We start from the raw sequence: 60,948 nt of genomic DNA on the forward strand, positions 1-60,948 counted from the left end.
ACAATACCTCCAGAAATAAATTAGTTGTCATTGTCAGTGGTGTGTCAGTTAGATTATATATTACGTTTTTAGATATTTTAGAGTGAGTTGATGCCGCCAGCTTTAGATACATAAATATTAGCACAAAGGTTCGTTTAAACGACATTAGTGAATTAGCTACACAAAGCGATTTTAGGAAATTCATCCTCTTAGAGAGTAAAATTATCTCGGAACAGTTTGTTGTATGAAAATTCCTTACTATTTCGTCTAGAAGAATGAAATCCTACAAAAAGAATTAGAAGAAATTTTTGAAATTCATCAACCAAATGGGTAAAGTTAGTAAAAATTTATATAAAACTTGGTGACGTCTGGATTATACACATAAAAATTGGCACAAAGGTAAAGCGAATTTATGAAATTTATACCCTTAGGGAGTAAAATAGGGAATGAAAGTTTGCTGTACGAAAATGCAATACTATAACATTATAAACCAGACAGTATAAAATTTTATACAAGGGTTTATTTAGTGACATCATAACGAAATATATCTTCCTCAATTATCCTTCAAAGAATAAAAAATAACCTATAAAGAGAGTATTAGTGCTCTTAATAAATAAAAAAAAGATGAAAAATAAAAAACATCTATATGCTCACTAGCTCTCTATAAAGAAGTAAAAAATCATTTAAATCAATGCATAAACGATTCGAGGTGTAACGCGAACGTAGTTGCGAGAAAAAGCTAGTAATTTATTAAATTATTTTATTTAACTCATTAATTTTCATTGAAAAGGAATTTTTGTAATTCGCCACTATATTAGTTAAAAACTAAGAAACTCATATCAAATTTAAGTTTTGCGATTTTGACTTATACTTTTTAAAAAATCTGAACACATTTTAAAAGAAAAAAAGTTTTTGATAATATTTGTGTAGATTGACTACAATGTATAACATAAATTTCTACGACCGGTCTACCTAGTGGTCTGCAGCATCGCCTTGTGGTGCAAACGTGGGCCTGTTAATCTGTGACGTGACGCACAACAGCCAAGAAAAACAGAAGCGTGGCTAAGAATTTAGTAATTTAAAAAAGTGTCTTTTAGATACAGTAGTAGGTATTAAAAAGTTTTGTGTAAATGGGGTTTGCCTTTAACAGTTAAAAAATTATATCGTAAAGTGTAACTTTCCGTAAGAATTCTTTATCTGTCATTGATCATGATCTGTCATCATGTTAACCTGATGTTTTGTTTTTTTCGATGTTTTTTTGCTTGCTTGTTTTACGGATAGGTGCGATCGCATAATTATTATTGATAATGTTTTATTTAATGTTAACATTACTACTTTTTCAGTGAATCTTTAAATCTGTTGTTTTTTGTTAAGTTCGTTATTTAAACATATGTATGTAATACACTCATATTAACACTAATCATATTTTTACGTTTTTATTCATCATTTTCAATGCCCCCCCGGTTGCATCTTTGTAAAGGACTGTGAATTTTTTGCATATTTGATGTATTCTATGAAGTGATTTTAAGTGCTCCTGACCATTTTTCAATTATTAAAATGCCTATTTAGATACATTTGAAATGAATTAATTAGTGTATAGTATTTGTATTATGAGTTTGTTTATTTTTTATGAGATGTATTTTTTCCCGTTAAAATAAACATAGCTTACTAAATCACTTGCTAGCAATTTTTAAATACAGGGTGTTAATTAAGTATCTGGCCAAACTTCAGGAGGTGATTCTTTGAGTGTTTTAAGGTAAAAAGTTCATATAAACATGTGTCCGGAAATGTATAATTTTAAAGATACAGGGGTCAAGGCGTTTTCTAAAAGACCTTTTTTATTAATATCCCAAAGATCCGTTGGCCGATTTTATTGAAATTTCGCCATGTTGTGAACTTTGATAAGTTAGCACTTATTAAATGATAATTATTATTTACAACAATATTCAAAGGATAAAATCTAATCCCAATAAATATTTGGCAACGCCTTGGATTCATGTGTTTTTACGCCTGCTGGCGGTGGAAACCATGCAAGCTAAACTTTTTCTTTGGCCTAAGTTGTTAATTAAAAAAATTATAATCATAAAAAATATAGGTCCTAATAGCCTAAATTTTAGCAAAATGTATCAGCAGATCCGATGAGATCCGAGTTATTATGTTTTGGAACTTAATGATTTAATTAATTATTCCCTTTAATGCATTTACATATTCTACGCGCCAAGAAAAAATATTGCATTAGTCTAAATTTATTATTTATGTGATTCCACGCTTTCACGTATAATTTGCCCCTTGCTTCTCATACGGAAAGAGTTAGATTAAAATAGCCAAACTGTACCTAACAACCCATATGCCTTGACGTATTCTTTTTTATAATAATATGGGCTTTCTTTATCCGCCAGTCCAGACAAACATCCATATCCATAAAATAGTTGGCCCACACACACACACACACACACTGATAAATTAATAAGACCTCATTTCGGCCCTTAAACGTCCTTCGATGAACAACTATCGACTTACGTGTTGACAAGTTGATTAGGCAGGTTATTGAACTCGTGTGGCATCGAGCATGTCGTTTTTTCAAAGATGGGTCCCATATAAACGCGGCCAGAAGTATTTTCAATACTAAAAAAATATAAATCTGATATCTAATTTTTTTACTGAAATATAGTATATGGTCAGTTCTGTTAAGATTTTTATCCACATCCAATTGGTTACTTTTATATTTTTCCATCTTTTAAAAATCATTTTTTTTTAAATATTACAATGTTAAAATTTCAACGATTGTGAAATTATTGCAGCTTTAAAAAAAACAACCCTTCCCATTTAATTAAAATGAAATTGATCGTCTGGTTTCCAGAAAAAATATGTAACATTAAACAAACCGTTAACTTTTTTGCCTCTGTGTTCCAGTTAGCGTAAAATGGACGATAAAATTTTCCCAATTTACGGACGAGAATCAAAGCAATTGAAAAATTGCTCTGTCAGGAAAATATTTCCCCGACGTACCCAACTAATTCGAACCGAAGAAAATCCCGCGACCGCAGAGACAATGAAATTTCATTTGTCGGAAAAAAGACAGAACTTTTCTCTCTCTAAGGAAAGTTAAAAGGGCTAAAAAGTAAATTTCTAAACTTGATGAAGTCTCATTAATAGGACACGTGCAACGCTAATAACAATAGGGTAGGCTATATACAGGGTTAGTCAAGAGAAATATATTTTCCCCTAAGAGTTTTCCAAATAAATCCAAAATACTGCAGTTATTTTAATTTCGAAATTAAAATAAAATTGTGATTCACTGGATCTTTTCTGGGTTTTCTTTCTTGTAAGTTTAATATGTACCTAGTTTGTCACATTATCAAGATATTATGTTGTTTTCACTAAAATTTAAAAAAACGGGTTTTTATTTTTTTATAGAAAATTATAAATTTTCAATCTTTTTCGCGAAAAAAAACTCATAGGCGTGTTTCTAGGTTCGAAATATACTAACTCTAAAAATATTTACACTTATTAAAGATTCACCCTGTATAGTATTGTCAAGGCGTATGGCGACATCTTTCGGACGAGCAAACCCAATCACTAAAGAATCCAAGGACAAATAATACCCGAGAGCAAATTGCGAGGCTAATTGTTACCATGCCACCAAAAAGTGCCGTGGCACATATTTTTCTTAACTTAGGTGTTTGAAGAGATATTTATATTTTTTCATCAAAAATAATTATCGAATTCAATAAGAAAACTAAGAAAACGCTAAAAAGGTGGATTGGACTGTTTATTTACCTATGAAACGTAACTCCTGGCTCTTTTTTATCGCTGCAGCTTTTACACTTCAAATGTTATGTTACTGTGAACTATTGACCAGAGAGAAGAACAACACTGGTCTCACAGGAACTCCACCGATTAAATATAGATGTTGCCGCTCTTAGCCAAACCCGATTTGCAGAAGAAGGTAGTCTCACTGAGGAGCATTACCTACACCTTCTTTTGGAAGGGTCACTCCGCAACACACAGGAGAATTCATGGCGTAGGGATTGCAATCAAAAACGAAATCGCTAAATTAACAGAAGTACCTATCCAGTTAAAACCCAAACATCCACACTGTTAAAAGCAAAACAACATGAACAGAAACGGGGTCTAGAGAACAATAATACCGCCGACGTCCTCCGGGAAGCCATCAAAGAATCACTTCTCTCTGAATCTTGGAAGCTGAATAAGGCTGAACACAATCAAGGGATGCGATTCATAAAACCAGCGAAGTAGTACTGGGAAAGTCGAACAAAAAGAAGTTAGACTAGTTTAACGAAAATCAACCGAATATACAGACTTTGTTGGAACAAAAGCATAGAGAACATTAAGCAGTCACTGCAAATCCATACAATCCAAAGTTGATAGACAACTTTAAAGCAGCAAACAACACGTTTCGAAGGGAACTGCGCTAACTAAAGGATAACTGGTGGTCACAAAAAGCGAATCAGATTTAAGGGTACGCCACGCATCACGATTATTGTAAATTCTTCGAGGCTGTAAAAGAAGTATATGGCCCAACCAAGAAAGTAAGCTGCCTCATGGCACAAAACGGCGAACTTCTAAAAGAAGAAAAACAAATCAGAAAGCGCTGGAAAGAACATTACAACCATATCGTTAACCAAGAAAACAACCCCAATATGGAAGCACTAAACACAATACCTCAGTATAGCAGCCTCAATGTATTAGACATCCCAATAACAGCTGTGTCTATATTACAATCACCATTGTAATAAAGTTTATATAAAGTTCATTACACACAAACTATTAAAAATCTCTAAAATTGTCGCTGATGACCAGCTGATGACTCATTCGTTGCCACCAACAAAATGGCGTCTAACCTCACATATTCTGCTGCAGCCCGTATATGGGCGTTACATGTTCTTGTATTCTTTAGTCATTGGTATCGCCAATGGAGACTCCATCGGTAATACAGGATACTTTTGGATCGCCATCTCTTAGACATTGGTGAAAAATCCCGGATCTTGTGGAAAAACTTTCTGGGTACAAAAATAATTTTACAAAGTTCTACAATAAAAATTGCAAAAATTCCTCAAAAAGTATGCGCGGTGGCGTTTTTATGCAAGAGACAAAAAATGTAGTAAATACTAGCAGGACCATTTTACAAGAAATAAAATCAGTCGTCGGTTGAGTTGCAAAATATTTATACTTAAAATTATGTAGGGGTGGGGGTAGTTTTTACCCCCCACCCCGCACTTTTTTTTTGGTTTTTGAGAAAGCCAAATGTTAGTACTTAGCAAAACATACAGACCCAAAATTTAATTCATATCGGAATAACGGTTCTTAAAATATCTGAAAAGATGTGTTTATTTTTATAAAGTTTGATGCCCTCTAATGGACAAACGAAGCACTTTTGTATTGAGATAAATTGTATCCAATGAACTAGATAGATACGTAGTAGTTCTATGTCTACGGAATATTGGGACACCCTGTATATGCTTAATTACTGACAATTTTTTTGGTTTCATTTAAATGACTTGATTGGTTAGTAAATATTATTGTTTAATGTAGAAATGACAGTAATATTTATGTTGAATAAAATTCCTTTTCTTTAGGCCAAAAACTATGAATTTCACTACAAGAAAACTACACAAAATTGTATCAGGAAACATACTGTAACCATACCAGAGGCCCTAAAGTCCGGTTTTGTTTTGATAACTGGCTTCGAGAACTACGAAACCAAACTTTACTAACCCGAAAACTTAATTTATAACCGCCAAATTAAACGCTGACCGAGAACTCGACCCCGACCGTTACGAATATACCCTATGATTAATTGATTTTCTTACGAAGTTCTGCCCTTTTTCACGTCCAAATTTCAACCTTTCCTTAAAGCACTACTTAACAGTGTCAAGTGTCCTTTTACAATCGAGGGAATTTTAATAAACTGTGATTAATCGTTATGAAATACAGTATTTTGACAGATATATTAGTTTTCGGAAAAAAGCTGGGCGATTCGTCAATGATACAGAAATATTCCAAATATAAAGTTCTTTTTTGCCTTAAATAAAGTAATTCCCCTCTGTTATGGCGCATTCTCACGACTCGTGTACTTGACAAACATTTGCAATTGATATACAGGGCATACATGGTATGTCGTGCATCTATACAGAATTTCTAAGCTATGTATCATAAAAACTACGCCGCATTCTCGCCAGAACCTGTATGCCAATAAAAAATACTTGCCAAGTACACGAGTCGTGAGAATGCGCCTTAAGAATCCATACATAAACCAGCTTATCAGTATCTTTTTACTCGTAAACAAAAAAATTTGCCTAATCATCGTAATGCTTAACGTGTCAGAGGTTATACAGTCTGTTGCATCGCCGATTTGGACATAGGAAATCCCATGTAAATTTTAAAAATGATGCATAAGTTTTCCCCATTTTATTTTACAGAAAAAAGTATTTGAAACTTTCTAAATGACTCCTTAAAATGAAGCATATTGTTCATTTTGAATGATTTATATACGAATTTGTTCGAGTTATGAGACGGTCCTGATTAGAATAACAAACATACCACCTTCAAATCCAAAGATTGAATTTGAATAAGGTAATGTCAAATTGAATTTATTTTAATTGTTTCTTACCTCTTAAACCTTTAGATAATATCCATATATTTTTTCTCCTTTTTCTTGGGTATGGAGGTTTTTTTAAATAAATTGAAAGATTTGTCGCATAAAAAAAATCTTTCAATTTATTTAAAAAAACCTCATACCCAAGAAAAAGGAGAAAAAAAAAATATATGGATATTGAATTTATTGTTACCAAAAACAATTTTAAAAGAAATAATTTTTTAATGTCGACTTTATACGTGCTAAATATAATTTGTAAATACGAATAACACAACTAAAGAAAAAAATAGTGTATAATGTGTATAATGGAGAAAAAAGTCTACAGGTACATTTTTCAAATATGCCAGACCAGTTATTGAAGACTAAAAATGTAAGAGAAGAGTTTCAACACGAACAGTTATTAGAGACTGTGAAAATCAATAAAAATAAGATTAATATTGATGAGGATCATAGAGAAATACTAAATGAAAATTTATAAATATTCTGTGCAATATTCTATGAAATATGAAAACCAAATAAGTACCAGAATACTTGGAGAAATAGTCGAAAAATATCGTACCACTACTTGGCGAATTTGAAGAAGCCCATAAGTTTAAAGTAATTTAAATATTCCGAACACGTAGGGCAGCGGCGCGGCGCGGCGTAGGGCAAATTTTATCCAGTTTTTAATTATGAACTAGTACTTAATTTTGTGAATTGTTTAGTTTTTAATAAATAAATTTTGTTTTCAAGCAGTGTGTTTACTTTTCTACGAAAAATATTTGATTTTTAAAAAATTCTCGTATATTTACAGTGTACTTTTTGTAACTTCCTGTTCATAGACAATATAATTGAGAATATTTTTGCTAGAGCTCGGTAGAAGAAAATTATAATAGATTTATCATATTATGACATAACTTCTGGTTGTTATGTTTGTTTGATCAGGACAGCATTACTTCAATTTTCGCATGATTTAGAATTTTCGTAACTCTCATAACTCAAGAACGAATTCGTATAAACCATTCAAAATGAACAAAAGGTCGGCGATGCCCCCTCCCCCAACACACGGATCATCAAATACTATTTAAAATGTATAAATCTATCGAGTACAAGAACACATTAGTTTCTTAGAAGATCCAAGCATACTAAAATCATTGTAACAAGTGTTGACAAAGTCGCATTACGAGTACATAAAATAATGCAAGTCAATTAGAATTATAATACATATTACCTACACAAATAAAAATTGTATGACCTACAAAATACGAGTTTATACATATAGTTAAATTGAAAAACACGTCAAAATGTTAAGACAATATGTCATAATTTTCGTGTACACGATACACATATTCATTATCTATTAGTAGAACATAGAGATGAATACTAGTTTTATCAACATTTCTTAATCATTTTTGGATTTAGATATTGTACAAGAAAAAATCTGTATTTCGCACAAAAAAATGGACTAGGTTAGTTATTTTACTTTTGTCTGAATTTTTCAAGTGGTTTCTAAATCTTTCTAGTCGATGTGTCAACACTGGGACTCGAACAATCCAAGATCCGGGTAATTGTTTTGTATTTGGGGCTGATTATCGACTGGTGCCGGCGGCGGCAGCGGCTCCCAAATTGTAGGTATTTTTCTAAATTTTCAAAATTAAATAACTCGGTTATTACAAATTTATTATATAATAATAATAATAGCTCCCGTATATAGCGTTTAACGCCTTGAGAGTAGCAAGGTACAGCTTGCCATGCTAGAGCCGTTCGGTATACAAGGAAGGTAATGTGGCTAGCACTACGCTTCAACCGCCTATTATTACCTCAGGATTGTGAATCCCAAGTACTGATTTAAGGCTGAGTCGACCTAGGTACCCAAACTAATTTTATTTTAATAAAAATAGTCGGCTGATGAAATGCCGGGTGTAGGATTCGAACCCACTACCTTAAGATTGGTAGACGAGAGCCTGTACCTCTACGCCACCGAGCACATATTTAAATTTATTAATTATATAAATTTATTAATAAATATATATAAATTTATTAATAAAAAAATATTATAAAAATGGCAAAGAGGAAATATGTTTATTTTGGCCAGATATACCACCCCTTAAAATACTTGCACTTATTTCTGGGACAACCTGTATCGACAGTCAGAGAGTATTCCAATATCTTTTGAAGGAAGCCATACCCCGGAGGGGCAAAACAACTGGCAAAGTAAACTACCGTATGATCGAGAAAAAACGGCGTCAAAGGCGGCTGGGGAATGACTATCGATGCTATTTTTGACGAGGTCGAACTCTGCTCAAAGTTAATTAACTTTATTTTGATTTTTTTAGTTAATTAAAATTCTTCTTCTTTTCACTTTGAAGATCTTCAAAAAAATTAAATTTTAATTAAAATGAATACTAAATGTAGAAAATCTAGAAGACAATAGTAAGTTTCCGGATACAGAAATCTATATCCAAAAAATATTTTTTTCTGATAATTTGAACTATACCAGTTTTAATTAATAAAAAATCTATATTAGGTAAATCCAGTAAATCGTAATTAATACTAAATGCGTCTTTAAAAGTAAAGAAGAGAAAAATCAAAAAGGCTCTAACCTAACAATCGCCCGTCCCAGTTCCAGGCATTTCGATAACTCGTTAACAAAAATCAGATTATTCTACTGTTAAAATGTATGGATTATCCTTTTGTAATTGTCTAATACACACTAGACCCTTCAGATTTAGTAAAACTGTAGCTGTAAACCAGTTATGTGTGTTCATTACTATACATGGAAGAAGTATTGTGTTTATCAACAAGGTTAATTGTAGGCCTTTAAATTTTGCTTAATATGGTCATATTTTGTAATATTCAACTCATAATTGTTGATACTTCTGGTGGATGATGTTCAATTTTATACATGTATAAAATATAAACACACTAAATTGAAGTACTAGAAACGGTAAGGTGGGATATTTTTACGAATCTGTATTATTACTTTTTTACTTATAGAATATCTACAGCTGTGGATAACCTCTAAGAAACAAATTAAATGAACAAAACTATGTCCAAGAAATAGTCTATTGTATAGAGGATTTAAGGAAAACCTTAAAATGTTTGTACAATTTTGTTTTTGAATTTCTTCTGGGTTTCTGCATCTTCGGTCAGTGAAAGTAGAAATATCATCAGCAGTTTTTTTCAGTCCATAAGATTCAACATTTAAAAATACAGGGATACTTAATCATTAATTAATCTTAATTATTCTTTTTTGAGATATAGGCACTTAGGCAGCAAAATATTAGCCTTATAATCCCGGAAGCTGTGGCCAATAAATTAAATGATAAATAATTGTAAATTGTTTATACATATATAAATCACTTGTTTTAAAATAAAAAATTGGCATTTTAAATTTTATATTGTATTTATTTATTAAATGATAAAATTAAAATATTTATATACTACATGATCTAACACTGTAAGTCTTAGTTTCTTTGGTTTGGTTTACTGTTTGCCGAGTACTATGGGTATAGTTCATTAAATTAATAGATTCTTTTCTTATGATTGACATATGCATATTAATTGTTTTCTTAAGTTATGTTACAATGAAACTCACTTTATAAACAGTATAATATAGGTATTTATTTTCTTTCGAATGGTATTACAAAATATGTTTTACTGTGAACCCTACTAATTAATATACTATGCCTGGTTCAAGAGTCTAAATCTGTACTTATTACATTATCATTTAATTTAATAACAAACCTAAAATATTTGTCTGCGACTTACTAAAAAAAACAATTATGATTTTCGAAAGTGATTAATACAGCTTTTTGTAAAATTATACATTACTTCTTGATGTATGTATTATATTAATTCATTTATTTACTTAAATTGTTCCAATGTGTATATTATTTCCTACAATCTACCAGTAGTTACGTTAAAAGTTAAGTATGTAAATAAATGACTTAGGAGCCTAAAATTATTGAGATTAAATAACGTAATATATAAGTAAATAAAATTGACAATACACCAATAAAATATTTTAGCAATAACCATTGATTCCTGCATGGAACTTTACTTGAACACAGCATCACCAATTTTGTTTTCATTAAATTCTCTATGCAATAGATTATTTCTTGGACACAGTTTTGTTCATTTAATTAATATGCTTCTTGGAAAACAGAAACTTAGGCATACACAGAAACAGATACTCTATAAGTAAAGAAGTAATAATAAAGGGATTCGTAAAAATAACTATCTCACCTTATTGCTTCTAGTACTTCAATTTGGTTTGTTTATATTTTATATATGTATAAATTGAACATCATCCACCAGAAGTATCAACAATTATGAGTTGAATATTGCAAAATATGACCATATTAGGCAAAATTTAAAAGCCTACAATTAATTTTGTCGATAAACACGATACTTCTTCCATCAACTAACGGATTATTTACTGGTATTAAACACACATTTTTATTTACAGCTATAATCAACGCAATATTAGTAAATCTGAACGGTCTAGTGTGTATGAAACAATAATAAAAGGCTAATCCGTACATTTTAACAATACAATAATCAAAAATGTTGTCGAAATGTCTCGGTCGGAGGCTTGTCGGCATCTTGTCGGACGACGAGATTTAGTTAGGTTAGAGTCTTACTGGTCTTGCTCTTCTTTATTTTTAAAGGCGTTTACTGCATTAAGGATGATTTAATATCGATTTTTTTATTTAGTAGAACTGGTGCAGATCGAAACATTTGAAAAAACAATTCTTTGGAAATAGATATGTGTATCTGGAAACTTTCTATTCTTTTCTGGTTTTTCTATATAAGGTATTAATTTTTGACAAATTTTATGTCAGTTCTCAGTAACTGACGTCTAGAGTTCTATCTCGGCAAAAATAGCATCGATAGTCATTCCCCAGCCGCCTTTGACGCCGTTTTTTCTCGATCATACGGTATTTAAAACTGATTTTCTATTTAGCTATAAACTAATTAAGAATTTATATAATTCTATTGTAGAAATCTCATTTTTAATGCGCCAAACCTACCTAAAATCACAATCATAAAATTTCAGCGATGTTATAATAAAAGTGAGAAGTTTACCTCTACGAATGGAAATCAGACCCACTTGGAAATTCTATGACGCCATGTTTGCTGCAGCATTCTAAATAAATTTATGACCAAGACTATCTCAGTGCGCATCCTGAATATTAACGAAGTTAGCTCGTTCCACGTAATAATATTCTTTTATGGAGATATATTATTAAATTAAGTAAAGATAACAATTTTTTCCAATTCAAAAATTAAAGGCAACACACACACCGGCAAAATCGGTGCCGATGCCGGTGTCGGTGCTGAAATTGATTGCAATATAAATTAGCTTCTTGACATATACTCCGATCCAGTAAAATAGTCGTGGACCGGCAAATACAATAGAATTAAATACAACTGCGGAACGTGTACAAAGCCAGCGACGCGCTGGCTCCGGCACCGATTTTGCCGTTGTATGTGCAAGCGCTCAGTATCCCGAGTTATTGGCAAGTTAACAATTTTCTAATACTAATTGCCGAAAATACACTCACCGGCACGAAAAACGGGCACCTTAAAATTTTTACGCATTTTAAAGTTTAATATATTTTGTTCTAATGGGCCAATTTTGATGATTTTTAAGCAATTTGTAGCTAAATTATTTGACTTTTTATTTTCTTTTTCTAAATTAGAAATGAAAGTTTCCATCTGTCAATTGCGAGGGAAAACAAAATGTTATTTTGGTAAAAGTTTGAAACACCCTGTGGAATATGTTAACAAAGCAAGGAATTTCAAAAGCATTTTATCATCTAGCTACGTTTTTTCTCCATAGTTTGTATTTTTATTCATCTCAATAGCTTTATTTTTATTGGAGATATTCGCTTTTGAATAAGACAGTAACGATTTTAACGCAATTTTAGCATTGATTTTGGGTCATTATCAATACCTTATACCTAATAAAAATAGTGTTTATTATTTTTTAATGGCACTGTGATTGAAGTGTCATATTATTGTTTATTGACGTTTACTCTGGTAGAGATAGTTTTATTTTCAGAAGTATCGGCTAATTAATATTAGTAGTGGAAACTATCGAATGAATACTATCGAAACATTCGATAGTTGCAATTCATTCGAATAATTCGATAGCTAGTAAGTAAACATTCGTTGAAAACTATTCGAATAAAAATTATCGAATAGATGCGTCATCTGCCTTGAAATATTGTATTCTAGTAATTCGGCAGCAAAAACCATTCATTTATAAGATTCATTCATTATAAAATTCATTTATTCGTCAGGATCGATTATAATAAAATATTAACTGGATTTTAGTTGTCGCCCGGCATAGGTTTCTTTCCGAGAAACCCGGCAGCGGTCGGTGGCAATGCTATGAAAGAAGCCGGCATCTTTGATTTTTTGCGGAGTCAGATAAAGAAAGTACACATTATTTTTTTTTATTGAGGTGTTCGTATTTACAAAGAAAATACATTATAAAGGGCGCTGTTGCCATATATTGGTATTAGTTGATATTAGCATAAAATATTATTGTTTGGCTTTAGTTAGTTAGGGATAGTATGTCTATATATTTTGCATTTTTTTTGTTAATATTCTGTTGTTACACTGCAATAATACTTGTTATTTTGGATGTAGGAAAATGATTTTTAATGTTTTTAAGCAAAGACTGGTTTAATAAATAATAATAACAGTAATAATTTGTTATACCTATTAACAACAAAATTTAAAATCATTTAATGTAAACATTTATTAATTTTCTAAGCTTATTTATTAATTTTCTTAATGGAAGGAAAATATAAATAAAAAATTAGAAATCAAAATTATTTATATTAGGTACTTTATATTATTATTTAGAAATAATATTTACTTTTACTGGCATTTACTTTAAAAAATAAATGAAATATTTCTTCGCAAAAAACTACATGTAAGAGAATTAGCATAAACAAAATACAAACATCGTTAACTTTTTTTTTAAATTGGCACGTGTTAAATACTTAACCACATTACTTAAATATGATTATTAAGTTTAATTAATTCATATTATTATAACATCTAAAATACAAATATGTATTTTTAAAATTAATTGTAAGTTCATCTCATCTCTCTTAAAAATTGCTACTTCTCAAAATTTTCCATTAAAAAATAGACCATATACCATATAAAATTAAATAATTGAAAATCACACAAATTTTCGGAAAAATTTTGACCACCTGCATTCGGCACACAATCGCCAATTTAAAAAAACTACTATTTTAGTATTTTAAATATTTTAATAAATGCAAAAATAGCACAGTATTTATAAGGCGAAGTTATAAAAATTTGGAAGAACTAATAACGCACTGACGCACACAAAAATCAAACGAATACTAAATTTCACTTATCAAAAGCATTCGATAGTCGTGGCTCAACGATAACCATTTAGTCGCACGGCGAGGTTGTCACATATATGCTTTAGTATACAAATGAATGAATGATTTTATTCGAATAAAACAATTCGATGGTTAAAATCATTCATTCAGTAACCATTCGATAGTCTAATTTATTCGATAGTTCCCATCGCTGATTAATATCTCGTTGTTGCTGTAATTGTTTATGATAGAGTAGAGATCAACTTTTGGACTTCCATATAAAACCATATCTGCTAGAGTAACTGCCCAACAGACAATATTAAATAGATATTAAATATGAATCTCGACTATTTTAAAAATGCTCTCTAGTTCCATTATTATCTATTTTAGACAAAAAAAAATTTAAATAAAAGTTGTAGATAATAACATCCTCAATGACATTGTCTTCTCCGTTTCTTTCTAAAGCCTGCCATTTCTGACATATGACACAAATATATATTTTGTTTAAATGAAAACCATAGTTGGTCTTGACTTATCAAGAGGCAACTAAATAATTATTGTAAATATGAATTTTTCAAATGACAACAAAACGGGTGGGATTATTGTTTGAAGACTTTTTGGACCATACATTTTCGAGGATACGTTGACGGTGGATGTTACGCTTTTTACAAAGTAAAATCGAAAAAATTGAGATTTTTAATAGCAATTTCAAATTATTAAGTAAAAAAGAACTATAAAGTATCAAGGACTTTCTTACGTAACAACATTTTTAATTATTGTTACCGAGTCCTGAATAAAGCGGGAATTAAGTTCGAGGCCCGGTTCTGGTGATGGCAAAAAAACCAACAAGATCCGGTAATTCTCGGTACTTTTAAAATCGAGATTTCCCAGTTCTGAACCCTAATTAGGAATATTAATTAAGGTTTCCGGAACCGGAGCTGTTTTTCTGAACCGGGAATTTCGGTACAATAGCTCTAGGGAGCCGGAATTTCAAGGTTTTGCCAGTACTTTCGATACTAACAAATGTTTGTTCAATGACTGTGCACTTCGTCAATCAGCAAGCAAGATTGTTTTCAAAAGTAAAACCAAAAGAAAATTAAGTTTTAAATTGAAATAATAATAAATTATTAAGTAATCAGTCATGAAATAATTAACATGAACACAAGCGAAGAAAAGGAAAAAACCATAGGCAACTTATACTTTACATCAAACAACATAAACTAACTTAACTAACTTTGAGAAAAAAAACTTACATTTTCACTTAAAAATGCCCAAATGCCTATAAGAATATATCATAAATATAACTAATACATTTAGCAACATTATACCAAATAATAAAATAATTTATTTAAACTTCCATAATTGCTAATAAATATTATAGGAACTTTAATAGAACTTAAGACAATAATATACCATCACTACCTTATTTAGAAGAGTTTGATTTCGACCGCTAGACAGTACCAATTGTCTTTCACGTGTAACAAAAAGCAATTTTTTAATTATGTTACACAGTCCCGAAAGTACCGAAATACCCGAGAATTAATAATTTTGTGTCCCGGGTCTGAACCCTAGTATACACTACCCAAACCAAGCTAAGATCACATCTTCAAAGGATGGGACTTGGAAGAGGCCGAATGCCGGCTATGTATGGAAAGTAACAAAGCTATGTTGGACCTCTCCAGACGTTGTGGAGACATATTTATTACACTCGGATAAAACCACCTATATTAAAAGGTTGGGCCTTGAGAATGAAATTTAACTATTGTAGGACTCAAGCACAAAGCACAATAAACCCTTGAAATCTCAATGCAAAGTCCTCCAGAGACCCACTATTAGCATAATACAAAAACATACCCAGTTAAAACTATTTTTTTATTGCTCAAGTAAAAAATTACTCACAAATTTCCGTCAATTCATTCTGAACTGACTGTGTATATAAAGTAAATATTGTTTTGTTTAGTGATAATAGTTGCAGAGAGATAGTGATTATTTGCAGCAAATACCTGCTAGTCGCATAAAATACACCTCATTAACATTTAATCACAGAAAACATTATTAGTTTTTTAGACAGAGTAAATCTCATGCAATAAATATGTAATTATTGTTATCTTATCAAAATTGAAATCGTCAAAAAACAACAAAATATTATTTTTACAAAATCTTTCAGACATATCCAAGCCTGACGTTGATAACCAACCCACGTGAAAAAATCGAGAAATTAAAAAAGTTATTTTGTGTAAATCATAAAGAAGGGATATACAAAGATGGTGTATGGCAATTCTTATAGTGACGATGAGGACACAGATTATGATGATGAAAGTTCTTTATTGGGTAACAGCAAAAGGTATCTATGTATATAATTTTTTGATGACCGATTACTGGCGTCAAATTTAGACTAACTTAACTTAATATTTTGACCATTTGAAGGAATAATAATTTTAAATATCGATAATTGACCTATTTAGTTCTCGGAGTAGTAGAATGAGTTTAAATTCTAGATAACAGTCTAATATAAAATCTCTCTTTTAACTACTACATAATGAATATAATATATCTGAAATAAAAAAAGATAATACAATTTTTATTGATATCAGAATTTATATCTAAACACTTGAAAAACTAATTAATATCTCGTTATTTTTCAATTATTGTCTTATTACAAGTTCCTTCAAAAGTTTGCCGCCTGATAACCAATAACATCGATACGGTCTTTTTTTTAAATAAATGCAGTTTTTCTAAATCACTTAAAATCGGCGTGACCAAAATTGTTCAAATTTGGCATGTGTACTCAGCCATCAAAACCTTAAAAAAAATGTGTTTACGACTTTGCTGTAAAATTAATAGGGGAGCCAATATTTGGACAGTTCAAAAATTGCAAGTGATTTCCTATGTTTCCAACGACAATGCACCACTCGGTATAATATACGAGTATACGAATATATTATATCGCAAATTATAAAATTAAAATATAATATTATATAAACTAAAAAGCATAAGCAATTTAAATATTATCAGGATTTTGCAACTAAATTATGCAAATTTACGGAGAGTCGCTATCTATATTAACAAATAAAAACAAGAAGGTAACACAGGTAACACATATTTAATGCATTTCATCAAAGCAAAAACTATTATTCTATCTCTCTCTCTGTCTCTCCCTCTCTGTTTTTTTTTTCATATACCAAAAAAAAATAAAAACTAGGTCATACCAAGTCATACTGAAGGGAAAAAATTATAGCAGATAACCTTAATATAATATTAATCGTTTATATCAATTTTTTGTTTTGATTTAGAATATGTTCCAAAATCAAAATATTATTATGTTCTCTGCACAATAAAAAATTTCAATATTATCAGTTTTTGTCCATACGTAAAAATTGAAAAATCCTATAAAAAACTAAAGTCATAGATGATTAAGAGATTCACAAAAAATTTTGCTTTTTCTAAAATGGTTAATCCCGTTTATTGTTTTACAAATATCCATAATATAATTTCGATTTCATTCTTTTATCGATGGTTATTATTAAATTTGATTAACGTCATATTTTTTCTGTTGTTAAAGTAACACATTTTCCGATACCTAACTACTATATCACCCTTTCCGTAGCATTGAACAAAATAAAGTTTGTGCTTCTATAACATTTTAAAACAGCAAGAAATATGACGTTAATTAAAATTCTATCGAAGAATGAAAACAAAATTATATTACCATAGCAACGCGTTTTGATTTTTAAGAAGAAATTCAACATGTATTCATGTTTTTTCTAATTTTCTCTAAAATGGTATGAAAATTTGGAAAAGTATAAACGGGATTAACCATTTTAGAACAAGAATTTTTTTTATGAAGAATGGGGTTTTCTCAAAATATCAATAATAAAAAGTTTTCCCTATTGTAAAGGCAATCCGGGGACATACTGTAGAATAATTCTGTCTCGTCATATCATAACATGTTGCTATTTTAAAATATGAATGCACGCTTTACCTTTATCTTAAAGGACAATAAATAATAATATTTATATTTTTATAAAACAAATAAATCCACAATTATAGGATTTCAAAAAAATTATCAATGTTATCGTTAATCCCTACAATTAAGACAAGGCTAAAATTAGTCTAAACTGTAAAATACCCTGATGATATGAACTTAAATGTTAGTGTTACTAATGCTAAGTATTTACATTGGCTTAAAACTAGTTTTATTTAGAATGTTAGTCTGTTAAGAATTGCAGAAATTTGCAGAATATTGAATATTTGCAGAAATAAATATCATATTCTTGGTAAATGTTCTCATACCGTGCTGGCAACTGTTACTTTTGGGTCGGTATTTACATGTGTAGAAGTAAATCACATAGGGATCTTATTAAGTCGGAGTGAGAGAAATGCGACGGTGTGCTGTTGTGGCGTTGCCAATATGCATTCCCCTATCAAGTAAAGTAAAATCACGATCGCAAACCGCTTATTTTTAAAAGACTTTTTTTCCAAGAGATAACTAGATAAAATCATTAGATATGTTTCTGAGCATCTGAAATAGAATTATAAGGATATCGTTAGATTGTCCATTTTTTTATGACGATTATTGTTTTTTCCATTCAAAAATTTTAAACAACCCATCCGTTTACTTTTAGTGCATAGCAATTTTCAGCAATCGTGTAACTTTTTTATTTATAAAGATTTTCACATACTGTCTGCGAAGAAAATATAGCAGAAATGTTAAGAAGATTTTGAAAAAAGTACAACCAATTATTTCTAATAGATTTCGAGATATCGATTTTTGAATTCAGAGCTAATAGCGCGACCACTGTCGAACACCGACTCACTTTCACTTATTTTTACCAAAAATTGAAGTGTTTGTAACTTGCACTTAAAAAATTTCAAGCTATAGGGAAAATCGTGAACCTGGACGCATGATGTACACCTTTCCCTAGAACTTTAAGTACTGACAGAGGTACTGATTGGGTCAACCTTGCGACAAATCTGTTATATACCTTTCTCTTAGCAATGTGCACAATTTCTCGGTTTATTTCATACGTTTGACAACGTGTTTACTGTTCTCTCTTTGTTCAGTACATTAGAAACGCATTGTACTCTTCTTACATACGGAAATCTCGACCCAAGACTAACCTTTGCTAGCCCTTAGTATATCTTCTACCGAAAGCAAATTGTATACTACATTATTTTATCTATTCGAAAATTGTTAAAAAAGTATGAAAAGTATACTATGAACAGCTCTTTTTGTAAATGTCATTCCTAATAAAACTTAAATGTTAATTCGGAATGCAGAGGCAAATAAGTAATATGTAGTATAGCAAAATGCTTTGGTATTTTATATTTATATTATTGCTTAATAACGATGAAGTAAAAACCTTTTCAATCGCTTTTATCATTATATTCAATCAGTAATTGTAATACTAAAGAGAGATTATTTTCGGACATTTCGGACATTAAGTCTCCGTCTGTCTATGATACGAGGGAAAAATATGTTGTTAATGAATTGCTAAACAAGATGGCTAAACAACGCCATTCATAGACCCAGAAATCTTATGCGAAACAGTCACGAGGATAGCCACAAAACGTTGGGTGGCCAACAAATCTCTAAAAGAGTGCAGAAATTCAACAGGATAGCGACAAGGGTGGGAGAAAAAGTTATAGTAGACATTCGCCAAGATTCACGGCCTGATATGTGACAAGCAAAGATAGAAAGACAATCAAAACTGTAGTGGGTCTACTAACAGGGCACATAGTAAGCCGAAATAGGCATATAATCTACAGGGGGTCTCAGATTTTAACCAGGAAAATTTAATAGACGATAGAATTTGCAAAAATAAAACAAAAAGTTCATATCAACTTGTAAGATTTAAAGCTTCCTTTTCGAGATACAGGTTGTTAAAGTTACTTAAAAAAGAAAAAAAAATTAAGATAGGTATTTGAAAAACTATTTAATCGATTTTGATATAACTTGATCGGTTTATAATACTTACTATGGGACTTAATTTGATGTAATTAGATTTAAGGATTAATTAATTTATGTAATTGATTTAACCATTATTATTTAATTTATTCTCCAGGGTGGAGCGAATAATTGAATTTATTTTTTTTTCGCAAGAAGTAAGCAAGATAGACAAAAAAGTCAGGAGACAAAAAAATAATATTTTTAATTACTAAATCCAAAAATAATATTAAACTTAAAAAAGCAGTGGCGTGCCGATTTTTTCCTTTAAAATAACTTAACAGTGACGCCCCACCGCCACCCCTGGCCATTAAACTTAAATCTAATTACATCAAAAGTCCCATAGTAATTTTTATAAACGAGTCAAGTTATATCAAAATCGATTAAATAGTTTTTCAAATACCTTATTTTTTTTTCTTTTTTAAGTAACTTTAACACTCTGTATCTCGAAACAATTTTAAATCTTACAAGTTGATATAAACTTTTTGTTTTATTTTTGCAAGTTCTATCGTCTATTAAATTTTCCCGATTAAAATCTGAGACACCCTGTATAATACATATATAAAAACTATTAATTGATTCAATAAGTTTATTATTGGTTAATAATTATTATTAACTATTGGTTAAAAACTATGAAATTTTATTTTTCATTTAGATAGCTGAAAATTAGTGAACTTATGTAAAATTGAAAAACAAACAACTTTTTCAAAATTCAGCCAATAAAATCATGTTTTAACCATATATTTTTATAAATGTCCAATTTGACAGATACCCGATAGCAACAGCGTAAATTTTATTGTCATTTTTATTCCACTTCTAAACAAAAACTAACGCCAAAGTCAAATTTGAACTAAATCTATAAATAAAATAAAATTCCATAAGATGCACATTTTATCTGACACTATACCGTGTGGTGCATCAGAATACGTGATATAGGAAATCCCATGTTAATTTTGAAATATAATATAATATATTATAATTGATACAAATATTATCTCCTCAGATGATTTTATGCAAAAATTGTATTATACTTTTTTGAGAAGGCGTTAAAGTTGTACTTTTGTGTAGAATTTCGTTTCCTTTGGAATAGTCATTTAAAAGTTATATGCAAAATCTACCTTCAAATTAGTAAAATTTATAATACAGCCTAGAAGTAGCTACATAATTAAAATACCAGCAAAAATGTGATTGTGTCATTGTCAAATTCGATGTCACATTTTGTTTACAAAAATTTGAAGGTACCAAGCCAAATATAAAATTATGAATTTCGCAACTTCTGAAAAAGTTACAATGGTTAAACGGCATTTTGCTGGAAATAGTATTCCCGCTGTGTTAGATATGTTCGAAGCTCAGTCTCCGGAAAGCCTATACCAAATAAGTCAGTTTAAAGGCACTAAGGTATTAAGCACATGGAAGTGTGAAGATAATCTCTCTTTAGTATTACAATTCCAAATAACACAAAATAGTATTCCCGCTGTGTTAGATATGTTCGAAGCTCAGTCTCCGGAAAGCCTATACCGAATAAGTCAGTTTAAAGGCACTAAGGCATTAAGCACATGGAAGTGTGAAGAAAAAAAATAATTGAACAGGAAAAAAATAGCAATGACTCGAATATTCTTCATGTTGAAGGAAAGAAGAACATTTACTCCCGTTTATTGAGGATACAGTAGGAAAAGACCACAGGATCTTTCGCCGAACGACTTCTTCCTGTGGAGCACACTCAAATACTGTCTTTATGGGCCTTTTTTTATATTAAAAACCAATGACTAAAGAACACAAGGACATGTAATGCCCATATACGGGAGCTGCAGCAGACTTTGTGACATTTTGCGCCATTTTTTTGGACGCAACGAATGAGTTATCAGCTGGTCATCAGCGACAATTTTGGCGATTTTTAATAGTTGGTTGTGTATAGTGAACTTAGTATAAGCCTTATTACAATGGTAATTGGTTCAGCTTTCAAGTGTAAAAGGCACAATGATAAGAAAGAGCCAGGAGTTACGTTTTATAGGGAAATAAACAGCACACTCCACCTTTTTAGCGTTTTTTTTGTTGAATTCGATAATTATTTTTCTGATATTATATGTACTTTATATGAGCTATACATCGATACTAGTTTTGTACCTTTTATGAACATTTTAACACGTTTTTTTCGTAATTAATTAGTATGATACCACCTGATACACCATAGGCGTAGTAAAAACATTTATTAAAAATATAAGAGTTTATTTTTTTTTCTTTTTCTTAAACCTTTAGAATTATATCCATATATATATTTTTTTCCTTTCTTTTTTACCCAAGAAAGGGAAAAAAAAATATATATGGATTAAAAATATAAATATCGCTTCAAACGGCTATGTTAAGAAAAATATGTGCCACGGCACTGTTTGGAAGAATGGTCACAGTTTGGTCTCGGGTGCTATTCGTCCTTGTATTCTTTAGTCATCGTTGAAAACAGAAATTTAGATGGACTGAAAACACTCTGACTGACACCTCTGTCGAATGCTAAAGATTCTCACCTTAACAGTTTTGTATTGCAAATAACTTTTAGATGCCTATTCCAAATAAAACCACATTGTAGACGACGCGACAGTACAACTTTAACGCCCTTTCAAAAAAGTCTAATACAATTTTTGCATAAAATCATCTAGGGAGATAATATGTATTTGACATTTTCAAAATTTACATGGGATTTCCTATGTCCCGCGTTCCGATGCACCACACGGTATCTATATGTTTACTTTTCTACATTACAGACAAGGAGAAGTAGTTAAACCATGGAACACATTCAAAGTAATTCATCGCAAAGAAAAAACCGGTTCAATGGCCGAATCAAAATTTATCGATTATGGAGTAGTAATAATCAAAATAATTACTATTATTCTAGTTTTTTTACTAATACTAGGCAGTGCTGTAACGTCCAAGATTACCTTGCTTCTTATGACTTCTCAAATTAAGATTGACATAACCCGACCCTATTGTAATAAATCTTTTGGTAATTCTATTTTTTTTATTAAATTAGTTAGTTTTTAAATAAAGAAGAAAATATTATTGATACTATATTTTTAGACTCAACAAGACAATACAATTTTACGGTTCCAGCTGTTGAAAGAGCCACTTGGATATGGCTAATTATGTTTACCTACTTTGTTCCAGAAGTTTTAACTTTTATAAGGTACGTATTTATTATTGTTATTGTAATTCATTTAATGCACATTTTTTCGTATTATACGAAGAATGTCCTAGAAGTACGCACTGTGGCCTCACTACTTGAGGCTTGTTTCCAGAACATCTGTCCTCAGACATCCTTAGTAACTTGTAATAAACTGTTATAGGTACATTACATATGGTATATTTTTTAAATTCTTTTGGAGTACACAGGATGCTTTATGTCCTTTTTGCTCTATGTCCTTTTTGTATCTCCATTTTTAGATTCTGCGTAAAACTCCATAACTTATTTTATATACAGGGTTGCGCACCTCATTCGCCTCGGTTAATTATACAAAAATGGATAGCTGTATAAATATAATATTTTATGGGTATATGAGGGAAGGCAATGTGCATAATTTAAAATTATTTTGGAATGTACAGGGTGGTCGAAATTGGTCTGTTTTAACAGAGAAAACCTATTTCCTGACTAGATAGAGCAAAACCGACATAGATGTCATGGGCTCGATTTCTGAGATACGTTTAATGGCGTAAACCGCCTCTTGATATTTTCACTGTTAACTGAGATACGGGGTCTTTTTGATTTTTTTACCATTTGGAAAATTGCCCCTAACTTTTGTATTTCGCGAAATAATAAAATTCTGTAAAAACGTTCTTAAGGTACTTTTTTAAGCACAATTCAGTGGCTTAATCAGTTCTTTTCTATACTTGCTCTTTTTGTCAGAAATGATTAAAATATAATTTTTTAAATGGAAATCATAGTTGGCTATGAACTAAAAAAAATGCTGGCGTATAACCCTTTCCAACGATATAAAGTTATGTGCATTTATTTCTAAGAATGAGGAAAATATTAGGTTTTTTATCTTTGTATCGAAGCGGGCCTTGATTTTGTGTTATGACCTAGTTGCCTAATTATTTTTTATCACAATTTAATATTCTATATTATTATTTATCTGCAGAATTAAAAACTTTTGAAAAGGTAAATCAACATTCTAGGTTAGTATTACTAATTACAATTAAAACGCCAGGGTTACAACTGAACTATTAAATGGAGAATTTAGAGAGAATTGGATTGGAACCAGGGGCACATATCTTGGCCAGCTAGATTCTGTGATTTAACTCTTTTCGATTTTTTTATGGGGGAAATTAAAAGACCTTATATATAAGGGAAGAACCATTGGGACGATAGAAGAATTGCAGAAGGCTACTAGGCAAGCTTTTGGACTTATTAAACCAATTCGCCTTATAAATCGTTGTAACTCTGTGCGCAAAAGATGTTTGTTGTGCATTCAACAAGGAGGTGCTCAATTTGAACATCTTTGATTTTTTTAGCAAACTATACTCGTCACTCAAAAGATACGTTTTTTTAGTTTTGTTCTTTGTTTATTGTATCGATTTTAGTTGTAATTACTAATACTAATAATTACAATTACTAATAATAATAGAATGTTAATACTTTTTCAAAAGTATTTAATTATACAGATAAATAATAATATAGAATATTAAATTGTGATAAAAAATAATTAGGCAAATTGGTCAACTCAAAATCAACCCCGCTTCGATATAAAAATAAAACCTTAATATTTCTCTCATTCTTAGAAATAGATACCCATAACATTATATCGTTGAAAATCGAAATTAGTTTATGCACTTTATTTAAATGTATAGCAGTTTACTTTTATTTAATTTACCTATAATAGTTTAATAAATAAGTATTTATTATTTTATTTTATCAAGAAAAACAAAGAAGTAGTTCATTGAGGTATTTTAAGATGACTTGTAGATGTATGGATTTTCCATAAGAGCCAATTAAGGCAAATTCATTTTCTTCAATTCCATCTACAGGTTTCGTATTAGGTTTTTCATAAAGCACAATACCAGTAGTACCAGCTCTGAGAAATAGAACAAGTAGGTTTTTAAAGGAACGCTTATCGGGAAGATTCATTTTTGCCCCCATATCTTTCAGCATAAACCCTTCAGGCCAATTTTCTTCACAAAATAAAATCACTAGTAACTAGTAACATATAAAACACAATGTATTTTTTTAAATAAGTCGAAGCAGATTTAAATATGCTCTTTCAAACTATTACTAGGAGTTTTCATGGTGTTTTGAAATCGTTTTGAATACGGTTTTGGTATTGACACCCCCATGAAAACAAGCATTGAAATCGTTTTGAGTCTCAAGGTCGATTCACCTTTTTCTGGGATCGTATTGGGATTTAAACTAACTTGACTTGCATGAAAACGATGACTGGATCGGAATCGAATTGAAAAATGAAGGTCATGCGCATTAATTCAATTTTAAAAGTTTGGTTTGTTTATGTTTAGACATTTTGCCAGTTTTCGGTGCTATGTTTTGCAAAAAGGAAAGAAAAATGGATAAAACCCCAGAAAGCAATTATCGCTTTCTGAGTTAGTTATTCATTGTTAGGAAGACATAAACATAAACAAACGTATCAATTAGTTTTGACAGATATGATATGGTAAAATAGCCTGTCTTTGTGCTGTCAGTTCAAATCGATTTCAATTCGATTTCAGTTTAATTTTTGTCTCTGCATGACAACGGGGAAGAGGATTGGATTCAAAACGATTTCAAAAGTCCATGAAAACGTGGTAAATATTAGGGTTTTCTATACCTATCTGACTCAGATTTTGAATAAAAAGCGATTTTTCAATAAAATGGCTGGTGTCGCCAATAAAATCACCCTGTATATAAAAATAATACCGTATGATCGAAAAAAAAACGGCGTCCAGTTGGCTGGGAAATGAACATCGATGACATTTCCCATATAAATTTACATATAAAATGACAGCGATCTTCATTCCATAGCCATCGCTGACGCCGTTTTTTCTCAATCATACGGTACGTTATTACCTTTGTTAATGCCGCTTTAGCAAAGTTAATTCAGTGAACTTAGTTTATTATCATTCTTACGTGTTTCCAGAATTCCCTCCTTGATAGCATAATGAAACTTACACTAACACTAACCTACAGAAAACAAAACATATACATTTAAAATTATATTCAGTCTTTTAACTAAAGAAGATAAATATAAATTATACCAAATAAACTTTTTGTTTCGTCTTCGAGGACGCGATTATTAAAGTTATTGTTGCCAGCCATAAACATGTTCAGAGCAGAAAATGAAATTTAAATTTCCCGCTGGCTTTTCTGGTGGTAGCTCTGCCAATGCCGTCTCTAATAGAACAGCCACGAAGCGAGATTTATGACGTCACGCTAGATACTACGGATTAATAAATTATGTTATAGAGTATAATATGGAAAATATAATTATTCCTCAGATTTTTGGTTTGTATTTTAAAAATGATATAGTTTACATGAAATATACATAGTATACAGTTAATAAATATAATATATTATATACCCATTTATAGTAATAAATACTTTGGCAAATACACTATGAACCATACAAATGCAGCAAATGTTTTACAATATATTATAGTATATGTTTACAATATACTATAATGAACAGGTATAGAGCAATATAATGAATAGGTATATTAGAGAATGGGTAAAATATAAAATATACTTTAAATTTTGGGGTTTGAAAATCGATCTAATTTAACAAAAAATCAATATCTACTAGTAATGTATTACTATTTGCATTCACAAAATTTATATATGTATATTTTGCAAGAATCAATGTTCGAAAAATTATATTTGCAAATAATACAATATCATCGAAAAAAAAGTCGTCAGCGATGGCTATGAAATGAAGATCGCTGTCATTTCATATATAAAATTATTTAGGGAATGTCATCGATGTTCATATCCAAACCAACTAGACGCCGTTTTTTTTTTCGATGATACGCTATAATTCTTACATAAAATGTAAATAACATTAGACCAATTAAAACAAAGAAATATGAATTTCTTATTATTTTTAGTAAAACCTTTGTCCTTAAAACATAATTTTGTACTGCAAATATACCAGTTTTATTGTTATTTTATTCATATTGTATTCAGCCATCACTTTTAAATATTTGATATTTAATTTGGTATTATAAATAATCAACTATTCATTAAAAATTACTGAACAAAAAATATATTATGGTTTACATACATTATATTAATTAATTGTACATTACATTATTAATTGTTAAAATCATACAAAGAAAAAAGAAAGATATTATTTGTATCAGTATTTTTTCGTTTTCACATAGATGAATACGTAAGAGGTTTATTATTGTATTTGTTTTGACTATTCTATCACAATTTTATATTGTAATTTAGAAATAATGTTTATTATTATATTATCAAACAAAAACACGTTCTTCTTTTAAACTCTATCATTCTTGTCTTTACAAAAATCTTTTTGAAGTTCCAAACTCAAAATAATAATCTTTTTCATGATCTTTAACACACATATTGTTTATTTTTCCCTAGATCATAATACCTACCCACGTGTTTGAATCTATCGAAGCTAAACCAACATTACTTGGGAGTGGAGATTCCACAATATGAATAAAATAAACATAATTATCCAGTTTTCTTTAATACCAGCTTGGGAGAATATTATTTTTAAATTTATTAAAGATATTTTCAATGGAATTGTCTTGATTTATAACTCGTACGCGCTTTTCTTGCTTTTCCGGACACTTTAGGCTGACCAGTATAATTATCCTTGCAACCAGGACCAACAAATATGAGGCATAGTACCAAAAACACACTCCACTTAAGCTTTATTGATGAATTGTTAGAGTCTTAAAAAACACACACAAAAATCATGATAAATAAAAAAACTTATGGCACATTCGTGTTTTTTTATGAGAAACAGCGAGTGACCATATATCTAGTAGTAGTTTATGTCACTTAAACACCAAAATAATTAGTTTTTTGCACTACAATAACAAATAATACTAAAAATCAACCGACAAAATATGAATACAGAATTTAACCGAATATCTAACAGCTGATAGAAGTAGTAAACAAAAGTCCGCGCCGTGGCTGATCTATTAGAGACGGCACTGGCTCTGCTCTAAAAAATGTCAAGTTGCTATATTTATTTAGAGATATTTTGATTTGTTCCTTGTTTTGGCAGTTTAGTTTTGTATTACATTATACATTACGAGTATTATCATATTATCATAGTATTACGAGGTTTTGGTTTAAGTGAATGTGTAGTGGTATTCTACGCCTGAATTTTTTACTAGCAGGCGTCGTATTCCAAAAATTGTTCTTTATTAAGCAGCTTATAGTGCGAAGTGTACAAAATGCACGCGATAATAATAATAGTCCCTTCAGTGCTGTTAAGGAGGTGAGTTCCGATGATATAAATAATAAATGTTTATAACAAATATATAAAAAATGTTGTGCCGGTCATGCTTAATCACGTTATTAAAAGTTTATTTCAGTTTATTTGGTATAATCTATAAAACTCTCTATAATTAGTTTTATGGTCAATTATTCTTTATTACCTTTTATTGTCTCGAAGAAAATGCCCATCCTCTAGCTTAGATACCATTTTTCTTCTGCATATCCATGCAAATAAGTCCCCTACAAGGGAAAACAAATTAAATTAACATCGAGATTGCATTAAAATGTTGACATTTTCAATATTTTCATAATGAAACTTTACTCTAACCTAAAAAAAACAAAATACTTATTTTATTACAATTAAAATTATATTCACTCATTTAAGTAAACAATATGTGTAAAACTCTATTCTTATTTAGTTCTAAGGTTAAATAGTTATATGTTTTTATTACCTTTTAGTTAGGTATTATCTAGTAGAAACACTAACACTATCCTTTAGCTTAGATACCATTTTTCTCGTGTATAATTTTGGTATAACCATACAAATAAGCATCTCTACAAGGCAAAACATAAATTAAATTAACATCTAGATTACATAAAATGTTGACATAATATAGAGTCATCGATGATTTACAGCGGTGATCATAAAAAATCCGGGCAATGTCGCTCAAACGATGTTGAGTAAGCGGCATGACTTCTCCGCCGCCGCCGCGCCGTATTGAAATTTTCTATCAATGTTGTCTGCTGTGCATCGAAATAATATCGCGTTGCCATGAAATCCTGACACGAAACAAAGACAATGACGCGTCGCCGTATATTATGTTAAAAACTCGATAAGAAAATGATCACAATAAGGTAAATAAGTAACTATTTCGGTAAACTTACCACTTTAATAGACATAACAGACCCCTAGGAAGATAATTATATAAAAAAAAATCACTACCGACAATTATTTCCGTCAAAATATCGATAATAAAAACGATTTTTTTGACAAGACTCCCGCCCGTTTGCTTGTGGCCGTTTACTGGCAAAATTTTAGCTACTTTGTAGTGTGCTGGGATGGAATGACAGTCAATGCGGGAGTTTCTTGATCTTGATCAAAGATCTTGATGGTTTCTTGTCGTTAGGATCTTAGAATAGATATTTTACATGTGATCAACCTTAACGATTTCTGATATCACCTTTGTGATATAATTATGTAGTTTCATGTTATTATAATCACGTAATAAGTTAGTTTACATGTTTTTATGAGGCGTTTAAGGTGATATCTGGGTGATATATTTTTTTATGAATATAATAAAAGGTTTAGTTTTTATAACATACTGAGAAAAATTTATTTTGCTTATAAAATCTATACACACTTTTGTTATTAACAACATAATGTATTAATAAATTTATTTCAGATCTGTTTATATATTAATGTTCAAAACATGGAAACTTCCAAAGATGTGGGATTTTATTTGTTTGGTTGTAACAGAATCGTTGCCTGCCTTCGGAAGTGCGTTGTTGGTTTTTAAAATACTACCGGAATTGGATGTCATTCAAGCAGCGATGCTCACCAATGGTTTCTGCATTATTCCTAGTCTAGGTAAAATATAACATTACGTAAAAAAGTGTCTAGAAAAAATAATCAAATATGGAATACCAGTTAGTTTTTGTGTTATATAAAAAAGGTATTGTAAATCAAATAATATTGTTAAACACCCTCTACACTATGCCCGACATGTTTCTCGAAATATTCTGGAAATATTTCGTGAAACATTTCGCGAAGCATTTCTCGAAATACTTTCAGAAGTAAACGCAATGCTATTTTTATGTTGCGGGGAATTTTGGCTTGTCTCGGCCACAGACTCCGAAACCGATCGAAATCGACCGAGACAAGACGTGATTGGTTGATTGTTTTTTATAATTTAAAATTTTAATTATTTTTTATAATAATTTAAAAATGAAACTAATCGTTCTTAGAAGACTTATTGGTGGATTTTTCCAGAGTACAGTTCTATATTTTTGAAGAAATCTGGTAAAATGAAATAGGTCAAAAATTTAAACATCGGTCTTAGTGTATTTTGCTTGTAGTCCGACGATATTTAGCAACCAACGTTCAGCAAATATGTTACTATATGATGATTTATAAATATATTAATTTTAGTTAACATTCTCAGAAATATAAGACCGCCCTATGATAAAGAACGATTCCTGAATATAACATTGGATATATTGGCATTTATTGCACAAATATCGGCTCTATTGATATGGCCTATCAACCAACATAAACCTGTTCTATGGCTGATCCCTATTGCCTCCATTTGTATATCTTTCGGATGGTGGGAAAATTTTGTTACTGAAAAAACAGCCGTAAATTATTTTAAAATTATTAGTTTCTCAATAATATATATATATTTTTCAGATAGATTTTATTAAAAAAATTGCGAAAGCAAAAAAGGACTTTCGCACAGATAAATATTTCAGTTATGCGATCATATCTGTTTTGAAGTGTGTGCTATTCTTTGCTACAACACTAACTATTTTACAATTAGAAGGTGATGCACTATTTATATTTAGAAAATTTACAGATGCTTTTTCGCAACATGGAATGGATGTTGTCGAGGTGAGTGATTTAAGATAATAAAAGAGGTTTGTTCCAACACAAAAATATGTACCGTTCTACAGGGTGGTCCGAACTGTATTCCGGAAACTTCGGCATCATATTCTGAAAATAAAAATAAGTAAAAAAGTACCTGTAATTGTATGCTCTAAAATGGTTAGTTTCGGTGATACAGGGTGTAGAAGTTTCATTTTTATTTCAATGTTTTCCAAATAATTTCCGAAGTAACGTCAATATTTGGATGAGAATTGGTGTCTGCTAGTTTTTTGACATGGGAAATTTGATTTTGGTGTCAATATGACTCCTACTTGTAGAGGGCGCCACCTACATATTTTTTAACTGGTTTGAAGAATAATAACTTTTCATCCGTACCTGCATAAAACAACTGGGCAAAAAATATGCATTTGCGACGTTTTTTTACGTAAAAAAAAGTCTCTTGGTAAAAATCGCTACGACTCATGGTTCTCGAGATATTTAGAATCGAAATTATCAATACTTATAATCATCATTGACATAAATTAAACATTTTAACTGAATAGTTATCAGACTGAAATAATAAAATTTAAATTGTTTTTGTGCCAAAGAAACTGTTTTATCATCATCAAGAAAAATTAAAATGGTTAATTTTAAAAAATTAAAAGTTCAGAAATTTATCATTTCATTCAAATAACTCTATCTACTCAGCATGTTTATTTTTTGTCAATAATGACATGTATTGACTATTTCCATTCTAAATATCTTGAGAACGATTGCTCGTAGCGATTTTTACCAAGAGACACTTTTTACGTAGAAAATTACGGAAATATATATTTTTTGACTCAGTAGTTTTATACAAGCACGGACGAAAAGTTATTACTCTTCAAAATCGTTAAAACACATATAGGTGTCACCCCCTATTGACATCAAAATCAAATTTCTCATGTCAAAAAACTGGCAGAAAAACACTATAGGCGGTTTTTTACTGGGCAAAAATCCCACACTACCTGCCGTTAGACTTTTGAAGATTTTTCCCCTCTAAAAAAATGTCAGACACCAATTTTCATCCAAATATTGATGTTACTTCTGAAATTATTTCGAAAAAATCGAAATAAAAATGAAACTTCTACACCCGGTATCTCCAAAACTAAACATTTTAGAACATACATTTATACGAACTTTTTTACTTATTTTTATCTGCAGAATATGCTGCCAAAGTTTCCGGAATACAGTTCGGACCACCCTGTATAACGATAATTGACGATTGAGACTCACCCTGTATAATCTTCATTTAAAATGAAGGAAGGAAAATGAAAGTATAAAGAATAATATACTATAATATGTAGTAGGCGCAGAGAATAATCCGGCTTTTTGCAAACAGACTAGGCATATTATAAAACGCCGGCTCTTTAAACAAAAGAAGACATTTTTACAAAAAGCTTATCTATTTTCACTCACTTTGCAAAAAGCCTAATCAGAATTAGGCATTAAACAATGACGATATTTTCTGTAGAGTTCTGCAAAAAGAGTGCCTAATAGTTTTCCGTCGTTTTACAAAATGCCAAATGCCAAGTCGTGACCAGGCAGATTAAAAAATTATCAAAGTTTAGTCAGCGATGAGCAAAAGCATTATAATAATTATAAGTAACATAATTTTAAAAACAAAATACATATATTAAAACCTTAATGTTAGTATCTCATTTAATCTCTCTCTGTTTTCATTTAGACATTTTGCAAAGCGACTGAAAACAGATAGACTCTGTAAAATATCCTTCTAACGTCAAAAATGGCGGCGTTTTGTAATATGCCTAGTTTTTTTTCAAAATGCCGAGTTATTGGATACGTCTGCGACATAATATATACTAAAATGTATCTGGTAAATTATAAAAATCAAATAAAAAAACATATAAATTCACCAAATTTAATTGTACTTTCCTTCCCTGAAGGAAAATATTAAGTACAGTTTAACAAATATAGGAAGAGACTTGGGGATAGCACCGGTCGCGCACACGATAGACAGAGAACGCATTAGGCGGAAGAGAGATGCAGTTACGCTACGACCAATCTGATTAAAGCAAATTTGTGGGCTGTCCACTGCGCATCCAGGGGCGTCTCTTATTTTATATTTCTCACGTCTCTAGCTATACTTGTTAAGTTGTAAAACAGAAGATACCGTATGATCGAAAAAAAAAACGGCGTCCAGTTGGCTTGGAAATGAACATCGATGACATTTCTCATATAAAATGACAGCGAGCTTTATTTTATAGCCATCGTTGACTCCGTTTATTTTTTCGATCATATTTTAGAATTAGTTAAGAATAGTAGATGGACATTGTAGGTCACACAATCGGCACAAATCCAGAAAATTATCAACAATGTAACTTACCAGCTGATTATATGGCTTGTCAATATTTCATCAACATACGCCTGCTATTTTCTTGGAAGATTTGCCTGTAAAATTATGATTCAAGGTATATGACTATAGATTTTAAATCCTTTTTCCTTTTTTTTTAATGTATACTTTCATTATTTCTCTTACAGAAACGTGTTTTTCGTATCCAATAGCGGTTACGGTTCCTGTACTTGTAACAATTTTGATTATTATAACCAGTGCCTTCGAAAAGGATAATTGCTTTTTCTTCGGCAGTTTCCCAAAAGAAGTAACTTATTTATTTTTCAATATATCTCCATCTATCGAAATAGAATTCGAGAATTCGATATGGCTGATATGGTTATTATCGCAGGTAAGGAACAATGATTATAGCAAGCATGACACAATAATTGTTAATTATTGAAGTGACACTTCGTTACGCGCGTTGGGAGTAAAAATGCAAGTCATAGCGAGAGGAAAATTGGTAACGGCAGTGTTATCACAGCTACCCCATTCGGGGTAGATGTTTTGAAGTTGTAAAAAAATTAATCCCGCTATCTCGTGATAATCTCCCCCGATGAAAAATAAGTTTGTGGCGTGCAATGATGTGTGCCACCTGTGTACCAGACTGTGTACGTAGGAAGTAAATTTTCATGCATATTTTCATCGATAGGTTTGTAGCTTCTGAATAACGGTCTAGGTAAAGCATCTAGCTCATTTGCCAGCTCAGAATTAGCATTTTTAGAGTTAGTAACTCGCATTTTCATTGGAGGACACATATTTATTTCAAACCATAGAATCATAACCTCGAAATTCTGATGTTACTAAAATATACCAAAAGGTGTACTAAGAGTTCTCTATCATCTCAGTCCTCTATCTAAAATAGATCCTACACCTACAATTTTTGACAAATATATAATATGTCAAAAATATAATTAAAATAATAAAAACATATTTTTTATTAATAATTTTTTATAAATATCTAATTTAATACGCCAGAACTCGCGATATAAAAATATAAAATGCTTAATAATACATATTACATAAAAATGGGTTCATAAACAATAATATCTTAAAATATAATAAAATTTATTACCTCTACACAATGTTATATAAATAAACTATAAAATAGAATATAAACGGCCATGGTACGTTGAACGTTTATGGAGAAGCTGTGATAGGATTTTTTTTATTTTTTTTGTATTCTTGCATAAAGACACCTGCTCCATCTGTCTAAACTATTTTGAACGTTTCAGTGCTTTCGTTTCATACTAAGAGTGTAAACATAATAATTTGTTTTCATTTTGACATCTTTGTTATTATAAATGGAACACCCGGTATACTATTACATTTTTTCGAAATTACTTTCATATTTCAAATTTTTACATTTATACTTGTATTCATTTAAAATTTCCCAATATGGCGGACTTCAGTATGGGAAGCTTAAAAAACGAAAATCTCTAGACTGGAATCGACTGTGGTTCAAATCGTTCAAATTGATAATCTGTGGTAAATCCAATTGAACTCTAACACTTGGCTGACATTGACGTTTACGTTTCCTTTTTCTAAATATTTTCATTATTTTTTGAGTTTTTATTCACAAATTCTACTTGATTTTGTTCTTTTATTTAACCTTAGATTAAGGAAAATCGACATATCAGGTAAGTCAAAAAAAATATTTCCGTTATAAAAACGTCAAAAGCATTGTTATTTTACCAATGTTTATTAAGATAGAAGATCATCATTTTATCAATTTTACACATGTTTTATCTCAAAAACTTTTAGAGATAGGTATAGACTAGTATGATAGAAAAATTTTGGGATATGAAAGTAGTTTTCAAAAATGTAATAATATACTGGGTGTTCCATTTATAATAAGAAAGATGTTTCCAAGAATCCAAATTTTCAAAAATAAATCACCGGTTCTCCATAAACGTCTAACGTACCATCGCGCATCGCCGTGAATCACCCTATATATTTTATTTATTTGCTTATTTTATTTTTAACAGCAAAAAGTCAAAAGATATGAATTTAAAATATCCTTTTGTTTTAACATTAAGGCTATGAAGGCTATACGCTGATATAGGTAATTTTTAGTCGGTCGACTAGCCGTCGACTAAGTTCGTCGACTTAGTTGCAAATATGAAAACAAAACATTCTTATGATCAGATTATTTGATTACATGCGTACGTAGCTTCATAAAAATATATTGTTTTCAGTGAAGAGTACCTACATAGTGATGTATCTCGATGCGATGCTCGCCGCGATGCACCCTACGCGCACTATCTCGCCGTTTTAAAACAGTGCTTAAAACGTGCTCATAGGATGCATCGCAGTGAGCATCACAACCAGACGCCCCACTATGTTTGTGCCTGTAGACTCTCATGTTTTTTAAACCATTCAAATAAATAAATATAATATAAAAGTTTTTTTCTGGAAAATTATTATTTTATTTATTAGTAGTAGTTTTACTAGTATTATACAGGGTGAGTCTTAAATAAGTGCAAATATTTTCAGGGGTGGTATATTTCGATCCCAGGAACACGTCTATGAGGTTTTTTTCGCTAAAAAAAGATGTTGAAAATCGTGCATTTTCTTTAAAAATTTCCCTGTATATTTTTCTAAAACTTTTTAGAACTGCCTGATCACCGCAAATTTTCCCACGGTATAATTTCTTAATCTCAGATATTACCATAGTTACGGCTTTACTCTATGGTTACGGCCATAAAAGGGATGCCAATACAGAAAAAATCCGATGACTCTCAAAATTTTTTCAAAAAAATCATTTTTTTTTTAATTTTCAAACTTAAATAACTCGGTTATTTTGGACTTATCTGAAAAATGGTAAAGAGAAGATATGTTTCTTTTATCGAGATCTCAGCCCTGAAAATATTTGTACTTATTTAAGACTCACCCTTTATAATATTATAAAGGATTCATTGATTAAAGGTATTGATTGGTTTAATTTTTCCGTTTCTATTCAGTTGTGGATTACGAAACACATTTGGGTAAACAAGAATATCAAACTATCTCCTACAGAACAGCTCTTTATGCGACCCATGTACGATGCATTTCTAATTGATCAATCCCTTGCTCTAAACAGAAGAAAGGTGGTAGATCGAATAACAAAACGAAGTGGTAAAAAGATCTATAGATCTATATATCTGATACAAATATACCAGGATATATACATTGAGACTTTTCAGAAGATACAATGAATAAAATATCAGAAATTGATGAAGACAAAATTACCAGAATATATGCCTGCGGTACTATGTGGCATGAAATCAGGGAAGAAATGTTGGAATTTCTAAAAACTATTTTTAGAATGGACGAAGACCAGGCCCTGCATAGAATTGTCAAAAATTATTTGCGGTACCCCTTAGACAACTATTACGAATGGGAAAGTAAGTAGAATTACGACTGAGCGATTAACAATGATGGAAATAATAGGCTATTCTGGTTTTAGTGAATATTTATTGGCTGTTATCACAGGCGCTAAAATCAGATGGTATAGGCTTGCTTCACTTATTGAACAGCATCTACACTATGCGGAGAACTCTTCGAAACAGGTCAAGATCGCATTTCGTCGCCCAACTTTATCGCATTTCGATTTATTTCCAGTTGTCTTGGCCCACTTCGGTTTGCCTCGACCTACGTTCCATTCTTAAAAGCGCCTGAAAACTACTCGTGAGGAGGGCGTGGGGTGATTTTTGGCGTTTCCTGTTGCCTCGTTCAATTGTGTTTCGTTCTGAGCTATTTCCAAAACGTGGCGGTATCTGTAACCGAGGCAAAGGATTTTTTTTTCATAAATCTCAGTAAATAAGTAAACATAGACGTTTCTAAAATAGCTGTTGTTAACGATGATATTTCGTTAATTACATCTCGTTTTATGTTGATATATATTCCACAAAATTAATATTTGAACACGCGTTTATAATATGTAGAGTAGATATTTAAGAACAAAACTTTTCACTCAATCTGCACTACTTTATTACTTAATTTTATTATAATGAATTAGTATATAAAATTGTTTATGTTATGTTTGTTTACGAGGCCTTCATTGGTTTGGTTTAGTGAAAAAGTCAAAAAATGATGTTAATGAATTAACATAATTTCCTAAAATCATTCGATCGACAATTTTATTTAGCATCAGTACCCAACCACTAATCCTAAAATCCTTATCACATTATCGTCAACTACTTCAAACATTGTTGGTCGCTCCATACAATAAAAAAAGCAATACTATTTTTTTATTTTTTTTTTAAATTAATTTTTAGCTCACATATTCTTCGACGATGCCTTTATAAGAAAAGATAAAAACGATAACGATCCTCATATCAACAAATACGTCGAAACTTTACTATCCGTCATTGAAGAAGCGGCGACAGAAGTCCATGAAACTACAGGTAAGTTTGTATTTTACATGTTGAAGTATTAAGTAGAACTGCAAATAATTCTAATGAACAAAACCACGCAACGATCCACAAAATGTGGATCAGTTGCGTTTTGCTGGGATACACATTCGGGTGGGCATGCTCCTGCTAGATTGTATATCAGAATCAGCGGATTGTTTTTTGGAAATGGCACCTAATCTTAAGAATTGGCAGTGGCCGGGACTGGTCGCAGTGAAGAGAGAAAACATCCCAAAAAAGATAATTGGCCACATAGGTATAGACATTTTTTATCCCAAAAGTGGCGACCATCACGGTCTTTCTACCTCCTCGGCAAGGGAAAAGACACTACCTATCTGCTGAGCTTTATTCAGGCTCAGAACTCCAATGTAAGGCCATCGAGTTGGCGACCTCAAATCCAAGGAGGCAATAGATAAAGAGGGATTAGATATATATTATAGATTCGGGACAACACCGATGTCAGGTCTAAGGGGAGACCAAGTTAGAGAGGTGGAGAAAATGGGGAGAGATCCACTAGCCTCCTGCTCACGAATACCTCAGCCGGGGACCAGATCCTCGACTGTGAAGAACACGGAGAGATAAATCCCAACCGTGGAAGGGTGTCTACCCTCGTAGGAGGTAGATGTCCACTCCTTGGAGGATGAACATCTGTTGTCAGAGGAGGATGGTAAATACCCTGTCCCTTCTAAAACAGCAAGATCTCCATGTATAATGAGTTATAGACTGTATGATGAGTTGTTAAGGTCGCGGTGATTAACTTTGTTGTTGTTGATCACCTTTAAGGTCGCGGTGCTTAACCCCCTTCCACTATTCTACATTCTACATCTGGAAATAACGTAGCAACTACAACAACAAGCAACATAATAATGTAGCAACATGTGGTTTATTATTATCATAAAAAAATGTTTAAATAAACTAACCAAAACGAATTAGGGATCACATATATGTGTATCTGTATTTACTATGTTATAGACCGATCTCCGTATACCTATTTATAGCAGCATATTATCAGAACAATTTTGTATTTTTTCATGCATAAATCATACAAAAACGAAATTCTTTCCCGTGATAAAAAAATAACAATACAGACGCAATCGAAGACGCATAAATTCCATAAAAAATCAGTTTCTTATTTAGTGTGATTTTGCCTTCTTGATTGTCAAAATTGGTGTTAAATATGGCAAATTTTTTGTTTGGGAACACCAAACGGTGTTAGAAGGCGTTTAAATATTGAAGAAGTCATCAGAGTCGGTCTCAACGATACGTGCCGCAGCTTTTTCATATTACACATTCGGTCATTTCCAGACTATGGAATCGACACAGATACTATGGTTTTGTTATTCGCAAACCATATCCTTAACGAATAAGGTGGACAACGAGGCCGGAAGCTCGGTATCTTGTTCAAGCCGCTCTTCGCTCGACCGCCACAGGAAGTCGAATTTCAACTCAGACTATAAGAAATAGGCTGTATGAAGTTAACATTCGATCAAGGCGAGCAGCTGTTGTGTCGCATTTAACTGCTAATCATCGTAGGGCATAAAGGATCTTTGCTCAAGAACGTCTTCACTGGGGCGTGGATCAGTGGAAGCATGTTCTTCTGACAAGTAACGTTTTCGACTAAGTCATAATAATGCCCGGCGGAGAGTATACAGAAGACCGAATGTACGGTATCTGGTAACAACAGTCAGAGAAGCTATTTATTTTGATGATTCAAAGATTCCTTCATGGTATGGTAAGGTATAACTTTAAATGGGCGTACGGACTTACAGGTCTAGACGGCATAATTAATGCTGAACGATACAGAGATGAGATTCTTGAACCATATGTTATTCAATTTGCTGCTCATCCTGGATAATGCCAGGCTCTTAGCAAGTCAATTATGGGTTGACCTGCTAATAGCCCTGATCTCAATCTTATTGACTACCGTTGTGACCTATTAAAGAGAAGACTACAAAGTCGTCCACAAGCACCAGATCTTCAAACTTTGGAAATATTCAAGAAGAGTGGAACGCCTTTCCCCAAGAGATTATTCGGAGCATCATTCAGTCTATGGCAAATCAGTGTGCAGAAGTACGTAGAAACCGCGGAGGATACGCACTTTATTAGAAATAAGATTATTTCCTTTGAAAGTTAAGATAAGAATTGTTTAGCATTGTTTTTGATACATATTTTAGTCGTTCATAACGTAATAAAGATACATTTTTCAGCAGTTTGGTAACTCTTTTCGTCATGAACACCAGGGTGCATATATATATATATATATATATATTATACGATCGAAAAAAAAATAGCGTCAAAGACGGCTGGGGATTGACAATCGATGATAATTTTAGCGAGGTCAAGTCCTAGACGGCATTTACTAGCGCTTACTGCCATTTGGCTTAAGAAGGTTGTAATTAATAAATATATTTTTTTGGAAATAGATTTGTGTGTCTGGTCTCTGCGGTATCATTTTTGGATCTTTCTGTAATTAGTGATATTTTTTGACAAGTTTTATTTCAATTTTTAGTAAATGACGTCTAAAGATTGATCTCGCCAAAATTATCGTTGATTTTCATTCCCCAGCCATCTTCGCCGTGTTTTCGATCATACGGTATCTTACATTATATTATGCTCATATCTCCATCTCTGTATATTTTCAGTCCGCATACCTCCTCCTCTTATATGTCCTACGCCATATGGCGGTAGGTTAACCTGGACGTTACCTGGTAAAACTAAACTGATAGTGCATTTAAAAGACAAGGCTAAAATAAGACCAAAGAAAAGATGGTCGCAAGTGATGTATATGTATTATCTATTGGGTCATAAGTATGTGTATTCAATTATGATATAAGATTTGAATTATGAAACCAAATATCTTCATGGACTGACATTGGCTTTAATTTTGAACTTTTACACAACGTCGATCACTGGTACATATAACCGAAACGCTATAAATAAATTCAAAATTAAAGCCAGTGTGAGTCCAATTAGATCTGATTAAATAGTGGAAAATTTTAGACTATTGGATAATGAAAATCTGACAGAGGAAAAGGCTACGGCAAGGTCAAAAAATACTTACATACTTGCTTTAGATGGAGATATTGACTTTCAACCAAAAGCTGTCCATTTACTTGTACAATATATGAAAAAGAATCCTATATTAGGAGCGACGTGTGGAAGAATTCATCCCATGGGTAAAATATTATTTTGAAATCATCTATAAAACAAAAAATGTGATTATTTCTTAACAGAAGAAGTAAAAAAAAGTATTTAATAAATTATAAAATCTTTACAAAAACATACTTTGATAACTCCGTTTAGAAATGTCCCGGGTTTCAGGTTCTGGAGTTATGGCATGGTACCAAAAATTTGAGTACGCAATAGGTCACTGGATGCAAAAAGCTACAGAGCATGTATTTGGCTGCGTCCTGTGTTCACCCGGTTGTTTTTCGCTGTTTAGAGCAAGTGCTCTTATGGACCACAACGTCTTGGCAAGATATAACACCAAATCTCAAGAAGCACGACACTACGTTCAATATGACCAGGGTGAAGACCGGTGGTTATGCACTCTCCTTCTCCAAAGGGGCTATAAAGTCGAATATACTGCTGCTTCGGATGCTTATACACACTGCCCAGAATCTTTTAATGATTTTTATATCCAGAGAAGAAGATGGATGCCTTCTACAATGGCCAATGTTTTAGACTTGTTAGAAAATTCAAAACATGTTACTAAGATTAATGATAATATTTCGACTCCATATATCTATTATCAGGTAATTATATTTGTAAAATGTATAAAGAAGAACAAAAAATGAAATATATCTTTTTTCAGTATTTGTTGTTAGTGACCACAATTATAGGCCCCGGTACAATATTTCTTATGCTTATAGGAGCTCTGGTTACCGTTTTTAATTTGTCGCAGTGGAATTCGTTAGTGTATAACAGTATTCCAGTAGCAATATTTGTTCTCACTTGTGTCTTTTGCGAATCTCAAACACAGGTACGAAAACCAAAATACATACAAATGTAAAAACTTCGAATCTAGGTATAAGGGAAACAAAAATATAAAAGCATCTGTAAATATGAAAGAAGAAAAACTTAGATATCACGTAATATTTAAACCTTCTGAAAGAACAAATAGTAAGAAGAATTTCTAGTAAAAAAAGAAATATTGACTCTTGATGGATATTAAATACTAGAAAAGTTACAAAATTCGGTTCTCTGTCAAAAACAAATCTTTCTACAATAATTATAACGGTGGCAGTAATGATACAATACAAGAAAATTTATGTCTTGTATCATGTATGCTGAACATTAACACTTTAACTGCCACGTGCATTATTTAGGAAGTGTCAGTGGGGTCACGTCAGACACTAGTGAACTAGTGACTGACATTCATTTGGTAAGGAATCAGTCAGACGTCCTTGGTTTATTTTACATCGTATTGCATATTACAATCATTTTTGTGTTCATAAAAACTATAATGATGGCGCTAAATGGAACAGGCCACTCTTAGGGAAATGGCGTAATTGAGGAGACCGCTGTCATGACGTGGCAGTTAAGCTTCATTCAGAACCTCGCATTTAGGGGAATAAATTAGTAGTTTCAATTAGCGTAGAAGTTTGTTCTTTTAATTTCAATATAAGCATTCAGAACGTCAAAATTAGTGGTAGACATTTTCAGTAAAGCTTCATTCAAAACCTCGAAATCAGTGGAATAAATTAGTAGTTTCAATTAGTCGTAGAAGTTGGTTTGTTACGTTTTCAGAACGTCATAATTAGTGGTAGTAATTTTCAATTAGTGGAAAAAGTTAACAAACTTTTGACTTTTCCACTAATTATACTTCAAAATTTGCGAGGAATGTCATTTTGGCCTTTGATTATCACCCGTCAAGAAAAATTTTAGTTAGAAATCAAAACTTTATTGTTTTATAAGCTAAATATTATGCTTTCTTTATGGATACAACAGACAACCGCAAGCTGTTGCTAGGATATTTTATTAATTTTAATTGTGTTTTTTAGTCATTGTGAATGATCGTAAACTAAAAAGGATAAAGTGTAATTGAAACCACTAATTTATTCCACTAATTGGGAGGTTCTGAATGAAGCTTTAGTAGAAAAAGTAATCAAACTTTTAACTTTTCCACTAATTATACTTCAAAATTTGCGAGAAATGTCATTTTGGCATTTGATTATCTTCCGTCAAGAGAAATTGTGGTTAAAAATCAATTGTGGTCTATAAAAAGATTGTGGTTGATTGTTTTATAAGCTAAATATTAGGCTTTCTCTATTGATACAACTGACTAAAGCAAGCTGTTGCTAGGATATTCTATTATTTTTAATTCTGTTTTTTAAACATTGTAAATGATCGTAAACTAAAAAGCATAAAGTGTAATTGAAACGACTAATTTATTCCACTAATTGCGAAGTTCTGGATGAAGCTTTAAAGTGTTAAAATAAAAGTCATTAACGATACAATGAATTTATCAACTTCTTTATTAACTTACGTATAAATGAACAACTCCTTTGACATTAACAAATTCGTTGCTAGATTTGTCTCAACTAATTGGAGTATATTAAGTATATGTACAATTTTAAAGTGCTTAAGTACTTCCATATTAAAAAGTACCTAAACATTTGATAATTTCTTATATAAATATATTTTTACATTTACTGTTATTGGTATTTTAGTTAACAGTTGCAGGAATTGTAAGTAGTTTTTATGGATTAGTTATGATTGCTGTTCTCATTGGAGTTGCTATACAAATAATAAGTGATGGACTCTTAGTGCCAACATCTCTTTTTTTCCTCATTATAATGGGTAATAAAAGTAATAATGTTTATCCTTTTTTAAACGATATATTTTATACAGGTCAATATGTAATTGCCGCAATGTTACATCCTAAAGAATTGGTTTGTTTAGTTTATGGAGTAATATATTTAATCACTGTTCCCAGTATGTATATGCTTTTAGTTATTTATTCAGTATTCAATATGAACAATGTAAGTTGGGGAACTAGGGAAGTTACCGTTGAAGTAAAACCAGTAAGTATGTTTTTGCCGGTTAGGGACTAAACTAATTTCCTACGTGTTATATTTAGACTAATCCAGAAGAAAATACAGAAGAAGAAGAAGAAGAGAAGGAAACCAATTTATCCATTATTCTATCTTCCATTTATAAAATAAGAGACTTTTTTGCTGACTGTTGCAATAACTCGAATCTCTTAATAATGATCAACAACTCCTTATCTAACATAGAGCATCGAGCATACCAAATAGAAAGAAGAATCGATTGTCTAGAAAATAATAGCCTACATCCAGAATCACTGACAATTAATCCATCCAACATTTCCAAAACAAGAACACCAATTGTAGAAGGTACATTTTTTATCAGGCTTTATTCCCTAATCATTGTATATTTTAAAGATTTCATATATTTCCGTAAATGTTGTTAAGTGTATTTAAGTCTTGTAGATACATATTAATTATTTAATGTGCATATTGCCACAGGTTTGCAAAGAATATTATACTATCCTAGGCACTTTATCTACGTGGTCTGTATTTTAACGCATGCAACAGAGATAAATACAAATGACCGGTTGACAGACAGAGGGACAAAATAAAAAACGGCAAACAGTGTTGTCGGTTTTTGAGTATGTAGGAAAATTTATGTAGAAGAAAATACACTATTTTAAAAACTTTTATGTATACTACTGAAATAAAAAAAGAAGATAACATATCATCTAAGCTAAATATAATATATTACGGCTGTAGTAAAATGAGTAAATAATTATTGTGAAAAATAAGGTTCCAACCCTAGATGCGGGATGCGGGACACAGTGGAACGAGCTTATGGAAGCGGTTGGACATGAGGTTTTCTTCTCAGCATTTTTAATCCAAAAGACGAATAAATGATTTTTATATACCGTAATAATGTATAAACAGAACAATTTTAAATTTTAATAAAAGAAAGTGGTTGGCTCATTACAAACCATCCACAGGGTGACCTAAAAATATAGTATGTTTTAGAAAAATCTTAGAATCGTCGGAATTTTTAAAATTCTCTGCAGGTTTTATTTAATTTACACAATTTTTAATTAATGAAATGTAAAGTAGCAGACAAAAAATTAAGTTCATTGCATTAGAAAGAAAGACTATTAAATTATTATAATAAACATTTTTCTACGTCTAATATTTATTTTAACCCTTTAAAAAAATCAAGAATAATAAAAAAAATGGTTTTACTCATATAAGATCGACTTCTAGAATTCATGTAAAAAGTTTTTTTTCTATGAAAATGAAACGAAAAATATACCAACTTCTGTTTAGGATTCTTCGCTTAGACTCCACTTTACAGTGATATTCAATAATATTAGTTATAATTATTATTAAGATATGATTATATATTTCTACAATAAATAGAATTAGAATTATGGTCTTTGCAACGTTTTCGTCAAACAGTATAATGTTTTCTAGGTCCTAGAGCTTCTGTAGTGTCCGTCCTTCCAGAACCGAGCGAGTGCGATAACTATGATCATTATGATGACAGCCAATCATTTCAAGCTCCTTCAGAGAATCTCCATAATAACAGCTGGTTTTATCACCGCGATTTGATCAAGGGAAATGTCGCTTATCTGGAAAGGAAAGAAGAAATATTTTGGAAAGAGTTGTTAGAAGAATATCTAAAACCCACTCAAGATGATAAAGTAAGAGAAATTTTCATAATTCTTAGGTATACGAGTTCCATGTTTTTGTTAATAATTTGTAATTGTCCCAACGTTTTACATTGGTTCTTCGTAAATTCTAATGGCAAATTTTATTTAAAACATATCAGTGTCATCTGGAGTAATTTTCTCGGCAAATAAATTGGCAAAATTAGATATACATGGTGTCTCAGGCTGAGCGTGCATTAGAATTTTCTAGAGAACTACAATATTGATATCAGAGGTTTTTTGCACATCATTGTTTCACAACGAGATCTATCGATTAAAATATTTTCAATATAGCGGCACTTTCGGAAATACCGGAAGTTGATAGCAACTTTTTTATTTTAAATGAGTACTCTATTAATAACCCTAAATGAGTACCCTAATACAAATATAATTTATTACATATTTAATTCTCTGTAAAAATATTATGAATTTTGATATCAAACACTCTATCTCTATACCTAACATTATCGGTTTTTGAGAAAAAAAAAATATTTAAAATTTTGGAACGAAAAAAACTGTCTGTCAAAAAAAATGGTATAGCCTAAATGTCAAATTTAGTGATTACCACAGCCACTGGGGCATAAAAAGAAGACATGTAGATATCTATTTCAACAATTAAATTGTTCGAATGTCAAAAAATATTTGCCGTAGCTGTCATGGAATTGAACGATTAAAAAATAGTCATTAATCATTTTTTTTAAATGGAATCCCCATTTTTTTTATTTTACTAGTGAAAAGGTTTTTCAATTTGGCAACTTTTTGATTATACATGTTCCTATACCTAAAATAAATAGTTATTTAATATTAAGTTTTAAAGCGTATATTTTTCTTGATTTTAACCAGTAGCCTATGACTTTAAACATCAAGCGATGTTAAACAATATATCTGGCCATGTCATATTTTAACACTTTATTAAAGAATCACTGTCATCGATCGCATTTCCGTGCCAACTTTGCCACGTTCTTGTTTTCGATCATACGGTATATTATTAATAATATCCACTTTTAGATATCACTAAAGTGAGAAAATACGAGATATATTTGTGTAAGTACCAGTATTTATAATATACGAATTTCGTGTAATTAGTTTCCTGATAGAAGAAAATAAATCTTCTTTTTTGACACTTAATGTCAAAGGAAGCTAGATAAAATAAAAAAATATATTTTAAAAACTTACTAGCTTTAAAACTCCTTGAGTAACTTAAAAGCTATTTATTTTAGGTATAGGAACATGTATAATCAAAAAGTAACGAATTGAAAAACCTTTTCACTAGTGAAAAAAAAAGTAGGTTTCCATTTGAAAAAAAAAAGATGTATGATAATTTTTTAATTGCTCAATCGCATGACAGCTACGGCCAATGTCATTTGACATTCGAATAACTTAATTTTTGAAGTAGGTAGCCACATGTCTTCTCTTTATGTCACAGTGGCTGCAGTTATCAATAAATTTGACGTCTAGGCTATACAAATTTTTTTGAGGGGCAGTTGTTTTTCCTTCAAAAATGTCAACTTCCGGTATTTCCGGAAGTGCCGCCATATTGAAAATATTTTTAAGCGATAGATCTCCTTGTGAAACAATGATGTGCAAAAAAACTCCGATCTAGATATTATAGTTCTCTAGAAACTTCTAATGCACGCTCAGCCTGGGACGCCCTGTATAAATATGGCACCCTAGATATATAAATATGAAAACATAAATTATTTCAGATATTTTCTCATTAAAGTTTTGGTTTGAAACCTTTGATGTTACAACAACAAAATGAAGCACTAATTCACCCCAATAAACCCCCCAAAAAAAAACATTTTACTTTTAACACTATACACGAACTAAATGTTTTAATCATCTGCATCTGATTAAAACTGCTAGCGAAATGCGCGTCCAGTGTTGAAAGTAGAGTGGTTTGTGTATTGTGGTGAATTAGTGTTTTATTTTGCTATTTTCCTCATCACAAGAATATCTTTATAGCTGATCATGAAACTGTCCACCTGTGTTTTTAGAAATAATATTATACCTGATAGAAAGAAATAACTAATTAATTATTAATATTTAACTTAATTTAAGTATGTATTTTATTTTTAAGAAACCCTTCATATTTTTCTGTAGTGAACTAACATTACCATTATTAAGACTCTATTATTATCACCTACCGAGAGTGAAAATTTCAGATATTTGGTAGCTCTAGACATTCATAAATTTAATTTCAGAAAAAAGTTGGTAAAGAACTAAAGGAATTACGAAATAAAATGGTTATTACGTTTTTCATGCTGAACTTACTCTTCGTGTTAATAATATTCCTAATGACATTGCGAAAAGATTTACTACATGTCCAATGGCCGTTTAATCCAAGTGTAAACTTTACATATACAAAAGCATCATACGGAAACGAGGTACAATAAAAAAAATACTTTTCTAGGAACAATTATCTATATTTTTGTTTTAATAATTCTAGATCATGATAATGAAAACTTATCTACAGCTCGAACCAATAGGATTAGCTCTTAGTGCAGTATTTTTTAGCGTAATGGTCATTCAATTTACATGCATGTTACGTCATCGGCTTAGTACTTTTGCACAAATCATGGCAAACAGTACACTAAATTTCCATTTATTCAAACCAAAGGTAATATACTTAACATAATAAAGAAGAAGAAAAAAATTATTGGGCAAGCCTACAGTAAGATTAGTCATGAGACATGACTAAAACATGACTCTCATCTTTTGCTTAACATAATATACAGTGGTCATAAAAAAACGGCTGGAGAATGACAGGGATAATTTTGGCGGCGCCAATCTATAGACGTCATTTAATTTTTAAAATTAACATGTCAAAAGCTAACACTAATTATATATTTATTAAAAAGGGATAGAACGTTCCCATACACACAAATCTATCTCCCAAAAATTATTATTTTCGAATTAAAAAAAAAGAAGAGTACAGGGTGGGTCAAATTCGACGCTTTTAAAGCAAAACGCCCTTTTCTATAGAAGATAGACGCAAACTAATACCGGTGTCCGGAGCTCAATTTTTATCAAAAACATGAAAACCGCACATCGATTTTTGTATCGTTTCGGATTTAGGGGGTGTTTCTCAAAAATGTGCATTTTTAATAAATCGCTGTAACTTTTTTGCTATGGAAAATTGTGTATTTTTGTGAAAACATTCCCACAGCACCTTTTTACGTAAAATTTAATGGTTTAAGTATATATTTTTTTTAAATTAATAACATAAGAATTATCAGCAGAAAAATTGATTTTTTTATCTGGGACACCCTGTATATTTTTAACTAACTGAAAAGAACTTAAAATTACATTTTCAAAAATATAGCACACTTGATATTTCGCTATAGTCTCCTTCCAAATACAGAATTTTTAAAAGTTCGCACTTTTAACTAGTAGGCTTTGGACCCCTTATTGATGATTTAATAGAACTAAAAAACATATTTTTCCAACCAAGACGAGACCTGCCTCAGAACGCTGTTAGAAGTTATCAGCCAATTTCAGAATAATTATTCTTCAGCAAGATCCCAGCCGTTGGCCGTCAGAGACCGCCAGTTCCAAATGCCTACAGTTTATCTTTGCACGAAAATAAAGGTTCTTATTTTAAAATTGCGTATAATAGACAAAAATTGAGAATTACTTAACAGTTATGCGAGGTATCTTTCACCCCACTGAGTTAATGAATTCCGCGAGAAATGTTCAAAAAACAATCCTGTCTTTCCAAAACAGAAGCCAGTCGACGTAATGACCTTATGTAACAAAATATCATGTCTTGGTTTAATATTTATTTTTATTGTTATTAAATATAGTTTACGTGTGTTGATGTTGTTAAATATAGTTTAAATTGTTATAAAATCCTGCATCTTTCACTGCAAATATTATTTTCGTTTTAATTGCTGCTCACAGCTATGATTTTTTTGCATTGTAGCCGCCGTCGTTCAAAGCCTACTTGTTCAAAGTCGAATTTTTAAAAACTCTATATCTCGAAGAGGAATTGAGCAAAATATCAAGTATGCTATATTTTTGGAAAGATTATTTTAAATTCTTTTCAATGAATTAAAAATATACACGGTGTCCCATATAAAAAATCAAATGTTCTGTTGATAATTCTTCAGTTACTAATTTAAAAAAAATATACTCAAACCATTAAATTCTACATAAAAAGGTGTTTTGAAAATGTTTTCACAAAAATACAAAATTTTCCGTAGCAAAAAAGTTACAGCGATTTATTAAAAATGCACATTTTTGAACAACACTCCCTAAATCCGAAACGGTACAAAAATCGATGTGCGGTTTTCAGCATCATGTTTTTGATAAAAATTGAGCTCCGGACACCGATATTAGTTTGCGTCTATCTCCTATAGAAAAGGGTGTTTCCCTTTAAAAGCGTCCAATTTGACCCACCCTGTACAGGTCAAGTAGATGTCATTTAAGTCAATTAATTGATATTTTAGGTAGAAAATATGTCCCACGATGACCTGTTAGAAAGAGATCCAATTAAAATTTTCAAAAAACTAATACAGCTAAAAGGAGTTAATGGTGATGATGACAAAGAAGAAGATAGTGATGTGGCTAGAAGAGAAACCGTCGCTGTATTAATGGAAAATAAACATAAAAAACGAGCTATGATAAATGATTTAGATACGGCGTTTAAGGAAAGAATGCGTAAAATTAGGCGTAATGAAGACTGTAAGTATTTCTCGACTATGTTACAGGATGACCCTGACTGTAACCACGCACATGGTATTTTGAGTTAAATGAATCAAATATTGCAATTTCAAACAAACCATATTCAAAAATGTCAAAAGTTGGCATATCATATGTCATTCTATTCAGAGTGTTATTTTCTATCGAATAAAGTAACAAAATACTGATTACTATACTGACTATGTTATACAGGGTGTTCCAGGCTGAGCGTGCATTAGAAGTTTCTAGAGAACTACAATATCTAGATCGGAGATTTTGTGCACGCCATTGTTTTACAACAAGATCTATCGATTAAAAATATTTTCAATATGGCGGCACTTCCGGAAATATCGGAAGTTGACAACAACTTTCTTATTTTAAACCGGTTGGGGCACCCGTTTAAAATAATTTTTTATTACATACTTAAATTCTCTGTAAAATTTTATGAATTTTGATATTAAACACTCTATTCCTAACATTAACCGTTTTTGAGAAAAAAAAATAATTAAAATTTTAGACCGAAAAAAACTGCCTGTCAAAAATATGTGTATAGTCTAAATGTCAAATTTAGTGATTACCACAGCCACTGTGCTATAAAGAGCAGACATGTGGCTATTTATTTCAAAAATTAAGTTGTTCGAATGTCATTTAATAATGGCCGCAGCTGTCATGGAATTGAGCGACTAAAAACTTATCATAAATCATTTTTTTCAAATGGAAACCCACTTTTTTATTTCACTAGTAAAAAGGCTTTTCAATTCGTTACTTTTTGACTATACATGTTCCTATACCTAAAATGAAGCGTTTTTAAGTTATTTAAAATTAAGTTAGTTTTTTTTCTTGATTTTAAAGAGTAGCCTATGACTTTAAACGTCAAGTGATGTAAAACAATAGATCTGGCCATGTCATATTGTGGTGCTTTGTTCAAAAAGAAGTATGTTATCGATCATCATTTCCAAGTCAACTTTGCGCTGTTTTTTTTTCGATCATTCTCGGTATCTCGGTATACGGTATGTACACGGTATATTCTCTCCAAAAAAAAACCTTTATGAATATCCTTTTTTAACACTTCTGCGTTAAACCTAAACGGACACTGCTTGTCAGAAGTTATGTTTACAGTTATACAAATTTGAACCTAACAAAAAAAAATACTTAACGTTTCGGAAAGTTTATCTCTTTCCGTCGTCGGAAGCAAAAAAATACAAAGAATAAAGAAAAAATCTATTTAAAATATTTAAATTCAACTATTCGAGAACACTTTACTTTTTTAAAACATACGTCTACAAGAAAACCGTTATATACGGTATATTATTATAATTAATAATATCAACTATTAGATATCACTAAAGAGCGAAAATACGAGATATATTTTTATAAATACACTTTTTAAACTCTTAAGGGGGCAGGCAATATTTATAATATGGGAAATTCAAATAATTATTTTTCTAGCAGATGGAAATAAATTGTCTGACTGTTTGACACTTAAGGAAGCTAGATAAAATCAAGAAAAATATACGTTTTCAAACTAAATTTTAAATAACTTAAAAACGATTTATTCTAAAACCATTTCACTAGTGAAATAAAAAAAGCGGGTTTCTATTTGAAAAAACTGATTTATGATAATGCTACTGCCATTATTATATGATATTCGAACAATTTAATTTTTGAAATAGATAGCTACATGCCTCCTCTTTATGCCACAGTAGTTGTGGTAATCACTAAATTTGACTTTGGGCTATACACATTTTTTTGACAGGTTGTAGTAGATTGGTTGTAATATTTTTTTTTCTGAAAAACTGTTAATGTTAGATATAGAATGTTTCATACAGGATTTGATATCAAAATTCATAAAATTTTACAAAGAATTTTATTATGTAATAAAAACGGGGGCATCCATTTAAAATAAGAAAATTCTTGTCAACTATCGGCATTTCCGGAAGTGCCGCCATATTGAAATATTTTTAATCGATAGATCTCGTCGTAAAACAATGATGTGCAAAAAATCTCCTATCTAGACATTGTGGTTCTCTGGACACTTCTAATGCTCGTTCAGCCTGGGACACCCTATATACTGACATACCAAATTTCAATTTTGTATCTGAAAAAATAAAAGTTATAGGGGTGAGCCACTTTTGAGTATACTGGTATATCTAATCTTTTAAGCTTGATTTTCATGCATCCGTTGTCCGACGATACGTTGATACGATATTAACGCAATTTTTAAATTAATTGCATTTTCATGCCTCCGTTTATCGGATGTACGTTGGTGTTATTTTATAATTTCGTTTCCATAACGATTTTGCTATTTTGCTCATATTTTTATTAAGGTTAGATTAAATTTATAACACGGCTGTCATAGAGGAATACACAAATACATTTAATAAATAATAATAATAACATTTTACAGTCACAGGTCACAGGTTACCTTCATTGAAGTTAGTTATATTAAAATTTACCCATTATACATTTTACTCGGATAAGAATCAGTGGCCTTGATATGGTTTAGAGCCAGTCAACATCTTGGTCACTCTCAAATTGAGCTGGCGGTTGCCTTGTAGCAGAGCCATCATAAAAAAAGAAGAAGAAGAAGAACTGTTTAACATTATATTACAACATAAGAAAATACCAGAAGAATGGACATAAAGTATAACAATACCCATTTTTAAAAAGGGAGATAAAACAGACCCAGCAAACTATAGAGGAATAACATTACTGAGCACCTCGCTAAAACTTCTGACTAAGATCATTGCGGACAAAATCTCCTCAATAGTGCCAATAAGCGAGGAACAACAAGGATTCCGAAGAGAAACCGATCAACTACCGATGCACTATTCATACTCAGGCAACTAGTTGAAAAAATCCTTAGAATATAACTCTCCAGCCTATCTATGTTTTATAGATTTAACAAAGGCCTTTGATAGAGTCCAACTAAAAGACATCATCACCATCTTGGAAAGCAGTAATGTCTCGAAAGAACTCACAGAACTTATCAAGGAACTTAAACTGTTAATGTTAGATATAGAATGGAATCAAGGAACTTAAACACAAACACAACAACCCAAATAAGAACAAATTTTACCTTAACGCAGCATCTTCGAACTACAACTGGTATTCGCCAAGGCGACAGCTTCAGCCCTCTGTTATTCAACACAATCATAGATCAAGTAATAAAAACCGTCAAGAATACTGGATTAGGATATCGAATGGGAATGCATAAAGTAAACATATTATGCTATGCCGATGACGCAGTACTTATTGCAGAGTCAGAGGACGACCTCCAAAGAATGCTACAAGCTTTTAACAGACAGGCAGAAAAACTTAACATGCAAATTTCCACAAATAAGACCAAATGCATGGCCATTACAAAGGAGCCTCTACGGTGCAAATTGGTAATAAAAAACAAAACTATTGATCAGATAATGTCATTCGAGTACCTCGGATGCAAAATTACAAGCTCAGGATTCCTGGAAGAAGAAGTAAGGAAACAAGCCAATAAAGCTGCCGCAATATCAGGACATCTTAAATATCCATATGGGAAAAACAAACATTTGAGTACAGAATGTAAGTCAAGAATATACAAAACCTGCATACGACCAGTGATGACATATGGTGCGGAAACCAGAGCTGAAACATCAGTAACAAAGAGAATCCACGAACTACTGAAATGAAGACCTTAAGAATGATAACTTGAGGGACAGACAGAGAGAGGGGCATTGAGGGACAGACCGAGAAATGTAGACATAAGAGAAAAGTACCAAACAAACGACGTTGTCAGATGGATAAGGCAGAGAAGAAGAGAATGGAACCAGCATGTCAATAGAATGGGCCCCCGACAGAATGGCCATAATAATTCGCAACAACGTACCCCATGGCAGAAGACCTACTGGACGACCACCTAAACGTTGGCCAGACAGTTGGCTCATCAACCTCGCAAGAGTTGCTTAGACGAGGAGGAAACCGGAACTAAACAGGCGATACGCCTTCTAAAAGAAGAAGAAGAAGAAGATTAAATTTGTCAAAAAAGTGTCAAAACGGCCGTTATCGTATGAACGGGTCCGTTGACGGGCTGAAGCTTTGGCTGAAGTAAAATATTTACGGATGAAAAGTGGCGCGAAAACGCTATGACCAATCAGAGCACCGTCGGTCCATCGTATCAACGTATAACGGATGCATGAAAATCAAGCTTTATTCGCATAAAGCAATTTAAGCAACAGCAAAAAGTGGAGGGATGTAACTTGTTCTTTTTAAATATTTAATATTTGATATTTGTCAATTAAATTTATTCTTTAATGAGGCATGCAATTCAAATACCACTCTGATCGAAGATCCTGGTGGCATTCGAAATACTACTCCAACAAGCCATTAAGCCTCTTGAAAAAATCATTAAGCCGGTCGTTGTAGCAACTCGCTAATTAGATTCGACCGGAGGTGTTTTATTTTTCATTAAAATCGTAACCTAGCCGCGGCCGAATCAGAATGAAAAACTTTCGCCACCAGAGACGCATTAAAAGTTGCCTAATTGGTTTTCTGAAGACCGATTTAAAGTTTTATAATATTTCAAAGTCGGAATTTGAATGGGATCGAAAAAGAGCGTTAAAACATTTGATATAGAATGTGACAATTGAGGTTATTCAACTAAATTAACGTCCAGATATTATGACTTTTAAAGAAATATATTCTTTTAAGAGTAAAAATTTTAGGTTTGTAAAGATAAAAATATTTCCTCTGAACTTAACTCGCATTATTTTATTTTATATAATTAGATACCGATACGAGATATAAATTAGAATAATAGGAGTATTCTTCGTAACAATTCATACGAAATAACCAAAAAAAGTGTTTGATTTGCATTAAACATAGAATAGAATTTTATGCTTCCATTAGCCACAACTTTCGTCGTAATCAAGTCCGTTGGGAAATTACTTTGCGCCCCAAGAAAAGTCCGTAACACGCATATAGGAATATTACATTAACTATTACTAAGTGACGTTCTCCTGAGATGCTTTTTATTAAATTGTATAAGATTGGTGGTTTAATTCGCAAATAAACAAAAAGCCTTTATGAAATTAAATTGTGCGATTATAAATATCTTCTTTTTAACTAAAAACAGAATTTTATTTAGTAACGAAGAAAATAGGATTTTATCTACAAACATTTTCTGTACTTATACCGGGTCGGCATTTCTGAGCATGGGCCGATTTTCACACATTATACATCACATACATTTGTATATTTTGAATTAGCATTACATTCTATATCAACTAATATTCTATAACTCTTAAAATTATATCTATTTACTATCTTCCTATTGTTAAATTTTATTGATACGCCTTTTTTGTGTTTTGCAATTGTCCATGTATGTTCTATTTGTAAGCTCATTTGGAGCATGTCTACCATTCCCAGTTCAAAAACCATGTTCAGAAGCCTAATGAGACCCTACGAGAATATCAAGCTGAAATAGTTCGCCTTGCGTACCCTGCTATGCCCGAAAATGCAATGGAGCGCTTAACAGCACATGCTTTGACGGATGGTTTACGTGACAACGAGACAAGGCAAGCACTTCTTTTAGCTCATCCACCGTATTTGGGATAACACGTTCCCTCGAATATGAGGCCGCGAAAGAATGCTCCAGAGGTCTCTAGGTTTTGTACGGACTATTAAGAATTGTTCCGACGACTCCAAAGTGGACAGGATTGTGCGGAAAGTACTGGATCAGTATATCAGCAAGAAGGGGGGACCGATTCGCTGCTGGAATTGCGGACAGATGGGATGTCGTTGGAAAGAAGAGTAAAAAGTGAAAGTCTTAAGAACGACTGTAGTTAATGATACTTAGCAAACCGAAGATCTTGCAAATGACCAAATCAATGATCCAGAATTTCGCTTAGTTATTAACTGGAGAAACGTGGACCAAAGACCAACGTGGGAGGAAGTTTGCAGATATTGGCCGAACGTAAAATCGTACTGGTCCGAGTGGAATTCCTTGATAATAGATAACGGATTACTTCGCCGTGCGATCGAGAGAGCAGAGAGACAAAAGTGAGAAGGCAGATCATCATTCCAAAGAAGAGGGTCCCGGAAGTATTGGAGGAAGTTCACAATGGAACCAGCGGTGGATATCTCGGTGTTACCAAGACCTTGGTAAGCTGCGAGAACGGTTCTGTTGAGTGAGCTGCAAAGAAGACGTGAGGGCCCGGTGTAAGAAATGTGACGTTTGCGCTGCTATCAATGGGCCACAAAAGCGCGTTAAAGCCCCAATGCGCCAGTACAATGTAGGCAGTCACTTTGAACGAATAGCGATCGACGGCTGGACCTTTTCCGGAGACGAACGATGGCAACAAGTACATTGATAGATTACTTCAGCAAATGGGTTGAGGCCTACGCGTTGCCAAATCAAGAAGCGTCCACCATTGCTGATGCCCTTGTTAAAGAATGAATCTGCAGGTTTGCTGTTCCCATGTAGCTGCATTCAGATCAGGGAAGAAACTTCGAGTTCAATCTGTTCCAAGGCGTCTGTGAAGTCCTTAATATCCGCAAGATCAGGACGACTGCCCTACATTCACAATCCGATGGGATGGTTGAACGCATGAACAGAACCATCAACCGTTATTTGGCCAAAGTAGTCTCTGACCACCAAAGAGACTGGGACAAATTCCTTCACCTGTTCCTGTTGGCTCATCCGTCCAAGAGTCCACAGGGGTCAGTTTTGCAAATACTTTCATTCACCGTGTACATCTCGGTAAGAAAACAATCGGTAGTGCTCGCGCCTTTTTAAATAAATTAAAATAAGTTCCTTTTTAGATAAATAGTAGTAAAAAAAGTTTGTAAATAGTTCTTTAAGTGTTTTATCATTATTGTTTTGTTACTAAGTGTAAAATAAATTGTGTTTAAATAAATTAGACTTTTTATCCACACGGAACCGACGAAAAACGTAATAGTATATAATAAGTATACCTATTAATATTATACCTACCGGCAGAGATGTGTCTGAGCGCTTTAAATTTTCTTCAATGACACTCTAATTTTGTTGAATGAACAGAAGTATTTTAATTCTTATATTAATTTATTAATTTACAAAAAGTTTTATGTCAGCTTTAAGAAAATGCTATGTGGTTATAGTACATACCGGGTTCTGCATCGTCGGACGGGCCATATGAAATCCCATGTAAATTTTAATGGGGTCATTTATTGGCTTCCCTAATTATTTTAGAGAATAATTCTATTTAGGTTTATTGAAGAGCACTAAAACCCACATTCAAAAGAATAATTTGAGATATTTTTGATTAACTCGTTTACGAGTTATCGCCGATTTCTTTTTAAATATTTCTCCTCTCTTATGGCCCTGTATTTACTTATGAGCACCAGTCAAGGTACAAGATAACTGTCAAATAAAGTTGTCGTTTCAGAAATTTACCTATTTAGTGCTTTATTATTATTGAAAACTCATTCCTACATCGGAAATCTTAAAGATGTGTTTATAGGGGTTTTCGGAAACTATGATCGGGTTAATTCGATCATATGGATTAGAGATCCTTACGTTCGAAATGTAATCCAATTTCAGATATAATCGTTCGGAATGCATAAAAATGGATCGGATTTTAATCATATGATGTGATCCTTCCTACCCTACCAATTTAGTGGGTAAAAGAAAAATCCTAAAACAGCTGTTTAATCTAACCTCGAAAATTCGCTAGTTGGTAAACTGAATGTGCCGGGCAGCCATCCATTTGGTACCAAACTTCCTGATTTTCCCTAGCGGAATCATGTAAAGCAGGTAAAATATGATTTTCGAGTAGTTCCAAATAATATTCTGCATTTAAATTTCGCCTAAGAAATAATGGCCCGATAATATTATGTCCGAATATCCCTGCCCAAACATTTACTTTCTGTGGATTCTTTGTTCCAATATCGATAATTTTGAACATTGGATTCATTATCTGAGGTAAACGTGCATTCGTCAGTGAAACATATGTTTTTTAAAAATTCCCTATCCGTGTTTGCTCTTTCCATCATATCAAAACAAAACGCCTGCCGCCGTATTTCGTCCCCATCTCGTAGCTGTTGGTGCTTTTCATATTTGAAGGAATAGTATTGTATGTCGTTTCAGAATTCGAAACGCTGTAGTGTGATCTATTCCTATTTCATCCTCAAGTTTCCTTGTGCTGATCTTCCCATCGTTCTCTTCCACGCACAATAAAACTTCCAAGTCGGTATCATTTCTTGCATCTTCTCTTTAGTTCTTGTACCTTTGGTCTTAAATCTCTGGATATTCCTTGCGATTGTAGATTTTCCAGGTATCGGTGTATTCGGATACAGAGCAGCAAACATGTCCGACACCTTTTGATAACTATTTCCTTGATAATACCATTTAATCATCAATACTTTTTCTTCGGTAGTGTAATTTATGGCTAATATTTTCGATGTATAGGTTATGAGTTTTTAATAATAATAATAAAGCACAATGACAACTTCATTTGACAGTTATCTTTTACCTTGACTGGTGCTCTTTGTTTATGCTGGTGCTCATAAGTAAATACAGGGCCATGAGAGGAGAAATATTTAAAAAGAAATCGGCGATAACTCGTAAACGGGCTAATCAAAAATATCTAAAGTTATTCTTTTGAATGTGGGTTTTAGTGCTCTTCAATAAACCTAAATAGAATTATTCTCTGAAATAATTAGGGAAGCCAATAATTGACCCCATTAAAATTAACATGGGATTTCCTATGTCCCGCTCGACGATGCAACACCCGGAAAGTATATATTTGGAACTACTGGTTTGCAACCCGGTATCAAAGCTTAGATGTGAGCCTAGTTGATATATATTATCTAAGTATTTTTGATATATAAAATTGCCGATTCGTATATAATTATATTAATACTTAATACTAATAAAATATTTGTAAATATTTCAGCCGGTGTATCAGTGCCCAAAAAGACTTTAGCAGCCATCAGCCGACGTCGAGAGACTGTACTGAAAACGCAGTCTGAAACTAGACAACCCCATCCTTCTCTGCGCCGGACTGTTTCATTTGCAGATGAAAATGATTCGAAGGAAAGTACTCATCATTTTGATAATCCTGCCTTCGTTGACGATCTCTAAAATTTCCTTTAAATTGGAGTACATAAAGAAAAATTACCCCCTTATCCCTTTTATATACTTTCCTACACAGAATAAATAATAATAATCATTAATAATAAATGTGTGTAAAAAGTTATATTTGTTTTTGATGGCAAATAAATTAAAACGAAGTAAAATGTGGGGTTTCCATTTAAAAAATAGACTTTTTAGATTTATTAACGTCATATTTGCAAGATTTTTTTGAGCAGCCTGTATTATATTTGGTAAATTATTGCAAATATTTTCTAAGAGACAAGCATTATTAATTTATGAAAAATACATTGATATTGTTAAAAAAAGTATTTAAATATGAACTTCTTTCCATTTTAGAAAACTAATTACCGGTTTAGTGCGACTTATAAAGTACATTTTTATATAGTGCATAAATAGTACTGCTAGTAGACATTTATTGGATCAAAATAAAATAAATGCTTATCTTAGTCCTACTTACAAAAGTGTAGCACTGACATGTATTTTAACTCTGCTTACGCCATTATACAGATTATATTATCCGTAATATTAATATTGATACAACTAGGTGGCAGTATAACACATTTTTTTTAATTTATGTTTAATACCACCCTACCACTTAACAAAAGTGTAGTGCTGCTATCTTTTATCTACTTACACAATACACAGATTATATTATCTATATTTGAAACTAATTAATATTGATATAACTAGATGGCATGTTAACAACTTTTTTGAGATTTATTTCAAATCGAATTGAATCGGTTAAACTACAGGATTATCGATGTCTGTTATTATCAGTCTTGGTCGTAACAAAAACGTCTACTCCTGAGAATTAGAAAATGTGATATGCAATTATTGGAGGCTTCAACTTTATTGCAAAAACTAAATCGTAAACAGTTTTTTTAAATCAAAATTTCATTTTTACCACATTTATTTTATTTATAAAATTCTTCCTGGGGGGGGGTGATTACCCCCATTACCCTTTCCGTATATGCGTCCCGTCGATTACGTAACTAAAAGTTTAATTAGTTTTATTGCTATAATATCAAATTTAATAGTGTACCCTATACAGGGTTATTCACGACATATGACACGGAGTATTGTAGCTAAACGATTAAATTTGTACAAATTGTAAATTTTGGATACTAAAGGAAAGTGATAAACAAAGAATAAACGCCTTTGAGATGTGAGTATATCGACGACTGCTGCGAATACCATGGACGGCTCACGGAACAAACATTTCCATTATTGAAGAACTAATAATTGAGGCACGTCTGGTCGCAAAATAAAATCAGTCAATCCTGCGACATTTTTGCCATATTGCCAGGAAATGCATTTCAATGGAGAGACTGATGGTGGAGGGGAAGGTAAAGGGAAGGCGATCACGTGGAAGGTCGCCTAAGAGGTGGATTGACTAAGTCAAGACCCTAGTGAGCCACAGCTTGCCTAAAGCCTCGCATATAGCGAACGAATTGGTCAAAGGAAGTGAGGGGAATCAATAAATGATGTCACCATACGCTCACGTAGGGCGAAGGACTGAAGAGAGAGTATTGTAGCTCTAATAGTCCTTCGACGAACCCAAAACTTAATCGTTTAGCTACAATATTCCGTGTCGTATGTGGTAAATAACCCATAATTCGATTCAGTCTGGCCACATCAACCACCTTTTACCATTTTGTTTCAATTGCCAGTAATTCTTTAAGTTTTATTTAATATCTTTGATTTTAACTACATACATACATACTGCCATTACTCGCTGACGAGTATT

The 60,948-nt window shown here is 31.7% G+C and overlaps 1 protein-coding gene across 1 annotated transcript; it reads left to right on the forward strand.

Annotated features, from left to right (window-relative positions):
* The first annotated feature begins 15,981 nt into the window (after window positions 1-15,981).
* LOC115881882 (chitin synthase chs-2-like) lies at window positions 15,982-59,338 on the forward strand. Its single transcript, XM_030899594.1, has 24 exons — window positions 15,982-16,047; window positions 16,121-16,297; window positions 22,657-22,895; window positions 22,970-23,075; window positions 29,750-29,934; window positions 30,496-30,701; window positions 30,754-30,954; window positions 33,266-33,398; window positions 33,469-33,671; window positions 36,283-36,436; window positions 36,505-36,705; window positions 37,579-37,707; window positions 40,356-40,521; window positions 40,714-40,889; window positions 41,035-41,468; window positions 41,528-41,695; window positions 43,386-43,515; window positions 43,567-43,739; window positions 43,796-44,072; window positions 45,171-45,400; window positions 47,611-47,793; window positions 47,856-48,026; window positions 49,858-50,092; window positions 59,002-59,338. Exons 2-24 carry the CDS (start codon window positions 16,218-16,220, stop codon window positions 59,187-59,189), a joined length of 4,368 nt encoding a protein of 1,455 aa, XP_030755454.1. The 5' UTR covers window positions 15,982-16,047; window positions 16,121-16,217; the 3' UTR covers window positions 59,190-59,338.
* Window positions 59,339-60,948: the final 1,610 nt, after the last annotated feature.

The sequence above is a fragment of the Sitophilus oryzae genome, unplaced genomic scaffold (assembly GCF_002938485.1).
Source record: "Sitophilus oryzae breed Bouriz unplaced genomic scaffold, Soryzae_2.0 scaffold_1744_pilon_pilon, whole genome shotgun sequence".
In the NCBI taxonomy this organism is placed as follows: Eukaryota; Metazoa; Arthropoda; class Insecta; order Coleoptera; family Curculionidae; genus Sitophilus; species Sitophilus oryzae.

Bases quoted from the DNA above. Each gene is read 5' to 3' on its own strand.
- LOC115881882 (XM_030899594.1), top strand. From the start codon at position 16,218: ATGGTGTATGGCAATTCTTATAGTGACGATGAGGACACAGATTATGAT. The intron at 33,399-33,468 runs GTATATGACTAT...TTTCTCTTACAG, and splicing joins CTGTAAAATTATGATTCAAG to AAACGTGTTTTTCGTATCCA. The intron at 43,740-43,795 runs GTAAGTATGTTT...TGTTATATTTAG, and splicing joins TTACCGTTGAAGTAAAACCA to ACTAATCCAGAAGAAAATAC.